The sequence below is a fragment of the Saimiri boliviensis genome, chromosome 9 (assembly GCF_048565385.1).
Source record: "Saimiri boliviensis isolate mSaiBol1 chromosome 9, mSaiBol1.pri, whole genome shotgun sequence".
NCBI classification, from domain to species: Eukaryota; Metazoa; Chordata; class Mammalia; order Primates; family Cebidae; genus Saimiri; species Saimiri boliviensis.
In genome coordinates, this window is record NC_133457.1 from 102,298,572 (window position 1) to 102,364,074 (window position 65,503).

Below are 65,503 nucleotides of genomic sequence, written 5' to 3' on the forward strand. Positions count from 1 at the left end.
ATATTTCATATAATGGACTCATACAATATTGGTCCTTTTGTGTCTGGCATGTTTCACCTAACATAATCTTTTCAGGGCACATCCATGTTGTAGTGTGTATCAGAACTTCATTTTTTATGTGGCAGAATAATATTCCATTGCATGTGTTTGCGTGTGTGTGCCTGTATATATATATATATATATATATATATATATATATATATATATATGGTGTGTATGTTATATATACATTACATGTAACAATGTGATTATACAAAACAAATCTGATTATATGTGTATATTTTGTTTATTCATTCATCTGTTAATGGAGACTTGGGTTATTTCCATCTTTGAGCTATTGTGAATAATACTGCAATAAACATTGGCATCCAAGTATCTCTTTGAGTTTCTGTTTTCAACTCTTTTGGGTATATAACTAGGAATGGAATTGCTAGGTCATTCTATGTTTAACTTTTTGAGGAACTTCCAAACTGTTTTACACAGGAGGTGCACCGTTTTACATTCCCACTAACAATGTATAAGGGTTTTCATATCTTCATGTCCTTACCAACATTTGCTATTTTCTGCATTTAAAAAATTACAGCCATCCTAGCAGCTATGAGATGGTATCTCACTGTGATTTTGGTTTGAACTTCCCTAATGACTAGTGATGTGTCTCTCCATGTGCTTCTTGGCCATCCATGCGTCTTCTTCAGAGAAATATCTATCCAAGTTATTTTCCTATTTGTTAATTGGGTTGTATTTTTTTTTTGTTGTGGTTGTGGAAATTCTTTACATATTCTGGATATTAAACTCTTATGAAATATACAATTTGCAAACATTTTCTCCCATTCTATTTATCTTTTCACTTTCTTGATAATTTCCTTTGATGCACTAAACATTCTAATTTTGATGAAGTCTAGTTGATCCATTTTTACCTACATCGATGGTACTTTTGGTGTCATATCTAAGTATCTATTGGCAAATCCAAACTCATTAAGATTTACCCCCATGTTTTTCTCTATGAGTTTTATCATTTAGCTCTTATATTTAGGTTGTTGATCTATTTTCAGTTCATTTTTATATATGGTATGAAGCAGGGGACCAACTTTATTCTTTTACATTTGGAAATCCAGTTGTCTCAGCATAATTTGTTGAAGAGACTATTCTTTCTTCATTGAATGGACTTGGGACCCTTGTCAAAAATCAACTGGCCATAGATGTACAGGATTATTTTGGGTTTCAAAATTCCATTCCTTTGTCCATACATTTATCCTTATGGTAGTATCACACTGTTTTGATTACTATACCTTTGCAATAAGTTTTCAAATGGAAAACTCTGAGTCTTCCAACTTTGGCCTTCTTTTCCAAGCTGTTTTGGTCATTCGGGCCCTATTGCAATCTGTTTTACATTTGAGAATTGGCTTATTTCTGGACAAAAAAAACAGTTGGAATTTTGATAGGATTACATTGAACCCATACATCGCTTTGGTGGTATTGCCATCTTAACAATCCTATCCATGAATATGGTGTGTCTTTCCATTTATTTAAGTCTTCTTTAATTTCTTTCAGTAATGTTTTGTAGGTTTCAGTGTATAAATCTTTCATCTCCTTGGTTACATTTATCGCTGTGTATTTTATTCTTTTAGTGCTGTTGTGAATGAAATTGCTTTTTTAATTTCCCTTTTGAATTGTTTGTTGCTGGCATATAAAAACACAGCTGATTTTTGTGCGTTGATCTTGTAATCTGCAATTTTGCTGAATTTATTAGCTGTAGTAGCTTTCATGTGGATTCTTTAGGATTTTTGAGATATAAAATAATGAGATCTGATATTTGAAATATATAAATAGTTTTACTTCCACTATTCCATTTGGATACATTTTTTCCTCTTTTTCTTGTCTAATTGTGCTGTCTAGAACTTACAGTAAAATACTGAGTAGCAGTGCTGCAAGTGGGCATTCTTGTCTTGCTCCTAACTTCAGAGATAAAGCTTTTAGTCTTTCACCATTGAGTTTAGTGTTGGTTGTGGGTTTTTCATAAATGCCTTTTATCATGTTGAGTAAGTACACTTTTATTCCTATTTTTCTGAGTGTTTCTTTTATCATGAAAAGGTATTAGATTTTGTTAAATGCCTTTTCTGCATCAGTTGAGATGGTCATGTGGTTTATTTTCCTTCATTCAATTATTTCAGCATAATACATTGATTGATTTTCTTTTATGTTTAGCTATCTTTGCACTTCTAGAACAAACCCCACTTGGTCATGCTGTGTAATCCTTTTAAGATGCTGTCATGTTTGGTTTGCTAGCATTTTGTTGAGGATTTTTGCATTTATATTCATAAGGTATATTTATAAGGTTAGTAATTTTCTTTGTGATGTCTGTATTTGGTTTTGATATCAGGATAAGAGTGGCTTCATAGAATAAGTGGAAGTAACTTCATTCCTTTTTAATGGCTAAATAATATTCCATTATGTGTATATACCATATTTTAAAGATGATTAATAGCTGATCAACATTTGGGTTGCCTCTCCCTTTTGACCTATCAGGAATAATTCTCAATAAGCATTCATGTATAAATTTTTGTATGGATATGTTTTCATTTCTCTTGGGTATACACCTAGGAATGGAATTATTTGGTCATATGATAACTTGATGTTCAACAGTTTGAGGAACTGGCAAATTGCTTGCCAAAACAGCTGCACCATTTTACATTGCCACCAGCAGGGTATGAGGTTCTGATTCTTCCACATCTTCACCAGCACTTGCTATGTGCCTTTTCATCATAGCCATCTTTGTGGATGTGAAACGGTGTCTCCTTGTGGTTTTGATCTGCATTTCCCTGATGACCAGTCATGCTGAACATCTTGTCATGCGCTTACTGGCCATCTGTACATCTTCTTTGGAGAAAAGCCTATTCAGATCCTTTGTTCATTTTAAAATTTATTTTTAGTAGTGTTATTATTTAGTTGTAAGAGCTTTTTACATATTATTGATACAGAATATTATCTTTTATGGGCCCATGCTTTCAACTCTCTTCCAAGGTCTGTCCTGGAGCTACCGGACCCTGCTTTGTGCCACACAGTGCTACAGAAAGCCTGAAGCGCCTTGGGGGTGTCAAATATCCTCCGGAGTTCCCCCAGGCAGTCAGGCAGAGGCTGGGACTTGGTCTGAAATTGCACCTTGGCTTCCCTCGCTTCCCTATTCTGCTTTCCTTCCTAGTTTCTTTTGTGATCGCCTCTTCAATGAAATCACCTGTACCTGAATCCTCACCACTGGGTCCACTTCTGGGCAACGACCTCAGAAAGAACTTGGAATGGCGGAGGAATTGAAAGCAAGTGAGTGCTTCTGGAACTCAGAAGACATGGAGACTGAGAGGAAGCTGAAGTGGAGGGCAGAGGCTGACGACACAGGGTTTGAGGATCACAGGAAGGTGGGGTTTTTATCTGGAGAGCTGGGGGGTGCTACTGTTCAAGGTTAAGCGGGGTGGTCATTATTTTACATTTTGAAAGACCCCTCTAGTTTCTGGGTGGATAACAGATGAGGGGATCCAAGCGCCGCAGGAAGTCCATTGAGGACCCTGTTACGGTTGTCTGGGGCTAGAGACTGGAGGCTGGGATGAGGGTGAGGAGGTTGGAGGGAGAGAGAAGCAGAAGATCACAGAGAGCTCAGGAGAGTGGATTTCCGGGTTAAGGGGAGGTTCGAGGACAACTCGCGAGTTTCCAGCCGGGGTGCCTGAATGGATGGTCAGTGCACAGAGAGGGAAGCAGGACTGGGAGGGCAGATCAGAGGTTCCACGTACAAAACACCACCAGTGTGCCTTCCCTGGGCCGACCGAATGCCTCCATTTCACAGATGGGGAGAGGAGGTCTAAGGAAGTGCATGGGTCCCCGGTCCCCCAGCATGCCCTGGCCAGAGGGGAATGGGGCTGCGGAGTCCTGCTGCCTATCCAGAGCACTGACCCCGCAGGGGGCTCTCTGGCTCTGGCCTCAGAGAGCTATTTTCAGCTGGAGTTTGGGACCAGGCAAATTTGTCCTGGGCTGGAAGCCAATTCACAGCCCCTGGAGAGCAGAACAGCTCTGCTTTATGAGGTCAGACTATATTCTGACCCCAGCCAGTGACCCCGTCTGGGTCTAGAGTGGGTAACAAGAGGGCACAGCGGTGTGAGGGGCCTACCTCAGAGCAGCTGACCTAACACAGGCTCATCCGCAATCCTGGGGTTGGCATCAATTCAGAACCAGGTCCACACCCTGCACCTTCCCCTTCTCGGCCCCTTTCCTGGCTGTGTGACCTTGTGCAATTCATTGCCCCTCTCCAGGCTTTAGTCTTCCCATCTGTAAAATGGGGACATCTCGGAGTATGACTTCTGTGACCCAAAGGGTTGGAGTAAATATCAGCTGGGAAAGAGACGGACAAAAAAGCGCTTTGCAAACTGTAAGGTGCCTAGACTTCTATTTGGGCTCAGTCCTGTCTCTGCCCCACATCACTGCCCAGCAGTGAAAAGTCTTTCCAAAGCTTTGTTCCTTCACAAGATGGCTGCTCCTCTGGAAAGGAAGAAGGCTTGGTGCGGAACGCAAGGATCCAGAGATCTTATTTTCCTGACCCAGCAGGCTTGACAAGGACAGATGGGAAAACTGAGGGCCACCCATCTACTCAGAGGCACTAGGCTGTTAAGCCTGGATTCAAAAGCAGGGCTCTCCAAGATGAGAAAGAGCCTCATCCATCCAATCCCTCCATTGGAAAGTTGGGGTAAACTGAGCACCAGAGAGAGGAAGCAACCTGCCCGGGGTGACCAGGCCCTCAGCAGCAGGGCAGAGTGGCACCTAAGGGCCAGAATTCCAGGCTGTGACCCTCCTTCTTCCCCCGCCTGCCAGTGTTTCCATCACAGTGGGATGTTCACGGTCACATCACTGGCTGACCTGCGGTTCCTCGAAAGCCCATCTTCTTCCATCAGAGCAGACCTCATACTTTGTTGAGAAATCCCAAGGAGAGGCAGGCACTGGCCACTGCCTCTTCAGAGCAGCCTTTCAGAGGCCGAGGCTTTGCTGATTCAAAGCTATGTCGTCACTCATAGGGAGTCTCTGGGGGAGGCCGTGCCATGCCCCTACTGTGGGCAGGTTTGGGCAAAGCCAACAAACTAGGCCCAGGGCAAGTCCAGCCCTGCTCTTCACTGTGGCACGGGGCAAGGTACCTCCAAACCTCTCTGAGTTTCAGTTTCCTCCTCAGCAAAATAGGGTGGAATCAGTCCTCATGGGGCCGTAAAGCTTTCAAAGGAGTTAGCTCAAAGCTAAGCACAAAGAAAATGCAAAAGAAACGTTAGCTGTTACTATGTGTTATTTTCATATATCATTACTCATTATGACATTTTGTTTCTGCACTCCCTTCTCCCCCAGGGCACGCTGTGAAGGGAGAGGTTGTTGGGGTGCAGTTCTTTCTGCAGACAGGGGGGTGTACCGGGTAACCTCGGGGCCTCCTCCCGCCAAGGATTCTTAGATTACCCATGCCACCTTTGCCCCCCTTCCTTCCAGCTGTAGCTGCGGTCTCTCACAAGTCAGTTTCCATCCTGGCACCCCAGGTTCCCTGGCTCCCTGCCTGTGGTCCCCACTGGCTGGATGCTGTTGCTATGGCAACAGCATTTTCAAGCGCCTTCAGCCCTCTCCAAGGCGACAGGCATGGATGGAGACGGGCTGATCCAATGCCTCATGCATCCTTGGGCCTGTCTAGATGGAAGGCAGGGAGTGGAACGCAACAATCACACCTGGCTATGGGTGGGGGCAGCTCAGGCCCCGGCCCTGGGTGTTCCCCAAGCGCACCCCCATCTCGCTGAGTCACAAAGGAGTCGCACTTGGCTACAAATGCAGATTCCAGCCACCTGCCAGCCCCAAGAGTTTGCTGTAATGTCTGGGGTAGGGTTCCCTAGGAAGCAGTCTTTTGACGGGCTCTGCTTCTGGCTCTGGGCAGGCCCTAGACCGCACCTGCGGTAATCTTGAGTCTTGGAAGTTTCCTGAAGCCATTTTAGGTACTGAGTGTGACTCTTGGCTGGGCCAACTCCTGAGAAGCCCTATTTGTCCTCCTATGCCTGCCCCAGGCCCGCCTCTCTGCCCTTCACAGCCTCATTGCGGGGGCCATGTGCCCCCAGTCTCTTCCTGGAGCCAGGAAAATTCAGGGCTAGGTGACCAAGAGGCCACTTCAGTAATGCAGCCTGCTGCAGAGATGGGCAAACACTTTCAGCTTAATGACACTCCAGAGAGACACTGGCAGGGGCCACTCTGGGCAGTGTGAAGGTCGGGGCTTCTGGATGCTCCAAGATCCGACAGATAGGCCCCTTCCCATGGTCTCCAACCACTGGGACCCAGCCACCCACAGAACCCCAATGCCTCTTTAGGTGGACATTGGACAGGGAGGGAACAGAAGACACTGAGTCCAGGGAGGCTTGGTGGAGAGGTGAGAGAGACAGGGGATTCTCTCTGGAGGACAAGGACAGGATTCCATGGGGTTCCTTGAACTTGGGAATGAAGGCCCATGCCTGGTGAAGGAGCCTCGTGAGACAGGGAGCACAGATGACAGGCCCTGCCCTTCCGAGCACAGGAACCGGCCCCCGGCTTCACGAGGCGACTCTCTCTGCCAAGGCCAGTGGAGCTAGCTGTGCCTGCCGTCTACGAGTGCCAGCTCCTGAGGGCTGGCAGGTAAATGCGTTGGGTGCCTCACCCCTCGGGGGGTGTGCCAGAACTCCATGCTGTCTTTTGGAGATGTCCAGCAAGATCCAGCTCGAGTTGCCAACATGAAAACGTCTTCGCGGTGGGGAGTGGGTGGGCACAGTGGTCATACCCGTAATCCCAGCACTGTGGGAGGCTGAATCCAGAGGGTCGCTTGAGTTTGAGATCAGCCTGCCTGGGCAACATAGCAAGACCCCGTCTCTACAAAAAACAAATAAATAGCTGAGCATGGTGGTGCGTGCCCGTAGTCCCACCTACTCAGGAGGCTGAGGCGGGAGGATTGGTTGAACCCAGGAATTTGAGGCCATGATTGTACCTCTGTACTTCAGCCTGGACACCAGAGTGAGATCCTGTCTCTGGGAAAAAAAAAAAAAAAAGCAATTTCAGCACTTTGGCAGGCCAAGGCAGGAGGACCGCTTTAGTCTAGGAGTTTGAGACCAGCCTGGGCAGTGTAGTGAGGCCTCACTTCTAAAAATAAAATAAAATGAATTTTAAAAAATGACTAAAAAAGAAAAAATTTGCTTGACAATGTAGCTTCATTCTTTACTCCCTTTGCAGACTCCCGTCCTATGCCCCCAGCAGCGGTTCCTGGATCAGCACCAAACATACTGATCCTGAATCCTTGTCTCAGGGTCCATTTTCATGGAACCCTAAGACAGGGAACACTCCTGAGCCTCCCCGTGGATGCTGTATGAGGGCAGCGCTGGCCCTTGTGCCCAAGGGGAGAGCTGTGTGTCTCTGAGTTGCAGGTGGGCATCTGCCTGCCTTTGAGGGAGACTCTGGAGGGGTCTGTGCCCGCAGGTCTTTCCGCGGCAATGAGAGCCTGGAGGGACGGAGCCAGTCACACACTTTATTGCACCCCAGTTCTGATGCCCACTCTTGCTATTCTGCATGGGCGAGGATCGGGTCTTCTGGGAGTTTTCTGGAGCCAGGGGCAGGTCAACAGTTCTCATCCTCCGAGCGGAGGCAGAATAGGGTAAAACTGGAGCTCCATGGCACCGTCTCGATGGGACTGACCAGAGCTCCCGGCTACCCCTCCGGCCGGGCCCCACCCCAGCACCCCTGGAGGCCGGTGCCACTGAAGGGGAGGGTCTCAGCTAGAGGGAAGCAGAAGGACTTGTCTGGGGTGAGTCCTCAAGGGATGTCTGTGAGTCTGTCCCTTCTGAGGAGAAGCTGCCCTCAGTGGGATGAGGGAGCTGGCTCTGCCCGGGGGGCTGCTGCCAGAAGGGGGTGGCAAGCAAAGGCTCACGGGCAGGGGCAGGGAGCTCATGTGCGCCTTTGCCGTCTTCAGCCTCTGCAGCCTGGCCAGCTTCCTGGGGCGGAGAGCCTGCCTGGAAAGTTCTGTTCTGTTCCCCTCTGGGGGCCCCAGGAGACCAATGGGACTTTGGCAAACGGTCCATGCCCAGTGAGTCTAGTGGGGGAAGGTCCCACCTCCCCTTGGAAGTGACCTCTCCACTCAGACCCTGGCCCTTGGCTGCTGCCCCTTTTCGTTCTGGGCACGCCGAGTGAGCAGTGGGAGCCTCTGGGCATAAGCAGTGGGTCAGTGCCTTCTCCAGGAGCATCCGGATCTCCTCATGCCTTAGCTGGGCCTCCTCCCACAGCTCCTGGCCCAGGCCCACCCGGCTCAGGGAGGCCACCTGCAATCCCACCGTCGCCAGCTTCTCAGCAGGGAACTCAGACGCCAGTCGCTGCAGGTAGCGGTGGAGGCGGCGCTGGTCCCCGGGACTGACCCTTGGGGCCTTGTCCAGCCTGAGCTGGGTCATCAGGTCCTGACAGTCCATGTGGAACCAGGTCATCTGGGGGACAAGAAGGGGGGGGGCTCAGGCTGGGAGTGGGAGACTGAATTAATAAGTGCTCAATATCAGGGTCCCACTCAGCTTGGCCATGATCTTCACTGACCACGATGACCCTGGTTTCCCTCTCTTCCTGGAGTGCACACGCCTGCCATCTGGAAACAGCCCCCAAGCACCCTTAGGATCATCACATACCTTCTTTTTGGTTTTTTGTTTTTCTTTTGAGATGGAGTCTCACGCCATCACCCAGGCTGGAGTGCAGTGGTGCAATCTCGGCTCACTGCAACCTCCACCTCCCAGGTTCAAGTGATTCTTCTTCTGTCTCAGCCTCCTGAGTAGCTGGGACTACAGGTGTGTGCCACCACAACTGGCTAATTTTTGTATTTTTAATAGAGATGGGGTTTCACCGTGTTGGTAAAGCTAGTCTCGAACTCCTGACCTCAGGTGATCTGCCTGCCTCAGCCTCCCAAAGTGCAGGGATTACAGGCCTGAGCCACCGCGCCCGACCCATCGGACACCTTCTAATAGACCTATGGGCCAGCAGGGACTTAGCTCTCTCTGGGGCTCAGTTTCTTCTTCTGTAAAATGGGAGTTGCACTAGATGATCACGAAAAGCCTTTTGAGAGGTGAAATTCCTGTCTGTGGTTGTAGTAACCCCTGCGAGTTTTGTGAGGGAGGAGTCTGGCTAACATTTATCGAGCACCACCTGTTTGCCAGGTTCTGTATGTCTCATGTAGGATCGCACTGAACTGCAGTATCGGCCCGTTTCACAGAGGAGAAAACTGAGGCTCAGAGATGTGAACTCACTTGCCCTAGGTCACACAGCAAGTCAGGGAGGAGCTGGGATTCCATCTCAGGTCTGTCCTCCAAGAGCCTCTGTGGGCACAGGCAGGGGTGTGCCCTCGCCATCACACCGTGAGACCGTGAGCCATGCCAGGCCCGCAGGCATGCCTCTGCTGAGCCTCTGCCCCATTTTGTGATTCTGTCTGTCCCTGCTTCCCCCCACAAAATGTCTGCAGGCTGCAAAGAAGCCAACACTTTCGCAGCAGCTCGTGAAAAACATAATCTTTCTCTCCATTAATTTAGAACCCGACAGCGAGCTGTTAGGCTGTAGGGATTGGAGAACCATTTTCTCCGAAGAGACCATCTTTCCACGGATTAAGGGAACTTGTCTTTAGATAAATGGCTTCATATTCGTGCAAGCACACGGAGCTCATAGCCGGGAAAGAGCTCCATAAATCTCCGTTAGTGGCACCACAGTGTTATTATTATTTAGGACCCATGCCGCGGCTCACGCGTGCCCACCAGGGGCAGAGGCTGGTGCTGGGCCGTCCCACCGTCTGTCTGTTCAGGACTTGACCTTCCAGGCTAAGCCGGACAGTGATGGGCAGCACCTCAGAAATGATCTTGCCCAACCCCTTATGGAACAGATTGAAATTCAGGGCCAGAAAGGAAACAGGGCCAGCCCAGAGGAAACAGCGAGAGTTGGACTCAAAGCGGAGGTTCCACCTCCCCTGTATGACCTCTGCGCCCGGCACAGACACCACCTCCGCACGGGCCATCCCCAGACTTCCAACTCTCCTGACTCCCTGCAGAGCCTCCCTGAGCCCCTGTGGGCCAAACCTGTGCCAGGCACAGCGGATAGAGCCAGGACCAACTCGGACCCAGTCTCTGCCTCGGGAGCTCGCCCCGCAGGCACCATGCAAGAGACAGGCACGTGACGAGCACCAGGACAGCTTCAGATCAAAGTGAGCACCCAGAAGTGATGAAACAGGGTGACAAGAGAGAACAGGGAGCGGGTGGTCAGGACGGGCGCCTGCAAAGGGGGATGTGTGAGCTGAGAGTGGAAGAAAGACAAGAAACCAGCCGGTCAAGGAGAAGAGCTTTCTGGGCTGAGGGAACAGCACGTGCAAAGGCCTCAGAGCTGGAACACGTCTGGTTGATCCGGGAAGGCCACTGGGGCTGAAATTGGCTGAAATCAGTGGGCAAGGCAAAGAAGCTTCCAGATGTCCATAACCCTGGAGGCACTCCTCCTCCTAATGATAATATTGATGTTAATAATAATTCTGAATTTGAACAAAGCCCTGTGCCAAGGGTTACTTCCATTGAAATCGCTCACTACCCGGCAAGGCTGGCAGTAGAGCCAGATGGTCTGGGTTTGCATCTCTGCCCACTCAGATAGCTGTGTGACCCTGTGTGAGTTATCTGACCTCTCTGTTTCCTTATGTGGAAATGAACATAATAGTAGTACCTGCCTCATAGGGTGAGGAGACAATAAAACGATATGTGAAATGACTAGAACAGGGCCTGGCTCCTCAGAGGAGCCACATGGCCAGTAACTATGGTCTCAGCAAGCAGCTGAGGCCGAGAGCGGGGAACGCTGCACCTGAGGTCACAGAGCTCACGCAAGGACACGCAGCCCCAGACTCCCAGGCTCGGAATCTGCCTGTGTTGTGCTCTTAACTGTACACAGCTGGAACTGGGGGAGCCCTTTGCTGCCACCGCCGACATCTACCTCCCTTGCCTGCTGTCCCAGGAAGACAGCACCCTGTCCTCCAGTGCCCCAGGTGTGAAGTGACCAAGGTCCCTCGTGCTGCTCTCGGAAGCAGCCTGTGATCGCTGTGGCCTGCATGCCAGGCTGGCCTGACAGCTGGGAGGCTGGGGTCAGCTCTTTCACATACTCTGTCCTTGGTGGCAAGTGCCAGGGGCAGCCGAGGGCACTGGGCCTGGGCCAACCATGGGCATCCCTGTCCCGGTTGGACCACACTCTCCCAGGCTGCTCCTTTGTTCCCATAGACCTCAGTTTTCCCATCAAAAAACTGAAAAGAGAGATTTGGCTACATGAATTTAGGATGGGTGGCAGCTCCTAAATCAAATCCTGCTCCACCACTGCCCTCTTTGGGCAGTTTCCTCATCTGCAAAATGGGAACAATATTGGTGCCTGCCATCAAAGAGGTGTGGTGAGAATGAAGTCAGGTCGGGCGTGCGAGATGCTCACAGGAGGGTCTGGCGTGCTGAACCGCTCAGCGCTCACGGATGTGCGCTGCCCCCACCACGACCCATCATCAGCAAGCCTGCTTGAAGAAGGGAATCTGCCATCATTTCCTCTCTCTGGGAAGCATATAAGGCATGTCACAGGCGCCATGGACAGACCTATGTTCAAATCTCACCTCTTCCCCTTCCCAGTGATTTTTTTCTGTTGCGAGACTTGGGAATGAATCACAAAGAGCTTCAGACTGTGTCTAGCTATCCCTGTCCCCACCATACCCCCAGCCAGGGGATCGGGGTGTCTGTGCAGGTGGGCTGGGAGCTGTGTCTAGGTATTCCTGTCCACGCCATGCCCCCAGCCAGGGGATCAGTGGTGGTGGGGGGTGTTTGTGCAGGTGGGCTGGGGACTATGTCTAGGTATCCAAAGGATGGGGCAGTGTCTATGCAGGTGGGTGGGGAGCTGTGTCTAGGTATCCCTGTCCCCACCATGCCCCCAGCCAGGGGATCGGGGTGTCTGTGCAGGTGGACGGCGGGCTGTGTCTAGGTGTCCCTGTCCCCACCACAGCCCCAGCCAGGGGATCGGGGTGTCTATGCAGGGGGGCCATGGGGCTCACCCTCTTGTGGAAGCGGTGCAGGTGGAGCAGCGTCTCGAGGTCCGTGCGTTGCCGCTCAGCCGCCATGTAGAAGTGGGTCAGCTTAGCCTGGAAGGCCCGCTGGGTGGAGGCAAAGGCTGCCAGCTCTGGGAACTCTGCTCCTCCTGCCTCCCCGGCTCCTCCGGCTGTGGCTTCCAGCTGAGCCGCCTGCTTGGACAGCTCCAGGCCTCGGCGGTACTGGGCCTGAGAGGGGAGCGGGGTGTGAACTCAGCTCCGGCCTTGGCTGGGGCCTCCCTCAGAGGCCGGCAACCTCCAGCTGCCCTGCTGCCGAGCCAGGAGACTCTCTGAGCTCCAGTTTCCTGATCTGTAAAATGGGGACCCTAATAGCACCCGCCTCACGGGGCTTAGCTCCTGGTGAGGACTTAACAAGAGCAGGTATCGGCCAGGCATGGTGGCTCACGCCTGTAATCCCAGCACTTTGGGAGGCTTGAGGCTGGTGGATCACAAGGTCAGGAGTTCGAGACCAGCTAACCAACATGGTGAAACTCCATCTCTACTAAAAATACAAAAGTTAGCTGGGCGTGGTGGCAGGTGCCTATAATCCAGCTACTCGGGAGGCTAAGGCAGGAGAATTGCTTGAACCTGGGAAATAGAGGTTGCAGTGAGCACAGATTGCACCACTGCCCTCCAGCCTTGGCGACAGAGCGAGACTCCATCTCAAAAAAAAAAAAAAAAGCCATCATGCGTCTGGAAGTCTCCAGGCGCCGTGGCAGTTCACTTTGCCTAGCCAGGCTCTGCTTAGATGTCCCTCTGGAAAACTTCTCTGACCCCAAAGGCTCCTGCTCTGAGTCCCTACGTTCTCCCTTTCACATTTGCCCTTTCTGTGCGCGTTTCCCCGTTTGTCCCCACTCCCGTCCCTGCTCCCCACTGGCCTGGGAATTCCTGAGCACAGATATGGGGCTGAATTGCTGTGGCCCAGAGCTTATCACATCACATCATGTTGATGCGACTTCCCCCCCCCCGCCCCCACTCCTGGCTCTGTGAGGCTGAGTTATTAGGTTTAGGATAAGGCCCTGGAAAGTGCATTTTAAGAAACCCTTTGGGGCACTGGCAATATTGTCCGGCTTGGCCATCTGGTAAGGATCCTAGAAGAAATAACGTCTCGGCTGAACTCTGCGCTATGAGCTGGTTCCCTCACTGTCTCTGCAACTTTCCCTGCTCTTCCCACCTCCACAGCTTGGCCCTGGCAGTGCCACCCCCTCTAATGCCCTCTCCATCTGCTGCAGTCCCGCTCCTCCATTGTCTGGCACGCACTGCAGCCTGGAGGAAGAAGTTCTCAAACTCTGCGTGGGCTTTCTCCACTGTCTTCAAACTTCCGTCCTTGGGGGTCAGCGTTTGCAGGCACCTGCTTCCTTCCTGCTCCATCCAGTCGCTGACCTGGGGCAGGAGAGGCAGATCTGGACATGAGGGGCTGCTCGGAGACCTCCCTTGTCCAGCTCCCGACTTCCTGGGAGGTCGAGGTCTTCTGTCCTCACACAGTCAGTGGCTGGGCCTGTGACCACTGGCTTAGACTGAAACCCTCCCGATTCTGGGCATGGGAAGGAATGAACTGGGGAGGGGAATGTGTGGTCACATTCTTCAAAGTGGGACCCAAGAGGGTATCTGGCCTGGCCAACGCCCTGCATAGTGGCCCCTCAGTGCACACTGTTATCTGAATGAAGTCACAGGGTGGTGAATTTCAGGCTACTCTAACCAATCAGTGATGCTAATCATAAAAGAGGTGGCCTCGGGGCTTAGGAGTCCCTGTTCCTGTGTGTGCGCACGCGTGCCTGCAAACAGTGCCAGAGAAAAAGCTGCAGGCTGCAGAGGGAAGCTTATGGGACCGCTGGGAACTCACCGTGTGAACCTGGCAAGCCACTCCCCCTTTGGGGGCCTCAGTTTACTCAGTGGTAAAATGGGGTAGACATGAAGACTCAATGAGAGACAGAGGGTATAAAACGGCTCTCGGTGCCCTGCGTGGAAGTTCTCTTCTCTTCTTCTCCTGGGGCATCTTAAAGAGCCCGTTCACTCACGATCTTCACAGACCCAATGTGGCAGGTACTAAGACTATCCCCGTTCAGCAAATGAAGACACTGACGCACTTAAGAGCGAAACATCTTGTCCAGGGCGACACCCCGAGCAAGTGCGGCGCCAGGAATGGGCCACGGCTGTCTGATACAGGGACACGCTGTGCCCCACGGCTCCCGGCAGAAAGGAGTGTATTGGTTCTTGGCACCGGCAGTCAGGTGAAGCCATGCCAGGTGCGGGTTCCAGAATCAGACCCCAGATATGCAACCACAGGCAGGTGCCACAATGTCTCCCAGCCTCGGTTTCCTCATCTGTGCAGTGGGTGAAATCCTAGCACCTTCCCCACATCCCCGGTAAGAGATGAAGTTGGAAAGCAATGATGTTCACAACGGCTCTGGCCCAGGGCTTGGCAGGGAGTTGGCGCTCAGTAAGTGCAGCTCTTACGGTTAGGTCTTCACCCACTGAGCACTTACTGAGCACCATGTCACGTGGCATGCCCCAAGGATGTCTGCCTGGTGTCCTTTCTCCAGAGCAAAGCGTCTGGCTAGGGCTGGGCCTGGAGTCGGGGCTCTCCTGTGCAACGCAGCCAGGCAGAACCCCCATGCCCCAAGCCAGCCTCCCCTTTCACCTGGTGAATGGTGGCTTCCAGGCGGCCCAGGCGGATGCGGAGCTCCAGCTTCCCCAGGAGGCTGTTGGATGCGGTGACCAGAACGTGAAGCTGCTCGTCCACAAGGCTGTATAGGGCAGTGGCTGCAGCCAGATGGCTCCTGGGAGGCGGGCGGAGGTGAGAAAAGGCCCGTGCTGCCCTCTTTACCCCGCTGTACTCCCACCCCACACAGGCCTGCCCCTCCATCTCTGTGGCCCCAGCCTGGGTTTCCAGCTAACTTGCTGTGTGACTGTGGGCAGGTCCCTACACCTCTCTGGGCCCCAGCCTCGGCCTTCCATGGGACTAGGAGAACAAGAAGACACAGTAGGAAGTGAAATGACCCTCTCCCTTCCCTAGGAGGGTATGAAGCTGGCCAGACAGATCTGGGTTCAAAGCCAGCTCGGCTACGTTCTAGTAGGAGGGTCTGCGCAAATTTCTCAACCTTTCTGTGTCTGTTTTTTTCTTTTGTAAGGTGGAGATAATCACAGAACCCACTTCGTAGTATGGTTGCAAGGACTGAATGATTTAACGACCTGGCTCTCAACTCTAGCTGTACATTAGAACCTGCCCTGGAAGGTTTAACACATCTCAATGCCATAGGCCAGTGAAATCAGACTCTGAGTTGAGCCAAGACACTGATGCTTTCTTTTCTTTTTCTTTGTTTTCTTTTCTTTTCTTTTCTTTTCTTTCTTGCCTTCTTTATTTCTTTTTATTCTTTTTCTTTCTCTCTCTTTCTCTCTTCCTTTGATGGAGTGTCACTCTGTTGCCCAGGTTGCAGTACAGTGGCACAATCTCTGCTCACTGCAGCCTCTGCCTCCCAGGTTCTAGCGATTCTCCTGCCTCAGCCTCCCAGGTAGCTGGGATTACAGGCACATGCCACCACACCTGGCTAATTTTTGTACTTTTAGTGGAGATGGGGTTTCACCATGTTGGCCAGGCTGGTCTTGAACTCCTGACCTCAAGTGGTCCACCTGCCTTGGCCTCCCAAAGTGCTATAGGATTACAGGCATGAACCACTGCACCCCGCAGAGGCACTGGTAGACCTCAGGCGGTTCCTGGGCAGCCGGGGCAGAGAAGCAGCACTCATGCGTTCACAACACTGAACACAGCGCCCAGCGCACGATGTTTGTCAAGTCAGTGCTATTTCTATTGCCATGGTGGGAAGTAGCTGCAACACACTCGCTGGCCCTGCCTCCATTTCACAGACGGGAAAACTGAGGTCAAGGGAGGGGAACCGACTGGCAGATGGCGGTCTGAGTTGGAACCCCACCCAGGGCTGTTTGTGCACATATTTTTAAAAAATGCTCAGAGCCACAAGACACTAAGGAAGAAGTGTGGATGGGATTTCAGGCATGGGGACACTTGTGTGAAGGGAGGAATCTCAAACCCTGCCCTGTCCTCCTCTGCTCTAGAGGCTCTGCCTTCAGAGGGAAAATGGAAGAGAGAAGATGGAAGAAAAGCTTGCCTTCCCGGAGGGCGCCTCGCTCTGCCTTTACCTCCCCAGCTGACTGCAGCTCCCCACAGGTCGCCACCCTTCCAGTGAAGAGCTGTGGGCCCAGTGCGCATGAACGGTATAGAAAATCTCTGCACGCCTGGAGAGGGAGGGACGGAGGGACAGGGACTGCCTGGGGCTGCGGGGACCCGCCGCAGAAACGCCCAGAGCAGCACGTGTGGGACCACAGTGCCCCCTGGTGGAGTTGCTGGCAGCTGCGGGTCTGCGAGGCGTTGGGTGGACAGGAGGGGCCTGGGCCGGGCAGGTGAAGGTGGAACAGGCTGAGAAAGACAGTGTGGGCCCCCACCAGGCACCAAGGGGCAGGGAGATGACCCCACACCCGCTGCTGCCTGTGTGTCCATCTATGTGAGCCTGCTCTCAAGTCTAGTGCAGCTCTCGATGATGTGTTCAAGATTCTGGGACCAGACCGCCTGGATTCAAGTCCGGGCCCCACCACATCCCAGCTGTGTGACACTGGACTAGTCACTTACTGTCTCTGAGCCTCAGGTTCCTCCACTGCAAAATAAGGATAATACTTGCAGCTACTTTAGGAGTGAATTAAACGAGTTGGTATTTGCAAAGCCCTGAGAAAAATGCTGGACACATACAAAGTGTTATTTAGGTCTTGCTTCTGTAAACAAAATGTTCTTAAAAGCTCATGCAGCCAGGTGCGATGGCTCATGCCTGTAATCCCAACACTTTGGGAGGCCAAGCTGGGTGGATCACCTGAGGTCAGGAGTTTGAGCCTAGCCTGGCCAATGTGGTGAAACCTTGTATCTACAAAAAATACAAAAATTAGCTGGGTATGGTGGCAGGTGCCTGTAATTCCAGCTACTAGAGAGGCTGAGGCAGGAGAAATCGCTTAACCTGGGAGGCAGAGGTAGCAGTGAGCTGAGATCGTGCCACTGCACTCCAGCCTGGGAAATAGAGCAAGACTCCACCTCAAAAAAAAAAAAAAAAAAAAAAAAAAAAGCTCATGCGAAATTTGCCCTTGACTTTAAATATAAGTAGCTGTGTTCTAAGGGGGAGAAAATATTTGCAATTACTGACCAATTTAATGACTGACTTTTCCCTATCCCCAAAACTGAAGAAAGCTGGGATTTTCTAGGAATGTCTGTAATTTATTCTGGCTCTGAGACCCCCAAGATACCAGGAGGTTCTCACAGGTGTGTTTGAGCACCCTACCGGGGAAGGCAGGGCCAGGTAGGGGTTAAATGCCCAGATGACCTGGCTTCAGATCCCTGACCAGCCGCTGCCTAGCTGGTATTTCCCTTGGCTGAGCCTCAGTTACCCATCAGCCAAATGGACATTGTGGACCTCACAGAGTTCTTGCCAGAAATAAATGACACAGGTCCTTTCAGGGCCTTGGCCTGGTGTCCGGGTCAGAGAAAGTGCTTGGTCCAAAAAGGTGACCAGAAATGGGTAGGTGACATCCACCGATGCCCATCCCAGGCTCAGGATGGCTGGGGCTGAAGGAGGGGAAGCAGAGAAGGGACAAGGAAATTGCTGGGGCTCAGGGTGGGTTCCTCTGACCAGGCTGCAGCCTGGGATACAAGCCCTGCAGCTACTGCAAAACTGGGTGCCCTCAGGGCTCAGCTATGTGTCCCCTAGGTGGGGTGGCCCCAGCTCCAAGCTCCTGGGCCAGAAACAGGCTTGGGGTGGAGGACGAAAGACCTGGATGTCTGTACCTGACATCAGGGCTGAAGTCCAGCCTGCTGGCATCACGCTGCAGCCTGGCCAGGGTGGCTCCACCTTCCCGCTGGAGGCCCAGGAGGCCCGGGTCCCTCAGCACAGCCTCCATCAGCTCCTTGGACTTGCTCAGGCGCCTGGTGGCCTCCTGCCAGTGTAGGGAGATGCCCTGAGACCCCATCCCCACTCTCCCTCTGCAACCTTCCAAGGCTCCCCACACCCAGACCAAGTTCAACTCCCAGTTTGGCATTCAAGGTCCTCCAGAAAGCCTGTTGTTTCTATCTCAAAAACATCCCCTCTAGCCACACCCCCTCTCATCACCATGGCAACCTCACTGGTCCACCTTCCAGCAAGCATCTCTCGCTGGGACGCCCATTCCAGCCTCTTCACTCAACTTCCTGCTGCCCTCTGACTCCCCCCGCAGTCTGTTCTCCACATGGCAGTTGAACAGATCTCAAAGTAAAAATCTGGTAACTCCTGGTTTAAAACTCTCCAGTGGCTTCCCTGCAGACTTAGAATCGAATCCCAGCCCAACTCTTCCTTGCTCCAGCCTCTGCTGCATCTAGAAGCTCCCCCCATGCTTCTCTCCCACTCATTTTGCTCCACACTGGGCTCCTTGCTACTCCTGAACACCCAGGTATAATCCCACCCCAGGGCCTTTGCGTGTGTTTGCTCCCTGCCTGGAGCACAGGCCCCCGAAAAGGCAGGCTCCTTCTCAAACTTCAAGCCTCAACTTAGATGCCAGCTCTTGAGAGAGGCCTCCTCCGTCCCCATTATTCCCAGTCTTACTTCCACAGGACTTGACACAATTTGGAATGACATACCCATTTATTTGCTTTTTTTTTTTTTTTTTTGAGACAGAGTCTCGCTCTGTCACCCAGGCTGGAGTACAGTGTCACAATCCCAGCTCACTGCAACCTCCGCTTTCTGGGTTCAAGCAATTCTCCTGTCTCAGCCACCCAAGTAGCTGGGACTATAGACACCCACCACCACGCCTGGCTAATTTTTGTATTTTTAGTTGAGGCGGGATTTCACCATAATGGTCATATTGGTCAGGCTGGTCTCCTGACCTCAGGTGATCTGCCCACCTTGGCCTCCCAAAGTGCTGGGATTACAGGCGTGAGCCACCAAGCCAGGCCTTGTTTGCTTTTTAAACTACCACCTCTGCCACTGCCCCAGGAACCCCGAGAGGGCAGAAGTCAGTTTGCCTCAGGCTGATCTCCGTGGTAGGGCACAAAGTGGGTGCCCCCCAAATATCAGTCAAGTGAATGATGAAAAACAGGGACAATAACGGCCTCCCCCTTGTCCCCAGGCTGTCCCCTTCTTGAAGCCCTTGGTGCACGAAGTCTGGGGTGTGGTTTGCTTCCCCTCCCACTGTGCTCCAGGCTCACCTGCACCCCCCCATGGGGGTCAGCCTTCTCGAATTCCTCAATGGAAGCTTGTAGCAGGGAAGAGGCCTGGTGGAGCTCAGCAAGGAAAGGCTCCAGCTTCTGCAGGATAGAGGACCAGAGCGGGGGTGTCAGCGCAGGGCGGGCCGGAGGATGGCTCTTCCACCCCAGGAGTGCACAGGGGAGGTGGGAGGCAGTGGTTCTCAAACTCTAGTGTATCAGAAGCATCTGGAGAGCTGGTTAAAACAGATATTTTTGGCTGGGTCAGGTGCGGTGGCTTATGCTGGTAATCCCAGCAATTTGCGAGGCCAAGGCAGGTGGATCACCTGAGCTCAGGAGTTCTCAACCAGTCTGGGCAACACAGTGAACCCCTGTCTCGACTAAAATACAAAAAATTATCCGGGTATGGTGGCTTGTGACTGTAGTCTCAGGTACTTGGAAGGCTGAGGCAGGAGAATTGCTTGACCCGGGAGGCGGAGGTTGCAGTGAGCTGAGATCGCGCCACTGCACTCCAGCCTGGACAACAGAACAAGAGTCCATCTCAAAACAACAACAACAACAACAACAAAAACCAGACTCTTGGGCCCTGCCTCTGAGTTTCTGCTTCTCCCCGGGGGGTTGCGGGGGGCATGGTAGAATGTGCATTTCTAACATGTTTCCAGGTGTTGCTGATGCCGAAGGCCTGGGGGACCACACTTTGAGAACCACTGGTATTGAGTATGAGTGAAGAAGAAAGGAGACAGGCCTGAGCAACTCCCAGGCCGGCGGGGACATCATGGGGTAAGGGAAGGAAGGGGGCAGAGTTAGGGGAGCATTCTCAGCTGAGTCCCAGTTCAGCCCAGCTCCTTCGCTTACAAGCTGTGAGACCTTGGGGAAGTTACTTAACCTCTCTGTGTCTCTGCTTCCTCCTCGAAAATGGAGATCACAGTAGTTCCTGCCTTATATGGCGTGTGAGGATTAAACCCAGTAACACGTGCCAGGCACTTGAACAGAGCCCAGCCCATGCTGCGTTTATTGCCATTCTCAGGTTTCTGTAGTGGGTCTGTAGGTAAGATTTCATTTCAAGGAAAGGGTTTAAAGCTACAGTACAGTTCAAAACCCAGTGGATTCATTGGAGGCCTCTGAAAGGGGAAGCTAGCAGGCTGGGGACAGGCAGGAACGGAGACTGTCCCATATGTATCTTCTTGTACCATTTGAAATTTGAATGTACTTATTGCCTATTCAAAAACACAGTTTTAAAAAGATACCCAGGCAAAAAGGAAATAAGGCAGCGTGTTAGGCTCTTAGTATACACCAGTGGTTCTCACCACAGGGCGGCTTTCCCCCGGGGACATTTGGCAATGTCAGGGCACATTTTTTGATTGTCATAATTTGTGGGGTGCAGAGAATGGGTAGAGCAGGGGATGCCTCACCATTTGTATTTTTAGATATGGGGTTTTGCCATGTTGGCCAGGCCGGTCTCAACAAAACAGAATTGCTTAGCCCCAAATGTGAACTGATTAAGGTTGAGGACCCCTGGTTTAGAGAGAACCCTGGGCAGGCATTCATGGGCATGAGTTTCGGTGTGGTTTGAGCCTACTTTGTTTATGCTTTTGTTTTTTTTGTGCGTGTGTGTGAGATGAAGTCTTGCTCTGTGGCCCAGGCTGGAGTGCAGTGGTACGATCATAGCTCACGCAATCTCCACCTCCCAGGTTCAAGCGATTCTCATCCCTCAGCCTCCTGAGTAGCTGGGACTGCAGGCATGTACCACCACGCCTGGCTAATTTTTTCTTTTTTGTATTTTTAGTAGATATGTGGTTTTACCATGTTGGCCAGGCTGGTCTCAAACTCTTGACCTCATGTGATCCACCCGCCTCTGTCTCCCAAAGTGCTGGGATTACAGATGTGAGCCACAGTACCCGGCCCTCTACATTTATTTTCAGTTAATATAGATATACCTCTCATGTGCCAGACGCTCTTCTAAGCCCTTTACCCATATTAACTAAATTAATCCTCATAAAAACCCCATAAGGAGGTACTATTATTACCCCCTATTTAACTGATAAGGAAAGGAAGGTGCAGAGAAGGTAAGTAACTTATCCACGATCACACAGCACAGCTGGGATTGCTACGCAGGCAGCCTGGCCTCAGAGCCTGAGCTCTGAATCCTCCTACTCTGTACCTCCATTGTAAACATTTGCTGAGTGACTATTTTTTAGCGTAGTAGGGTTGATGGATCCAGGGGACAGAAGACTGAAGAGAGGAAGAGAAGGAGAGGAGCCGCGGCTAGGGGCCGCGATGGCAAACACCTGGAAGAACTGCCCCCACTCGCCGTGGCAGTAGGGGAAAGGGCCTCCCAGGGCTTCGGGCAGCTGGCTGGGGTCCACGTGGTGGCTGAGGGCCTTCAGTGAGGTCAGCACCTCCACCTGTAGACCAAAGAATCAGGAGAACCAGGGACTCAGTGTGAGGACAGTCATTTTAGAAGGTCCCGCCCAGATCCCCGCCCCAGCACCAGTTCATCTCCCACAAGTAAGGTTGACTCCAGCTTTAAAAGCTGCTTTGTGGGCAACCAATCTTCTCTGGAAACTCTAACAAATCAAAATTCAGAACCAGACCCTGGTTAAGGAATGGCAAATAAACAGCACTCCTACTGCCCTCTCCTAGCCTGTGCCCAAGGCAGACATGATTAATCAATCACAGCACTTGTTCCCTCTGAGCTCAGCTCTTTCCCAGCACAACTCTCCGGGCAATCACATAAACTGATTGAAGTTGGCCCTTATGATGAAACTTCTTTGTAATCCTTGCGCAATTCCCTGATGAGCCACCAAGAGCTGCTTCCTTCTTGGGGCTGGTGAGAAAAGTCACTAAATCCCAAGAGTGTCCCCTAAGACATGGAAGAAGAACTAGGTGACTGCTTCTCCCAGGCAGGGAAATTTGAGGTTTACGCTGGGAATAGCTCCAGTTACTCAGGCTTGGGATTTGGTGGATTCTGTGGGTTTTTTTTTTTTTTTTTTTTTTTTTTGGACCCACCTGATACTCCTGCTACTCAAAGTATGGTCCTAGGACATGCTGGAAATTCAGAGTCCCAGGGCCCATTCAGAACTACTCAATCAAAATCTGCACAGTGACATACTTCCCCAAGAGATCAGTAAGCACACTGAAGTTGGAAACGCGCATCTCCAGCCTACAATGTGCCACTTCACTAACCCGGAGGAAGGAGACTTAAAATCACACCCTGAAGCGGGACGGAGGACTGACTGCCCATACTCATTACTGTGGTGTGTGGCACTAACTAAAGGGGGCAGCAGGTTCGTTCCTGCAAAGTCCCACTTCAGCTCCACATCTGTATTAATTAGGGTGAGAAATACAGGAAGAGCAGGTCTGACTGCAGTGTACAACAGGCACCGGGGTCAGGGGACTCCAGCTCTGCGGCTAGCGTGCTGTGTGGCCTTAGGCTGCAGTTTCCCCCTCTGAAAAGAAAGGGAGGAGGGATGGACCAGATGAAGCTTTTCAAATAGGATTCATGCCATGTGTAACTCTCGATCCTGTGGTGGCAGCCACCAGGAGTTGCTAGGACTGCCAGAGAGAGGTCATTCTGTGACTGATTTCACAATGCCTGCTACAGAGCAATACTGGGGAGTGGTGGCGCTCACCCCTCATATTTATTGTCCTACGCTAGATTATCTCAAGGCCTCTTCTATCTCATGAATTCTGCAGCTCTTCCTCTCCTTAACCCCAGCTCAGCTCAAGCCCAACTCCCCTCCTCAATCGCCCACCCTGCGTCCCCCTCACCTGGATGTCAAGTAATGTCTGCAGCTGGAGAGCCGCCTCCTTCTCCCCCAGGAAGAGAATAGCTCGGATGGAGGCTGGGACCTGAGCCTGTCAAAGAGAATCACCGCAGAGATGCTTCTCCCAAACCTTCAGGGAGCCTCTCACACTGATTTCCTCCTCCATCCCCTGTAAGATGCAGGAGATGGGCCATAAGGACAGGGTGGGGTCCCCCCATGGCTGGGAGCTTTGTGTGTTATGTTTGGATCAGGAATCGTTGGATGGATGTCATGAGAGCAAAAGGTTCAAGCTGTGTTGCAACGCTTTCTAGATGACCCGCCCCTCCAGGCCTCCATTTGTCCATCTACAAATCGAAGGAGGTCCGACCATAAGGTAAACAGATGCAGAACCTCCATTGACTCTGCTGCCCATAATGGCTGGAGAGGAATCTCTTCTCTCCTCCCTTCTCAGCTCGTGAGGTGTATGTGATCGAAACCTGAGTCCGTGTGTTGCATTCACCCCCAGGCCACAGGGTTGGGTGTGCAGGGATTCCTGAACCAACTGTAACTGAGACACAAAGACACTTTTGCTGACATCTCTGGGAAAATAATCTCTTACTCTTTCCTAATGGATTTAAAGGAGAGACCAGGCGAAGTCAAAGCTGCTGGGAGCCATTCTGCCACCAAGGGGCGTGGGGTGGCTATGTGAGAATGGCATTCTCCCAAGAGAATGGGACCAGAAATGGAGAGAGAGGAACCAGGTTCTAGTGACAATATCTGAGCTCCTGGATCAAGCCATACTTGAAGCTCGACTTGGCTCCTGGACCATCCAGTGACATGAACCAACGAGCTCCAAGCTTTTCAGGGCTGAGTTTTCTGTTGGCTGCGGTAAAAGTCCCTGCGTGAGAGTCCTGGTCCCAGCCCTAAGCACCCCTGGGCTCTGTGAATGTCAGGAGGCCCCTGGTGGCTCCCAGGACTTACTAGGCTAAGGCTCTCCACCTCCCACTCACCTTGGTGGCCTGCAGGGCACTGACCAGAGCAGGCTGTGGGGGCTGTTTCCTGGCATCAATCAGGACCACCAGCCCCTTGGCTTTATCTTCAGTCCTGTGGGTGGTAAACAGAATTGGCAGTCTTGCTGGATGGCCTAGTGGAAGGTGAGAGAATCTGGCTGCTAGAAGCCTTGATTTATCGGTAAACTCTTCATTCCACAAGACCAACTTCCAGTGCCCCTTCCAGGAAGCCCTCCATGGTTCTTCTCTAGGCAAAGCCCTTTGCCTTCTCTTTGGTGCTCCTGCAATACCTCAGGCAGCCCTGGTTTATAGCCCTGCTAGTCCTAATTCTAGCAACTAACCCAGGTACAATGGGCGAGTCACTTGGGACTCATGCACTCTTTCTGTGTAGGCAGAATCCTTATTTTGTTCATGAATCGAACTCCCTTCAAAAAGCCAGGTTCCCCCAGGGCCTGGCTTCTGATTGGTTGAGGCAACAGCAGGGTCCCAATTCCTCTGGCCAGTGATTGGTTTAGATGGGGGAGGGTCATGTGACATTTCTGGCCAATGAGATGTGAGGGGAAGTTTTCTGGGGAAAGGGGCTTCTGGGAAAGACATTCTCTCCTTTAGAAAGTCCTTACAAAGAGTTAGGAGGCAGAGACATAGAATGATACATTTCCTTAACAGACGAAACATTTTGATGGGCATATCTGTTGATTGCAGCCGAAACACCCTTACAGGTTCGGTCACATCGCAATGAGCTTACAGTGGGCCACTTTTCAGTGACTATCTTAGGACTTTCCAAACTCGCCCAATTGTCAAGACTTGTTAAAATACAGATTCCTCACCCCACTGCTCCCCCATCCCCACCCCTGTAGCCATCTGGAAAGTGGGTACAGGGTAGGCCAGGGAATCTGTGTGGTTCCAAGCACCCTCGGCCAGTCTGATGATCAGGCAGGATTGAAAAATAGCCCCCAACTGCCTTCAAGCCTTATAACGCAGCCAGTGCACAGATAACACCCGAGGTGGCCCAGTGGGAGGATGGAGCTGTGGGGCTGCCGTCAGTACCTGTGGGCTGGGCAAGCTGTTTCATCTCCCTGAGTCAATTTAATCACGATAGTACCAGCCTTATGGACTGTGGTGAGGACTGATGAATTCATTCGTGTAAAGCACTCAGTGGCTGCACAGAGTAAGTGGGATGTGAATATTAGCTATGATTGTCCTAGAAGGGGAAACGGAGGCACAGAAAGGCCCAGGGGCAGACAGTGAGAGGAGACTCTGGGAGGTGATTTTAACGCTCTGACTTTACATCCTCACCTCCCTTTGGCGCTGCCCATGCTGGACAGTGATTTGTTTCCAGACCTGTCTCTGCCACCAACCTGGAGGCCCTTATAAGTCAGGGCCCTATGTGAGGAGCCTCTGTCCCTAACACCATGTGGCATGAAGCCCGGCCCAGAGCAGGGGCCCAGCCGATGTTCATTCAGAGCACCAGTGGAGAAAAACAGCCCAGCACACAAGCACCTAGTACGCACTGCACGCCACAGGTGACACCCCCAGGCCCCCGCATCCCTGCCACTTGTGCCCAGGTTGGTCCTTAGAGCCCTCTTGGTGGTGCCCTTTATTCAGGAGAGCTTTAGGGCGGGGACATTTATTTCCCCATGGTTGCATAGCAGGTCGGTAGGATCCCAGAGCTCTGGTTACCATACTAGTCACTTTTTTTGTTTGAGACAGAGTCTTGCTCTGTCACCCAGACTGGAGTGTAGTGACGTGATCTCAGCTCACTGCAACCTCCACCTCCTAGGTTCAAGCAGTTCTCCTGCCTCAGCCTCCTGATGAGCTGGGATCACAGACACGCACCACCACGCCCGACTAATTTTTGTATTTTTAGTAGAGACGGGGTTTCACCATCTTGGCCAGGCTGGTCTTGAACCCTGCCCTTGTGATCCACCTGCTTTGGCCTCCCAAAGTGCCGGGATTACCGGCGTGAGCCACTGTGCCCGGCCACTAGTCACTCTATAGCACAGAAAAGGGGGTCCCATCTCCCACTCAGTCCAGAAAAGTCATTCCACCTTGGACAAGAAAAAAAACGTCACTGGCCAGCAGGTGGCAGTGATGGCTCCAGTGGGATGGGATGCATGAAGAAGGTTCCAGAGGGTTCCATCACCTTCCATCACTTACCCTCAGCAGCAGACTTTTATGTTGAGTTGGGGATTATTAGTTAGTCCTAAGCAGCATCCACTCTAAGACTGCCCTGGCTGGAGGCTGAGTCCCAGAGGAAAAGAGGGTGCTTCTTCCCCAGCCAATCCATTACGTCTGAATGGTGGTGGGGGTAGGTGTGTTAGGAGGCGCATGAGAAATCAGCCTGAGTCCACTCATCATTCACTCATTTACTCACTTACCCACTCATTCTTTCACTGTCTCATGTATTCATTTACTTATTCACCCTTTCCTTTGTTGATTCAAATATTTATAATTCAGTTGACAGCTCAATTATCACTTCCTCAGGGAAGCTTTCCCTGATTTCCCAATTGAAATTAACATCCCCTATTATTCTCACTCTACGACAGTGGTTCTCAAAAGTGTGGTCCCAGGCCCAGCACTGTTATCCTGGTGATAACAGTATCACCAGGAAATTTGTTAGAAATGCAGATTTTCAGGCCCCTCCCACCCCTCAACTACTGAATCAGAAAATCTGGGGGATGGGCCCCTGCAATCTGTTTTAACAGTCCACTGGGTGATTTTAACGCACCCTCAAATTTGAAAACCTGCTGGGCGTGGTGGCTTATGCCTGTAATCCCAGCACTTTGGGAGGTCGAAGTGGCCAGATCACCTGAGGTCAGGAGTTCAAGACCAGCCTGACCAACATGGAGAAACTCCGTCTCTACTAAAACTACAAAATTAGCTAGGCATGGTGGGGCATGCCTATAATCCCAGTTATTTGGGAGGCTGAGGCAGAAGAATCACTTGAACTCAGGAGGCAAAGGTTGCAGTGAGCTGAGATTGTGCTATTGCAGTCCAGCCTGCGCAGCAAGAGTGAAACTCTGTCTCAAAAAAAAAAAAAAAAAATTGAAAACCACTGATCTACAGACATCCCTTTTCTCTTCTCACACTGACACTCCTGAAAGTTTCATGGCCATGGCTTGTTTCTTGCACCCTGTCCACCTCTCCCACCAGCCTAGCAACCGCCGATGGCAGGGACTGAGCCTGTCTTGCTTTCCCCAGCGTCTGTCTGGGGACAGGCTCTGTGAACAGAGACTGGATGGAAGGACATGGTGCCTCTCCACTCCACTCAGTGCCTAATCCAGGGCTCTGGGCCCAGAGGGCTGAGGTGGGGATGGAGCAGTCGGGGTGGCCCAGACCCTTACCTGGGGATGGCGCACAGGTAGGAGAGTAGCTTGGTGACCTCTGAAGCTGTGCACCATGGCGCCTCCCAGGCTCCCTCTGCAGTTGACACCAGAAGCAGGGGCCGCCCGGCCCTGTCCCGGCCACCTGCAGAAGAGAGGGCACATGTTAGCGGTGAGAACTTTGGTGGGCCCTCTAGGGAACTTCTCCTGTGGCCTTCAGACCTTTGCCCATAATGGTTCCTTTGCCCGGAACGCCCTTTCTCCTTTTCCTTCTGTGAACTCTGAACTTCTACTCATCCTTCGAGACCCAGCTTCCTGAGAAAAGTCTTCCCGGAATGTCTTCTGTGCAGAGTACTGTCTCCGTATAGGGTACCTGAGCAGGGAAAGCTCCTGATACGAGCTCTGGGGTCACATAGAAAGGGGTCTGGTCTCCACTCTGCACTGACTCACTGTGTGTCTGTGGGCAAGCGGGTGCAGCTCTGAGCTTAACAGATGAGGATCTGCTAAGCGGGGGATAATACGCTGAGCTTATGAGGTTATTTCCAGGATGGAATCAGACCGCCCGAGCAGCACTTCACACACAGCAAGAGCTCAGGTCGGTGGGATCCCAGACTGAGCTGCTCGGTCACTGGTTGTCACACTGATCACTGTCTCTGTTCTCGTCTCTAGTCCACGGGGTGGTGAGTGTCCCGTGGCCACCAGCTCACTATTTCTTCTTTCAGACTTTCAACGCTGCCTTCCCGACAGGCTATTTCCTGTTTCGGGAATCTGGGCCTGTGCCTCACTCTCCCCGCTGGGGTCACGAGGCTGAGGCACCAGGAGCCAGCACAGCCCATCCTCACGGGGGTGGGGAAGGGCAGGGGAAGGACAGCAGCAGGGGAAGAGGCCCAGGCCTCGGGAAACCATGCCTGTCCCGCAGCCTGGACTCAGAGCCCTGCGCTTCAGTCACCTCACTCCGGGCTGCCCTGCAATGACCACCAGCTGCTCCACGTGGGCACCACCCTCTGCAGTGTGCAAAACCCTTCACAGCTTACGAGGCCTTGGACAAACCTGACCACCTTCGTTAGTGCTGCCTCACGGGGGTCCAACCACCTGGAACATTCTTTCACATATGTCTTAGAATCTGACATAATATTTAAAATTAAAAATATATATATTTGTGGGTATATAAATATATATATGTATATATCAATGTTATATCCTGTTAATATTATGGATTTGATCGGTTTCCCAATCCAATTGACAAATTTCAAAAGACATTTTGTTGGGGATGAGAGGGGAGACTTGAATAGGAACTGGAAATTGATTAGTGTGAGGTCATTCTTTTTAATTTTGTTAGGGGGCCAGGGGCAGTGGCTCATGCCTGTAATCCCAGCACTTTGGGAGAACAAGGCAGGAGGATGGCTTGAGCTCAGGAGTTCGAGACCAGCCTGGGCAACATAGCAAGACCTTGTCTTTACCAAAAACAAAAAAATAATTAGCCAGGAGTGGTGATGTGTGCCTGTAGTCCCAGCTGCTCAGGAGGCTGAGGTGAGATAATTGCTTGAGCTGGGGAGGTTCAGGCTGCAAGAGCCATAATTGTGCCACTGCACTCTAGCCTCGGCGACAGAGTGAGACCCTGTCTCAAAAAAAAAAAAAAAAAAAATTATTTTTTAATCAAGTATACTAATAGTATTGCGATTATTCGGGAACACATGAAGTGTTTAGGGTATAGAATATGAAGATTTGTAGTATTTTTATAAATACTTCAGAAAAAATAGATGAAGCATGACAAAATGTTAAGATTTATTAAATCTGGGCAATGGGTACATGGGTATTCATGATACTATTCTGTCTACTTTCTATAGGTTGAAATTTTTCATAATATTAAAGTCAAGAAGAGGCCAGGTGTGGTGGCTCATGCCTGTAATCTCAGCAGTTTGGGAGGCTGAGGCCAGTGGATCACCTGAGGTCGGGAGTTCAAGACCAGCCTGGCCAAGATGGTGAAACCTCGTCTCTACTAAAAATACAAAAATTAGCTGGGCCTGGTGGCGCATGCCTGTAATCCCAGCTGTGGTTTGATTACAGCAAGGGGCAGTTGTCCACCTGATTTGTCTTTAGTTGGGCCAAGGGGACCCCTTTGCCCCAGACATTATCCCTCACCTAATGGCTGGAGCTGAAATACCATCATCAGCATCTCAGAATCTTGGCTTAAAGCTGTGCTGTTCACAGATATCATGAGCCTCAGGTGAAAATAAGGGTGGGAAGTTGGGTGGTGGGTAAGTCAGGGTTACCCAAAGTTGCTGAAAAATGTGTTGTGCCTGCCAGCAGCATGAGTCACTCCAAGTGTGGGGAGGGAGGAATGGTAAACAATGGAATTTGCAAGCAACTAAAAGCATTTTTCATATTGAAACAAATGTGAATGTATTCTAGTTATGGATATTTAAAATGTATAGAAATTTTAAAGACAAAAATGATTTCAAAGATCTCTACAGAGCAACTGAGCGCTCAGGGTGAGATCTCAATCCCAGGAGCTCTGTTCATTCTCTTCCGCATTAGAGATTTTCCAGTGAAAAGACAGAGAAGCTTTCTCCTAAGGCTTCGTGTCTGTGGCCCTTAATGCTCAGAAACTTGACGTTACCTTACATGGCAAAAAGGGCATTGCAGATGTGATGAAGGGCAGGACCTTGAGGTGGCGAGATTAGCCTGCATCATTCGATCTAATCATAGGAATCCTTAAAAGCAGAGAACTTTTCCTGGCTTTGGTAGGAGCAAGGTGCCAAGATAAATGGAGGGTGAGGGAGATGCAACATTGCTAGCTTTGAGGCTGGAGGAAGGGGCCACAAGCCAAGGAAAGCAATGGTCTCTTGAAGCTGGAAAAGGCAAATAATTCAGCCCTGCAGACACCTGAATTCAGCCCAGCGAGATCCATGTCAGGCTTTTAAGGTACAGAGCTATCAGAGAATACATTTGTGTTGTTTCATGTCACTAAGTTTGCAATAACTTGTTATGGCCACAATGGGAAACAAATACAGTGCCTATTAAACAAACCCCATCCCTAGCATGGGAGCAGACATTCACACCTGCGTGTTGATCAGTTTCTTTCCGGAAAACAGGGCACACAGGGAAGTGATGAGAGAGTTAGAACTAAAACGAAGGCCTCCTTCCTCCCACAACAGAGCCTTCCAAGGACAAAATCTAAGCCCTTGGCACATGGCGGCCTTAAGAGGATCGTGAGATCCTTTGTGTACAATTAATGTGGGGACAAAGAGCAGGAGCTTCAGCAAAGATGACCAGGAAAAGTACAGATAAGGTCCCCCAGGAGCTGCAAAAAGGGCAGTGCCCAAGGACCTGCAGAGAGGTAGAAGTCTGTGAAATAAAATGTTATTTCAGGACAGTCCGTCTCCCGAAAGCACTGTGGTTCTCTTGCCTCCAGATCTTTGCATATGCTGTTCCCTCCGTCTGGAACACTGTTCCCAGCCCTTTGCCTGGATAATTCCTATTCATACCATAGGACTGAACTTTCCGTTACTTCCTCCAGGAAGTCTTCCTTGACCTCTCCTACCACAAGCCTGGGCCAGAGGACTCATCTGTGCTCCCACAGACCCCTGTTCTTCCCCACGGACACATTTTGTTTACACTGGATTGCAATAATCTGTTGACTTTTCCCTACCATTAGAATATAGGTTTCCTGAGAGCAGAAAACACATCAGACTCATTCCCTTATGAATCCCCAGCGCTAAGCCCAGGACCCAGTAAATATCTGTTACTACAATGAGGAAATATTAAACAGGAGTGTTAAGACCTTCTGTACTGGATGCTGCTAGTACCCCAAACCCAGATCCCCCAACAGGCAGAGAACCCATCCCAGAGTCTGGAAGCATCAGCTGTCAATGGCTCACAGATGCCCCCGCTCTGAAGAAGCGCCCTGGGCTGAACTGGACCACTGGCTCCCCCTGCCCCACCCATTCCAGGGTCAGCTCGCAGTTCCTGCAGTTCATTAATGATGGACAGACCCGGGATCAGCCCACAGTCGGTGACCGACAGACAAGGCTTACAAAAGACCAGTTCCCTGTGCCTTAAGCTGGAGCCAACTCTATGGGGTGGGTCATGCCCCAGCGCTCTCCCGCGGGTCAGCCTGCAGGCTTGCTTGGCTGCTTCCCTACCCTGACCCTCTCTCCTTCTCCTTAGAGCCCCCTCCAATAAGTCACTTTTCCAAAAACCTCTGTCTCAGGCTCTGCTTCTGGGGACCCCAATATCCACTTTGGGCACCTCAGCGATGGATGGACAGACAGATAGATGGGTGGATGGATACCAACAAATTGCTTTCATCTATTCCAGCTGTCCCATGGGAAAGATGAGGATACTGAGGCCCAGGGAGGCTTGGCTAGAACCTGGGTCTCCAGAGCTTTCCCTGCCTCCCTCCACCCACCAGCACCTGAGGATGCTCTGGGGCCCCAGCTCCCTCCCCCCTCCCACCTTCTACTTTAATCCCCTGGAACCTGGCAGGCATGCTATCCTGGAGCGGAAAACTTTGACACCCAGAGCCCCAATCCTGGGCTCAGGCCCTGGGGACTCCTCGTCCAGGGTGGGGCCTCTTTCTGGGGAGCCTGCAGGAGCTTCTGGAAAGGCAGCCTTTTCCTCCGTCAGTGGGCAGGAGGCAGTGGCCGGGCCAGATGTTCTGGTCTGAGTTGTTCCAGCTGGGAAAAAGCAACAACAAGGAAAAGGATGTCAAGCAGAAGGACCGGCTTTCTAAGGGGAAATGTCTCTTCTCCTTCGGCTTGCAGACGCTTACAACCAGTGATCTCTCCATGGGCCAGGCATTGCACCCAGCACCCCCACTTCTAGTGTTACTCCTGCCCACCTCGCTTTTTTTTCTTTAGAGACGGGGTCTCACTCTGTTGCCCAGGCTGGAATGCAGTGGCATGAACAGAGCTCACTGCAGCTTTGAACTCCTGGACTCAAAAGATCCTCCCACCTCAGCCTCCCGAGTACTGGGACTACAGGCATGCGCCACCACACCCAGCTTTTTCTTTTTCTTTTCTCCCCTCTCCTCCCTTCCTTCCTTCCCCCTTCCTTCCTTCCTTCCTTCCTTCTTTTCCTTCTTTCTTGTCGTAGAGATTAAATGTTCCTATGTTGCCCAGGCTGGTCTCAAATTCCTGGCCCCAAGCCACTCAAATTCTCCCACCTCAGCCACCCAAAGTGCTGGGATTACAGAATAAGCCACCACACCTCACTTCTGGTGTCCCTTTGAACCCTCAAAATAACACTGCAAAATAGGTGATGTTCCCATTGCAGAGACGGGAAGACCCGGACTCAGGGACGTTCAGTACTTGGCCAACGTCACACAGCCAGCGTGTGGCAAAGGTGGGGTGTGAACTCAGGCAGTTGTAACACAGTCACAGTACCTTGCTCAATTCCAGACATATGAGACCTCAAGCCCGTGACCATGCCACACTTTATACTAAACCCCTGAAGCTGAGCCAGCCCAGGTGACCTCTGTCGCTCACAACCAGAACCACCTGGAATGCGATCTCAACCAGACAATAACCCCTTTGTATAACTGAGCATGTAGACATCTTACCTTTCCCCAAAGATTTGGCTCGGTTGAGTTTAGGGGAGTAGAGTGAACACAGAACTTTCCAGGGCCCATCATGCTGGAGTGAGGCTTTCTCTGGGGTCACAGAGGGTTGCTTTTGCCCTTTCAAGAAGGAGAATTTGAGCCCAGGCATGGGGGATTCAGGGGAGGAAGTGTTTCTGCTAGGACAGGGCATGGGCTGCGGAAGTCTCCCATTTCTCTGTTTGGTCTTCACCTCCATCTTTGTCTCAGAGGCTGGAGCTGCAGGAGAAGCTGGGGACAAGCCGGGAGAGGAAGCTTGTCTTGGTACGGGCCTGAGCTGCACCATGCTGTCTGCATTTCCTGGAGGTCCCTGCATCTTGGAGGCATCTGGCTCTTGTGAGACACCTGCCCCAAGGCCAGAGGCAAAGTCCAGGGGGTCCTCAAGGACATTCATGTAGGACCCTTGCGGCAGCCCTTCTGAGTCGTGGGTGGGTACTTTATGATTGATCTTTCTCTTCAAGCCCAAAATGCAGGGCTCCCCCTCTGAGTTTTCTGGCTTTGCGCAAGCCCGTTTTCCCAAGGAAGGTCCTTCATTGGCCTCTGAGACAGGCAGTATCTTTTGAGATAAAGAAGTTTCCTTAGTTGCAGACACCTCCTCTAGTGCCTCAGAAGCACACCCACTAAATGTGCCCACCTCCCGACTGGGAGACTCTCCTCTGCTGCCTTGGGAAAAGCCTAGGAGAGCCATGTAGTCTCCCTCTACGTTCTGGGTGACCACCTCATCCATCCTGAAGGCCACCTCCCCAGGCCTGGCTTGCTCCACCTTGATGAGTCCTGGATACTTGCTCCCATATATCCTGCCCTTACCCTTGGCCAAACTCTGGGCAAGAAGCACCTGGTTGTCGGGGGAGCTGGCCTGGTGCAACTCATGAGGGCTGCTCACATCCAGTGCCTCTAACGGAAGGGGCCCCCAGGTTGGGCAGAGGGTATTCACCGCTTGGGGTCTGTCATCCACAAACTCTGGGCTGCTTATCTTGGTCCAAGGCACAGGTGCAATCCCATTTTCTGATGCTACCAAGCAGTTGTGTAGAGGATTTCCCTCAAAGTCGCTGTTGATGGCCTCCAGCCATTCTTGGGTGAAAAGTATAGGGTAGGCTGGCTCAGGAACAGGCTTCTTGTCCACTGTGCGGAGGTCCAGGGAGAGGCATTTGATCATGATGCAGACGGACTGCTCCTCCTGGGGCTCCACTTGGAGGTAGAAGTCACCCTGGCGCAATAAGAGAGGGTTGAGGGGTGCCAAGTGGACCACCACTTCATCCCTCAGACAGAGCGGCCAGCCCTCGTGTAAGAAGAGGCAGTGTGAGTAGGGGGCCTGTGGAGAGAAGACGATGGCATCAGAGACCCTGGCCCTGAAAGGCTCCACCCTTGGGTCTGCCCCTTTCCCTCTCCCATGTGGAACCTGGAACAGATCAGGGACTAGGATGAGGCAGCATTTAAGAGGCATTCACTGTCAAGGCTGTGCAAAGGTTGCCTCTCCTGCCCCACCCTAATCCTGGCCCTGACCTTGGAAATATTTGCTAGCCTACTGACCCAAGTGAGAAAGCTCAGAGCACATGCGCTAGTTAGCAGCTGGCTTTCCCAAGTGGTCCCTCGCTTGGCTCATGCTCCCTTCCTCTCCGCAGGTATCCAGAACATTTCCTAACCCAGCTCAAGCTTGAGCCCACCATTTTAAAGCCAGGGAGACATGGTTTAGACAAAGGTCGACGTCGCTAATTTGTGCAAATTGCTTAACTTCTTTGAAACCCAATTTCCCTACCTGCAAATAGATAATAATACATGTCAGTATTACTGGGTTGGTATGAGGATTAAGTGAGATTATACAGGTGGGCCTTGATTTATGATGGGGTTACAGACTGGTAAATCCATCATAAGTTGAAGATATCATAGGTCAAAAATGCATTTAATGTACCTAATCTACAGAACATCACAGCTTATTTAGACTAGCCTATCCTAAATGTGCACAGAACGCTTACATAAGCCTACAGTTAGCCAAAATCATCTAACACAATGCCTATTGTATAACAAAGTGTTGAGTATCTTATGTAATTCAGATAGTGTACTGAGGGTGAAGTAGAAACAGTATTGAATGAGAAGTCAGGGAATCTGATTCTGCCACTAACTTACTAGATGACTATCTACTTTTTCCTGACCCAAAGGTTATTCTGGGCCTGAATGTTTATTATTTATTTATTATTTGTTTGTGTATGGATTTCTCATTAATGGAGAACAACATGAAGCTTTATTTGTTATTTATTTATTTCCCATTAATGGATAACAATATGAAGGTGAGGCAAAACTTAAAAAATTTTTTTCCGCCAGGCGCGGTGGCTCAAGCCTGTAATCCCAGCACTTTGGGAGGCTGAGGCGGGTGGATCACGAGGTCGAGAGATCGAGACCATCCTGGTCAACATGGTGAAACCCCGTCTCTACTAAAAATACAAAACATTAGCTGGGCATGGTGGCGCATGCCTGTAATCCCAGCTACTCGGGAGGCTAAGGCAGGAGAATTGCTTGAACCCAGGAAGCAGAGGTTGCAGTGAGCCAAGATCACACCACTGCACTCCAGCCTGGGCAACAAGAGCAAAGCTCCATCTCCAAAAGGAAAAGAAAATTATTTCAGGGAGAAGAAATAAGGATGGGGGAGCATCTACATGAAACAGTGTCATGTGGAAGTGGCTGCAAATGTTTCCATGACAAGCCCCCTTCTCCAATACCAGTTCCCGCGTATTGAACTAATTCTATGAGCCGGGCTCTGTGCTAAGCATGTAAAATAGATTATCTCACTTTCCTTCTGGTTCCTAACCCTGGACTTTTAGCTGCCACATTCTATTTATTTCTACCACTGAAATGATGCACACCGTCCCTCCCTTCCTTGTTGCTTCTGATGAGCTGTGTCCCTGACAGGAAGTGAGCAACTCAGGACAGGCTGAAGGGACCTCAGGCTGATGACAACTCAGGACAGGCTGAAGGGACCTCAGGCTGATGACAACTCAGGACAGGCTGATGGAACCTCTTTGTGCTTCTTGAGGCCGGGGTACCAAGAGGGTGGGCGTTAATAACAACAGAGCAGGGAACTGTCGGGAAAGCCGAGAAGGGAATGGCAAGGTCCTGCAGTGGGCATTGGAGGGCGTGGTCTCCCCAGGCTTCTCTCATCCTTTTCTTAAAACAGCTCCACCCTCTGACCATAGAGGTAGACACGTGACTCAAGCTTGGCCAGTCTTGGCACCCCACTTCTCTTGCCACAGTGATTGGTCCAGGAGTGGACATATGAGCCAAGCCTGGCCAATCAGGACCCTTTCTTGAGATTTTTTTCTATGTTCAGTGGATGGGAAAGAGTTTATTTTCCTCTCCAGGGTAGAAGATAAATCCTAGAGCTTCCCTGGGCTCCAGGCTTGTGGGGACACTTAGCCTGAAAGAATGATGCCAACAAGCAGCAAGAAGCAGAGACTTGGGACAGAAAGGGTCTCCAAGGGGTTTGATCGGTGGATCAGCTGGGGCCTGAGGCCTGATCCACTGTTTCCTGATCTGAGTGAGGACTCTCATTTGCAGCCAATAAGTCTGCTTAAAACCATTTTCCCTCCACTCTGCCTTGGCAGAGGCCTCCCTGAGACCTGAGTTTGAAGGGGTCACTAGGGAAGAAAGCAAGAGTCCTGAAGCCTCAGGAGCTCCAGGGAAGCTCTGGGACCTTCTCTGCTCTTTCCACTGAAGCTTCCCCACTTCACCCAAGGTACCTGGCAGTGCCCACAATGTCAGGGGCAGGGCAGACTCCCCAGGGCCAGGGAGCCACCAAGAATGCCTTTATTCGGGCCTTCTTCTCTGCTGGTGACACTACAATGTAATGGACTCATAGATGTCACAGGGTAAAGCCCCCTCCATCTGGGGGGCTGACATCTCCCCTTGGGCAAGCAGTGGTACTTGGAAAACCACTACATACCCTCAGTCCTTCCCATGAAACAAGATACACGCCAGCCCACCTCCTTCCCTACCTGCCTCCAGCCCTGTGACTTTCTGGGACAACTTGTCCCCTGGCCCCGTTTCCCTCTCAACTTACACAGGCTGCTTCTCGCACTTGCTCACACAGGCGCTTGGCAGGAATCAGGAAATCCAAAAGGAAGCTCAGCCCATCCCCCTGGAAGTCAGAGTCCAGGAGACGAAACACCTGACCGAGGACCGTGGGAGCTGTGGCCTCAAAAGGAGGATAGAGGCCCGCCAGGGCATGCTGGATGGCTGTGTCCAGGGATGGAGGGTCCTGTAGGGGACAGGAGGAGGGAGTGGTCATCGCAATGATACCCCAAGGGCACAGGCCACTTCACGTGACCTTCCAGGCCCCCTATGCCTAAGGCCTCTGCTGACTCTTGGACCTCCTCTCCTCCCCCAGCCCCTTCACTCACCACCAGCAGCCACACTGGCCTTCTTTCCTGTTTCTCAAACACACTAGCCACAATCTCACCTCAGGGTCTTTGCACTGGCTGTTCCCTCTGCCTAGAATGCTCTTCCTCAAGACAGACACATTCCTGTACGTCTTGCAGGTCTTTGCTCAAATGACATCTGCCGATCCAAGGAGACGTGGAAGAATTGGGGCGGGGGGTGCCTTCAGGTCAGGGGCAAAGAGAAAGAGGATGTCGACGTTGTCTCAATCTGGCCGCGGTGGGGGCCTGTGGACCTGCAGCTTGAAGCTGAGCCACGAGGGAAGCCCAGCCCAGATCAGACAGCCCCAGTCCACGTGCAGATGGGAGAGTGAGAATAAGTGATTGCTGTTTTGCCACTGAGCTTTGGGGTCATTTGCCACACAGCAATAACTGCTACAAGTCCACGGCTGCAGACCGTGGAGCCGGCTGCCTCCCATGTACCACCTAGATGTGGTACAACCACCACATGTCAGACCCAACCTGGCAACTTCCCAAACCTGCTCCTCCCTAGTCCTGCTTCAGCGATGACCCCAGCACCAGTCAGGCTCCCAGGCCAGAGCTCTGCTCACAGCACTGCTTCTCCTCCTGCCTCCGGACCCACAAACAGCCCTCGGCGTGTCCCCAACTCCACCTCCTCTCCACCAACAGCTCACCAGCCATGTGCTCCGCTCCGTCCCCTGCTCCCGCCCTGATCCGGGCTTCACTGCCTCTTCCAGGGAGGAGTCCGGAAGGCAGTTCGGCCCATCCCCCTGGAAGTCAGAGTCCAGGAGACGAAACACTGGGGCCGGGATCCAGGATCTCCTGACTTCCTTGGCTGCCAAATTCTGGTCTTCCTCACCACAGCCATTTTCCACCAGGACCCCAGAGTGACCTTTCTCAAATGCAAACCTGACCTCAGCAGTCTCTGCTCCAAACCCTTGAAAGGCTCCCACTGTCTTTAGGAAGCACCAGCCTCCAGGCATCCAGCTCCCCTAAATTCGGGCAGCTGCCCTCTGCGCCCGCCTCCCCCCAGCCTCACCGGCCCTCTCCGTGCTTCGGCCACAGTGGCACATGCCTTTGCCTGCCCACCTCCAGGCCTCCACACATGTGGTGACTTCCTGCTGCAAAGCCCTTCACTCCCACCCGTCCTCAGCTGGCCAACTCCTCATTCAAGACTCAAGACAGCCCTTACCTCCTCCAGGAGAGTTCTTGAGCACCCCTCACTGCCTCAGTGAGATCAGGTGCCCCTTTTCTGGGCAGTGCCCTCTACAGGCAGGTGGAATGGGTAGAATGACCTTCAATGATCATTCTGCCCATTACACCTAATCTCTGGAGCCTGTGAACAGGTTACCTTACAAGACAAGGGGAGTTAAGGCTACCGATGGAATTTAGTTTGCCAATCAGCTGACTTTAAAACAAGGAGACCATCCTGGATTAGACAAATGGGCCCAGTGTAATTGCCAGGTGGAAGAGGATGCAAAAGAGGGAAGAGTCAGAGGAAATGTGACTGAGCCAGGTGTGGTGGCTCACACCTGTAATCCCAGCACTTTGGGAAGCTGAGGTGGGAGGATTGCCTGAGGCTAGGAGTTCGAGACCAGCCTGGCCAACATAGTGAGCTCCCATGTCTTATTACATTAAAAAATAATAAATAGGCTGGGTGTTGTGGCTCATGCCTGTATCCCAGCACTTTGGGAGGCCAAGGTGGGTGGATCCCTTGAGGTCAGGAGTTTGAGGCCAGCCTGGCCAACATGGCAAAACCCCATCTTTGCCAAAAATACAAAAAGTAGCCGGGTGTGGTAGTTCCAGCTATGCGTGTCTGTAGTTCCAGCTACTCAGAAGGTTGAGGCATGAGAATTGCTTGAACGTGGGAGACGGAGATTTCAAAGAGCCGAGGTGGCGCCACTGCACTCCAGCTTGGCCGACAGAGCAATAATAAATAAAATAAAATAATAAATAAGCGGAAATATGATGACGGGAGCAGGATCGGAGAGATGTGATGTCGCTGGCTCGGAAGACGGAGGGGAAGCCAAGGAACGCAGGCGTCTCCGAGAAGCTGGAGAAGGCAAGCAAACGGATTCTCCCCTAGAGACTCCAGAGGAGAAACAGCCCTGCCAAGGCTTTGTTTTTGGCCCAGTGAGTTGCATGTCAGGCCTCTGATCTTCCATCACCTGCCACGTACTGCACTTGCGTAGAAAGCGCGTGAGTATTGGCTGCAGGGGCACCAGGAGGCGCGCACGTGAGCACTGGCCCCGTTTCCTCTCTGGGGCCTCAGTGTCTGCACAGGATTTGGCACAAACAGGTGCTTTGTAACTTTTATGGATGAAGGAACAACATGTCCCTCTCTGAACCACATTTTTTCTTTTCTTTTTTTTAGGATTGGCATGGGAGTCTCTCTCTGTCATCCAGGCTAAAGTGCAGTGGTGCTATCTCGGCTCACTGCAGCCTCGACTTCCTGGGCTCCAGCAATCCTTCCACCTCAGCCTCCCGGGCAGCTGTGAACCACAGGCACCCGCCACCATGCCTGGCTAATTTTTGTATTTTTGGTAGAGATGGCATTCCACCATTTTGCCGAGGCTGGTCTCGAACTCCTGAGCTCAAGCTATCTACCCACCTTGCCTTCCCAAAGGGCTTGGGATTCTAGACGTGAGCCACCGCGCCTGGCCAGAACCACAATTCTTCTGTCAAATAGACAAGTTGGACTAGGCCACAGGTTTCTACTCAGGTATGGTCTTAGGACCCATAGGTCGTAAGCCTCACGGATGACCCAGCATTCTGGTCGCCCCAGCCTGGTTGCAAGCTCCAGGTCCACCTGTTTCCCAGGGGCTTAAACGGAGATGAGAAGAAATAAGGACCCCATGCAAAGGGAGCTGACTTAGGAGGGAAGAATCATTTTAGTCAATGAGGCCCCTGAGGACAGAGAAATACAATAGAATCTCTGAGGAGGAGGAGGGTGACATTTCTCAATGTCAGCAAGATTCCAAGGCCAGGATGGCGGCCCCCTGCGCCCAGCACTGTGTAGCCCACACAGTGCTGGGCGCAGGGGACCGCCATCACTATTTGTAGAATGAACGAGTGAACGAATGAGTGTCCACAGCCCACTGTGAAGGAAACAGGGTCTGGGCACTGCTGTGGCAGTGAGCTCAGAGAGGATGTGGACCCACAGACATTTGGTGCCGAAATGACACGTACCCAGGAGGTTTTACACTCAGGTGGGGGAGGGGCCTTCAACTTGTCAGAACAGGGAAAGTCTCTTCTGGCCTGGTGTCCTCCTCCAGTCCCCCCAGCCCCCACCAATCCTGGTCAAACCCCGACATTCCCCACCCCATGCAATCCTGGGGGCAGCCCCCTCCCCTGCTCCGTGTCCTCCTCTCTCCCTCCCTCCTCTCCTGAGACATCGGCTCCAGCATCGCTGTCCAGCCTTGAGTAGAGATCTTCCCTCTCTGGGCCTCTTTCCTTGTGTAAAGAAAGCACATTGAAGCTGGGCTGAGCTTGTTTCGTTTTGGTTTTGGAGATTTTATCATTCATGATTACTTTTATGATTTGTAGCATCTCCTCATGCCATTTATACTATTAGCGCTTAGTATTTTTCTTCAAATCCACTCACTTTTCCAAAACTTACATAACTGTGTTTTTCAGTGAGACTCTATAGCACCGTAGTGGTTGTGTGAGGGCAGCCAGACTGCCCAGATTCAAACTCTGGTTATGTGTGCTGGCAAGTCAGACTTCACTCATTATGCCTCAGTTTCCTCATCTGTAAAAGGGAGACTGTAATTACACCCACCTTAAAGAGTTGATCAAGATTCGGTGAGATAACACACATGAATTTTCTGCCCAGGACTGGCATTTAGTAGTGTTCACTAAGTAAGAGCCATCACTACAATTTCTGTGGTCATATTATTATGTGGTTTTAAGGAGCAGAGAGTTTAATAGGCAAGAAAGAGGGAAGAAAGAAGGAAACAGCTCCCTTACAGAGACGGAGGGGCGATTCGAACAAAGAGAAAACCCCTGTGCTGCGGAAAAGTGGCTGCTTATATGAGGCGGCTGGAAGAGGTGGTGTCTGATTTGCCTAGGGCTCAGGGGATTGGATTGACCAGGCCTGTCATTCATGTAGCCCATGGAAAAAAACTGGTCCTCCCACCCTAGCCTTTTAATATGCAAATGTAGCAAGCCATGATGTTCTAAACACGTGGGGATATGTGTGGGCAGCCATGTTACCAGGCACATGTTGGGGTGGGGCAAGAAGAAGAGGGCGGGAATCACCACGTTTGGTTGGATCTGTGGTCAAATGATAATCGTTATTACGTCATCACTATAAATGAAAAAATCAGGGTAAACTGGCATAAATAGAATGCAACTCCAAAAACAAACCGATGATACATTGGACAGTTTTTATATTATTTCATTTATAAAAATATATTTGTATATATTATTTATTATATAAAGTCTATTTTATGTTTACTGTTTTATTTCGATGAAAGTAAACTACTTTTAGAAGTAAGAGTAAACAATGCAAATGAATAGTGCCATTAAGTTCTAGGGACATCTGGTCACCTCTTGGAGGCTAAGGGGCTCTTCTCCCTTTCTTTCTCTCAAATGCATCAGAGAGATGTTAAAGACGTCTTTTCACCAGAGGAAGGCTTTCTCCTTAGATCTGCAGCAGCTCGGAGAATTTGAAAGGGACTGACTGTCTCACCACATGGTTCCATGTCATTTAGTTCCAGTCTGCGACATACCTTGTGTCTAACTGGGCCCACATTCCTGGCCCCTGTACCATGCTCATGACCTTCCGGCCTGACCCGAGTAACCTCGTAGGTGCAGAGGGACAAAGAAAACTATCTGCTCCCAGCAGTTATACCTGGGCAGGGGAGCAGAGGTGTGTGTGTATTTCTATTTCTACGTCTTTGCAATGAGCCGGTTATTGTAATCTTTTTTTTTTTTTTTTTTTTTTGAGATGGAGTCTCACTTTGTTGCCCAGGCTGGAGTGCCGTGGTACAATCTTGGTTCACTGCAACCTCTGCCTCCCGGGTTCAAGCGATTCTCCTGCCTCAGCCACCCGAGAAGCTGGGATTACAGGTGTGCGCCATCATGCCTGGCTAATTTTTGTGGTTTTAGTAGAGACAGGGTTTCACCATGTTGGCCAAGCTGGTCTTGAACGCCTGACCTCAGGTGAAATGACCACCTCGGCCTCCCGAAGTGCTGGTATTACAGGCATGAGACACCGCACTGGGTCCCATTATAATCTTAAGTATCATTTTTGTCAGGTAAAACAAACAAATAAAAAGGGCACAGGTTGATGCCTTTTACACTTATATATGAGCCCCTGTAACCGCTCGCCCAGATTAAGAGACTTAACTCGTTGAGCTCCATAATCCAGAAAGAGCTTCATAATCCAGAAAGAGTATTAAATTCTAGGGACATCTGGTTGCCTCTTGGAGGCTAAGGGGCTCTTCTCCCTTAGAAAGAGGCCCCTTGCCAGATGTCTACGTCATAACTGCAGTCTGTATCCTAACCTAGGGAGTCAGGTAAACTCTCTTGCCCTGATGTGCCTCAGTTTCCCCTTCTCCATGGGATTCTGATTCCTAGCCTACCTCTCTCAGATGGTTGTTCTAGAGACACAGGAGCTAATGGACGGAGAGGGTCTTGCTTGGAAAGTCAAAGCCATCGCCACTGCTATCACTTACTCATCCTGTCAGCCCAAGCCAGGTCCCAACCTCTGTGTGAAGCATCCTTCATCCCCTGGCCCCTCCCTGTGTCCACTGCTGTCACTCCAATAATAACAACTGTCTCCAGATGGCTACCGTGCCCTGGTTCCCTTGCATTCTCTTACTTAGCGCACACAACGATGCCAGGAGCCAAGTGGGAAAAACCCATTTTGCGAGTCAAGAAACCGAGGCTGATCTTGCCTAAGACCACAGAGAAGAGAAAGACAGAGCCGGGATCCAACCCAGATTGGGGCCTGCCAAATCTGCCCAGAGCTGTCCCTGTCTCCTGCCGCCCCCTCTGCCTGGGGACCACCAGCTCTGGGGACTGACGATCCCCAGTTACCTGTCCCTCCCAGTTTCTAGTGGAACCTGAAGAAACTTTAGCTCTCACAGAGCAAGGCTCACAGACTGGGATGCCCTTGGCTTTCACAAATTGGCTTGGGTTGCCACGCACTGTTACCGTTTAAGTGGCAGCCAGTAAAAAGGAAGAACGTTCCAAGTTAACAGGGCTCCGAGCTCTTTGCCAGCACGTTACCCACCACAGGCCTGAACCCCAGGAGCTCATAAGCAGTCCAAGTATTGGGGGAAGCACACCGGGAAGGGGTGTCCCAGGCGACTGCAGGAAGGAACGCTAGCCATTCTCATTCTCGATCCACCCGGCAGCCCAGCCTGGGACCACAGGAACCCGAACACCAGACGTGGGCCGCTCAACGTGATTTCCGTGAAACTTAATAGACGTGTTTCCATTCCTTCCCAGTGAGCGCAACCCCCAGCCCGGCTGGTCCTTTAACTGTTCCCAAGCAGGAGCCAGCGGGTGTGAGGCTGAAAAGGAAGAAGACGAGCCACAGCCCCCTCTCCTGCAGCCCAAGGCCAGAGAAGGAGCCACCAAGGGGACAGGCAGAAGGAGGCCCGAGCTGTGGGCCCCCATACCATGCTCATGGCTTCCAGACTGACCTGGGGAAGCCTGTAGGTTTGGAGGGACTTAGGAAACTATCTGTTGGCACCGGTTATACCTGAGCAGGGGAGTAGGGGCGCGTGTATCCTTCTATTCAATGCCTTTGCAATGAGCTACTATTATAATAATCTTAAGTATCACTTTTATCAAGCAAAATAAAAATATATAAAGGGCACAGGATGATGCCTCTTTAGCCATGTATGAGTCCCTGTAACCACGTACCCAGATCAAGAGAAAAAAGATCTCCGCCACTCCGGAAAGGGGCCCCTTGCCAGCCAAGTCTCCCACCCCGACTATCGGAATTTTTTTTTAAAGAAAACAGTGTCATACAGAATGATCTATAGTGTGAGCAAAACCACGTAAGCCTAGAACAAAGTCCAAGCAGACATTAAGGAAAGTGTGAACTGCAGATACCCCTGAGGGCTGTGGAGGGGAGGGGCCTCGTGGGGCAGCCTTTTAATTTCCTTCAGAGTTTGCTGGATTTTCCAAACATTCTGTAACCAGCTTGCATGGCTTTTATAATCAGGAGGGGAAAAAACTAAGTGTGAGTGTGTGTGTTTTTAAGGCTGGTTCCCTTTGTAAATGATCTCACCAGATGTTAGCTGGAGCTTCTGAGATGTGGACTGAGCTTTTCTTAAAGGTCCAGATTTATCCATTTACTGCCACAGGGAAAGATTCTAGTAGCATTTAGCATATGCCACCTCCTTACCTGGGAAGAGAGGCCTGAGAAGAGCCAGAATGGACAGAGTCCTAGGGCTACCTTCAATCTCTGCCCTGTTCCTTGGAAAGAAAATGCCTTGGGAAGGTGAGATTCTGCCCCTGACTCGCTGGGTAACCCTGGCTTCAGTTTCCCCCTCTGTAAAAGGGAGGCACTGGGTTTATCTAGCTCTAAGGGCCCTTCCAGTAGGGACATTCTAGAATTCGAAGTATAATCAGGGGCCGGGTGCAGTGACTCATGCCTATAATCCCAGTGATTTGGGAGGCTGAGGCAGGAGGATCCTTTGAGGCCAGAAGTTGGAGACCACCAGCCTGGCCAACATAGTGACAGCCTGTCTCTATAAAAATAGAAAAACTTAGCCAGGCATGGTAGATAGTTCATGGTATTTCCAGTTACTTGAGGTGCTGAGACAGAAGGATCACTTGAGCCCAGGAGGTAGACACTACAGTAAACTAGGATGACATTGCTGCACTCCAGCCTGGGCAGAGCAAGTCCCCAGATCCAAAACAGAAAAAGTATAATCTAGTTCAGGAAGGTTTATTGCTGGGATGGGCTTTCTAAATGGGGTCAGTTAATCTTCGGTTGGTGAGAAGGTATAAAACGATCTGTCTCGGCTGGGTGCAGTGGCTCACTCATGTAATCCCAGCACTTTGGGAGGCTAAGGCAGGCGGATCACCTGAGGTCAGGAGTTTGAGACCAGCCTGGCCAACGTAGTAAAACCCTGTCTCTACTAAAAATACAAAAATTAGCCGGGTGTGGTGGTGGGCGCCTGTAATCACAACTATTCAGAACGCCGAAGCAGGAGATTCACTTGACACTGGAGGCAGAGGCTGCAGTGAACAGAGATCGGATCACTGCCCTCCCTCCTGGACAACAGAGTGAGATCTGTCTCAAAAACAAAACAAAACAAAAAAAACCTGTCTCATCCATCTTCCTGCCTCAGGCTTAGGGAGAGTCTAAACCAACAGCCACAGACATAAATAAATGCTTCCAGGGGCCTGACAGGTGACATGAAGACAGACGCTGGCTGAATGTGAGAAAGCACTCACTTCCACCCTTTGGAGACAGTCAGCCTCAGCACAAGAGAGGCAATAGGGAATGGAGGGGCTTGGGGCACACACCCCTTATCAGCATCAGCCAAGTGTTTCTTCGGCCCAGCACTGCTGGATCGACTGATTTTTCAGTAAAACCTCCCAATTTTGAAAAAGTTGGCCAAGCCAAACACATCTGTGAGCCAGATATGACCCAGCGGGTGTCAGGTTGTGACTTCCAGTCTCAACTATCTGGGACACTCCTCCTGAACTTCTCCAGGCCAGAGATTCTAGAACCAGCACTCTGTGGCTCTGGCTGCCAGGAAGTCCTTGCTCACTTCCAACTAAAACCTCTGCTTTAAGTCCTTTTTATTTTTGTGTGGGTGGAGGTATGAGTGAGAATTGGCTCCATTAAAAAAAAAAAAAAAAAAAAAAAAACTTTCAGAAACTGGAAAAACAGCCCTGATGCAGTGAACGGAGAAACGAGTGGGTGTCAGAAGACCCACATTCAAGACCAGCTCCGACCAGTGAACGGAGAAGCGAGTGGGTGTCAGAAGACCCACGTTCAAGACCAGCTCCGTCCGTATCATCCGCGTGAGCTCGACCCCTGCCCCTTGCGGAGCCTCGGTTTCGTATTTGTTCCTTTCCCTCCCTCTCCCCTTCTCCTCTGCCCTGGACTCACGATCTGCCACCCAAACCACATGACAATCACACGTGTAACCAGAGCTGCTTCCTACTGTCTTGTACATTAGCCCCGTGCTAAGCATTTTCCATTAACGGTTTTCTCATCCCCATCATTCTATAAGCTGGGTATTTTTATTCCCATTTTACAAGTTAAGAAACTGAGCTCGAGGCTCTACTGCTAGTAAATGGCAGAGCTGGGGTGTGACGGTGAGCACATGACCACCACGTGTCCTGTCTCTTTCCCCGGGCTCCCTGCCGCTATGCCAGGCTCCTCTTAGCTATCATGGTGGGCTTCCTAACACAGATCCAACTGTGACCCTCCACTGCTCCACAACCTTGGGTGGCTCTGTATTGCCTTAGCAGCTCACTGGCCTGGTGCTGTGGCCTGTCAGTCGGCTCCCAGCTTACCTTCCCTGCTCCTTCTAAATATACTTTATGCTCTAGCCCAGGGGTTTCCAATCATATGGGCCTCATTCATGAGGTTCTCTTGCCGTGCTCACATATTCTAATTTGTTATTGGCTTAATCTTTTTTATTAATTATTATTTACTTAACGTTTGACTTTTTGTCAATTCTTTTTCACCTTAAATTTATGTTTTGGCTGGGTGTGGTGACTCATGCCTGTAATCCCAGCACTTTGGGGAGCCCGAGGCAGGAGAATCGCTTGAGCCCAGGAGTTCAAGATCAGCCTAGGCAACACAGAGAGGCCCTATCTCTACAAAAAATAAAAAATTAGCTGAGCATGGTGGCATGCACCTGTAGTCCTAGCTGCTTGAGAGGCTGAGGTGGGAGGATTGCTTGAGCCTGGGAGATAGAGGATAGAGTGAGCTGTGATCATACCACTGTACTCCATCCAGCCCCGGTGATGACGCGACACCCTGTCTCAAAAAAGAGTATTTGTATTTATTATTATGGGTTTGTGCTGTTTAAATCACTTCCTAGTACTCATTAAGATGAAAATCTGCAAACTAAAAAATGTTCATCTGAGTGCCATCTAAAATCTCCCCTCCTGGACCCCTTGATGGATGCCCTACCTCAGGAAGTACCACCTGGACACACATGTCTGTGTTTCTCCTTCCACTGCACCCCTCCCTGGACTCTTCTCTTTGCTCTTCAGGACACATGTGCTTCCAGCCAGAGGGACGGACTCCCACTACCCATCAGACACAGCCCAGAATTCTCTGCGGATGAACCTGCCTTTTCCATGGACTGCTAGCCCCCAAGGCAGGAACCAGGTCTTTAAACAGGGCCTGGCCCACAGTAGGGAACTAGCGTGGGGGACTGCCATGCAGCAGGTACTTGGGCAATGTTGAATGAATTAAATGAAGTGAACTTGGCTGGGTGTGGTGGCTCATGCCTGTAATCCCAGCACTTTGGAAGGTTGTGGTGGGAGGATCACTTGAGGTCAGGAGTTCGAGACCAGCCTGGCCAACATGCTGAAACCCCATCTGTACTAAAAAGTACAAAAATTAGCTGGGTGTAGTGTCACGCACCTGTAGTCCCAGCTACTCGGGAGGCTGAGACACGAGAATTGCTTAAACCTGGGAGGTGGAAGTTGCAGTGAGCCAAGATCGTTCCACTGCACTCCAGCCTGGGCGACAGAGTGAGACTTCATCTTCAAAACAAAACAAAACAACCCTGAACTTGACCAGTTTTTGTCACAGGTGGCCCACACAACAGTTTTGGGAGGACATAGATGGAGTGAAATCAAAGCGAGTTCTCTTCATACCTCCCAATGACACCAAGGACAGCACCTCCGTCTGGCATCACTTTATCTCGAGCACCTCTCAGACACTCATCACTCCTTCTAACAAAAAGAAAACAGTCCTCAGGCTTGAAATGGTTCACTGCCAATCTCACCCAGCCAGAATGTACTAACGCAGACTTGCCCTCATTGAGAACTTCTTTTTTAGCCACCCAGGCTGGAGTGCAGTGTCTTGATCTCCGTTCACTGCAACCTCTGGCTCCGGGGTTCAAGAGATTCTCTGGCTCAGCTTCCCGAGTAGCTGGAATCACAGGCACCTGCCACCACGCCTGGCTAAATTTTTGTATTTTTTTAGCAGAGATGGCGTTTCACCATGTTGGCCAGGCTGGTCTCAATCTCCTGACCTTGTGATCCACCTGCCTCAGCCTCCCAAAGTTCTGGGATTACAAGCATGAGCCACCATGCCCAGGCTCATTGAGTACATATTTTATAGTTTCTATTTATGACGGTACTGATTTTTTTTGATGGTCGTGATATAAAATTTTTCATTTAAATATATTTTTCAGTGTACAAAGTAAGTTGATTTAAAGAAAAATATTGAGCAAATAAACAGTGGTAAATTTAATTATTTTCTTACGTATTTTATCCAGTAAGTGGATGTGTAAAAGTTGTTTCAGTCATACTAAAATTTGGGCAACGTGGGACAGTATCAACCCTGAGCCCCTTTTGCCATGACATTCTCTGACATGCGGGTGCCCCAAAACACTAGACAGCCATTAATCAAATGTCCCACAAAAATTACAGCTATGATGGGTTATCATAAAGGAAAGATACATCACATGGTAGAGTGAGAGTCAGGGAAATCAGGGAAGGCTTTCCTGAAGAGGTGACATATGGGTGGAGATAGACTGGGTGAATAAGAATTCATTAGGTGAAGGTAGTCCTCCAAGCAGGAACAGCACGTGCAAAGGCCCTGGGGCAGCAGGGATCAGGAACCATAAGAGGCTCTGAAGCGAGGTTGGAGTGGCTGGAGCACAGAAGTAAGGCGAGGGAGATGGCTGGCCACAATCCTTACTATTTAAAGACAGGCAAAGGAGGACAATCTGCCGGGTGTTCCCAATCTGGAAAGAGTTGCTAACCCTTTGACGCAGGGGCAGACCAGTGCCTGACCTTGATCTGAGGATCTGGGGTTCAGTGAGGGGTTTCTGGATTCTAAAACTGATAACTAGGTTATGTGTGAAACCAGGAGAGGTTTGGCAAACACCAGGTGCAGGCTGTGGCCTGGGGTGACTGTGACTGCTGAGTGAAGGCTCAGAATCCAGACTCTCCTAACTTGCACTTTCTGGTGGGGTGACCTTGGACAGCTACTTAAGTTCCCAGAGCCTGAGGTCCCCATCTTGTTGGAGACAGCAGCAGGTCTAATCTTCGAGTTGGCATGAGTCACGCCGACTGCTGCATGGAAATCACCTAGCACAGGGCCTCGCCTGCAGGGGGAGGGGAGGAAGCACTGGCTTACGAGAGCATTTTCACACGGCCCCAAGAGCCCCGTCCTGCTGGTGCGCTGGTTCTGCAGTATGTCGTGGTGTGTATGCCGGTGTATGCCCACATTTTACCAGTATGGGGGAGCAGGTGGACACGGCGTGGGTGTGAACGTGTGTTCAGCCATGTGAGTCAGTGGGGGCATCCAAGTGTGCTCTGTGCGTGCGTGCGTGTGCATGTGTGTATGTGTGTGTGAACACCTCTGTATGAAATTCTTGTTTGTGGACATGCATTTGTGTGAGTGAAAACCCACACAATTCAACATGGTTGGCGACAGTCATGATGTTAAAACCTTGGCCTGTCTTCATAGCTTTTTTCCAAATACTTACAGCTCCTGTGAATCTGCCTGGGGCTCTTGCATCTGTCTGGAGCTGGGCAAAGATCCCCTGAAAACAGACTTTTCTTTCATTCCCTGTTCTCAGATACTGGCACAAACGCACTCCCACGGCCACCACCAACACACACACACACACACACACACACACACACACACACACACTCCCAGAATGTCCCAACTTTTTTCAAGGTTCCAGCCCCAAAACTCCAGGTATGGGGGTACTACCCCCCTTCCCTCTCCCCAGACTACCTCCCCAGCCAGTTTCCATAGACGCACTCTGTATTCAAAGTGTGTATCTGACTTCCATAGCGGAGTCTAATACAGCAAAAGCATCCCAAGTTTTGGTAAACAGTTCTCTCCCTTTCACTCTGGACCCTTAACCCTCCTCGCCCTGCACTGCGGGGCTGGCCTGGGAGGGGACTTTAACCCCCACCACCCTCCCTGATCCAAACTCCCTGCAGGGACAATATGCGTATCACAGTCAGTTCCAAAACTAACATGCAAAACCACCCACCCCAAGTCTCGTCCAAGCCCGAAGGCTGAGATTCAGGCTCAGGTCTAAGGGTCGGGGAATATTAAAGTTTCCAAGTCCAGCCTTACTCCATCCGTACACACACGGAGAAGCCCGGAGAGGACGCGGCCAGAGATGGGCTCCCGCCCCTGACCCCCCATCCCTGCGGGGAAGCAGGCAGGTAAGCATAGCCCTGCCGAGGCGCCGAGGGCCGTCTCAGCCTAAAAGGCCGGGCCACCGGGGCTGTTCTGTAGGGAATGTGGGGGGCTGTGCCCGCTGAAAGGGGGCAGAGCGAGGTGGTCCAGGCCCTGGCGCGTTACCATGGTGACGGGCTGCAAGCGGCAGGCGGCGCGGCTCCTCTCCCGGGCGCGGGGTCTGTGGGTCCGCGGGTCCGTCTGTCTGGGGCAGTCCCCGGCCCCACCTAGCTCTGGAGCCAGCGGAGAGGGCGGGTCCGGGGCACCGGGCCCGGCGTCATCTCGGAGGAGCGGTCCGAGGGGACGGGCAGAGAGACAGACAGAGGCAGAGAGGGACTGAGGCTGGAGACGGCGAGACACAGAAGAGAGCCGCGGGCGGGGCGGTCGCAGGGGCGGGGCGGGGCGCGGCGGGACAGCAGCCCCTTTGTGCCCGCGCCCCGCCCCCACCGCCCCGCCGCTCCCACCACCCCACTTCCCTGCGCCCACCCCCTCGGCCGCCAGCTGCAACCCGAGGAACCCGAGCCTGCCCCCCGCCGAGTTTTCCTCCCCGCTCTTCGCTCTTCCCACTGCGCGCCCGGCCCGGACGGCCCCATTGTACGGACGGGAGGAGCGAGACCTGGAGCGACAGCAGCCGGGTTAAGCGCCGGCGGAACTCACTGGCAGGCCTGAGTTCGAGTCTCCTCCTCCTCCACTTCCCAGCAAGTCACAGACTCTCTTAAGCTTCGATTTCTTCAACTGTAAAACGGGCTGGGATTATGATGATGATGATGATGATGACGATGATGATGATGATGACGATGATGATGATGATAGTGCCTGCTGCTTAGATTTGGTGATGAGGAGGAAGCATCTGTCCTGGCGCCCTTGAATTCTCCCACATCATGCCCCACATTATCGACGCCTAATTCGACTTTGAGGTGATGATGGCTGTGTGCGAGTTCTGGTCTTGACTCCGATAATGACCTTGGCCAAGTCGGTATTTCCTACTGAGCCTCAGCTTTGGAGTGAGACTAAGAAACTAGATGACTGCTAGGGTCTGTGTGTGTGTGTGTCCCCTCCCAAATTCATATGTCGAAACTTAATGCTCAGTATGATGGTGTTAGGAGGTGGGGCCTTTGGGAGGACAGAGCCCTCACGAATGGCATTAGTGCCTCTCTCTATATATATAGGCACTAATATATATAGGCCTATATATGCACACATATATATACATACATACACACACACACACACACACACACACACACACACACACACACACACACATATATTTGAGATGCAGTCTCACTCTGTTGCCAGGCTGGAGTGCAGTGGTACAATCTCAGCTCACTGCAACCTCCCCCTCCCAGGTTCAAGCAATTCTCCTGCTTCAGCCTCCTGAGCAGCTGGGATTACAGGCGCCCACGACCGAGGACCCAATTTTTGCATTTTTAGTAGAGACGGGATTTCGCCATGTTGGCCAGGCTGGTCTTGAACTCCTGACCTCAGGTGATCTGCCCACCCCAGCCTCCCAAAATGCTGGGATAACAGGCATGAGCCACTGTGCCTTTGTAAAAGAGGCCCCAGAAAGCCAGCTGCCTTGCCCCTCCCACCATATGAGGACACAGAGAGAAGGGGCTGTCTATGAGCCAGATAGGCTCAGAAACATAAGGTCCAGAAAGAAGGCTCTTAAACACCAAACTTGCCTGTGCCTTGACCTAGGGTTTCCCAGCCTCCAGAACTGCGAGAAGAGAATTTCTTTTGTTTATAAGCCCCTCAGTCTAAGGTATGTTGTTATGGCAGCCCAGACTAAAACAGTGATTAAAATTCTTTCTGGTTAGATGACTCAGGAATTCGTCCATTTATTTATCAAACACTGCGCACTGAGTCAGCCTGTCTCCGCCACTAGACTGTACATTACCTGAGAGTTCCTGCCCTCAAGTAATGTACAGTCCAGTGAGAGAGACAGGCAAGGAGCAGGTAAACAGGAAAAATAATGATTGCAGTAACCGCTAAGAAGGAAACAAACAAATGTTGACACTGGGAACTGTAGAGAGATCAACTTCTAGCTGGTGGTCTAGGAAGGAGGCAAAAGCCTAGGGCTGAAAGAAGAGGAATTAGAAGAGTGGAGATGGGGAGGTGCAGAGAAACCAAGTTCTAAGCAGAGAGAACAGCATGTGCAAACGCTCTGAGGCAGTATTAAGCTTACAAGAACTGGGGAGTAAGAAAAGCACTGAGAAAGACGACTGTAACTGTAAGCGTTTGAGTTCAGAACCTGAGCCTTATCCACAGCCTACCTCCTGCCCCACATAGCGTAACCAGTCTTTGAGCAGAGAAAACCTGAACTAGGGGCCATCCTATCCCAACTTTTGATTCGTTCCTTCATATCCCCGACCTTCACTTGCTCATCACTAATTTGGAACTAATAATCCCCCGCGATAGTGCCATTATGCTACACAACCCAGCAACCAAGTAAACTCTCTCTGCAGGAGATGGTCTGGATGGTTTTAGCATCATGAATCCAGATGTGAATTTAGGAGAGAACAGACTTGATGTCCAGTACAGAATTCCACTGGGAGCTGGGGGGATCACAGCTTGAAGGTTTTAGAGTCCCAGGTTGCCATGAGACAGAATTGGCACGACAGCCAGTGTTCTGGGGTTGCAGGCAACAGAAACAGGTTCTGAGTTAATTAAGCAGAAAAGAATGAATTGGCAGTCACAGAATAAATGAGGAGGCTGGGGGCTTATCCTCTGGAAAGCACAGGAGTAAGTAGGATGCTCCAGGGGTCTCGTTATCAGGAAAGAGTTGGAAACGTTTGAACACATGGAATAACATTAAGACAAACACAACAAAGTAGAACTATATACATGTGAGGTACTTTTCTAAGTAGTAACAGTTATGAAGTAGATTATATTATTGCCCTCACTTTATAGATAAAACTGAGGCACAGAGAGGATATGTAGCCTGCCCAATGTCAGATAGCTAGTAAACTGTGGATTTCAGAATTGAACACAGGTATCCAATTCCATAAGTTATGTTATTAATTTGCTACACTACCTGAATAAATCCCAACCATTCTCTCTGCCCTTGTGTCACTCATTGCTGGACTCAGAACCCTAAAAGGTGGCCACCATGTGGTGGCATGCTCCCATTATTCCAGCTACTTAGAAGGCCAAGGTGAAAGGATCGCTTGAGCCTAGAAGTTCAATGCTGCACTAAGCTATGATTGCATCATTGCACTCCAGCCTGGGAGACAGAGTGAGACCCCATCTCTAAGAAAACAAACAAGCAGCCGGGTGCGGTGGCTTACGCCTGTAATCCCAGCACTTTGGGAGGCCGAGGCAGGCGGATCATGAGGTGAGGAGATCGAGACCATCCTGGTCAACATGGTGAAACCCCGTCTCTACTAAAAATGCAAAAATTAGCTGGGCGTGGTGGCACGCACCTGTATTCTCAGCCATTTGGGAGGCTGAGGCAGACGAATTGCTTGAACGTGGGAGGTGGAGGTTGCGGTGAGCCAAGATCGCGCCATTGCACTCCAGCCTGGGCAACAAGAGTGAAACTCCATCTCAAAAAAAAAAAGAAAAAAGAAAAAAAAAACAGCAAAATAAAGCCTTTATAGAGAGATTCTAATTCAGTCATGTGCCCGGGGCCTCAGTAAGACTGCACCTGCACATATGAGGAATAGTTGATCACCCAAAAGGAAACTAAACTGCATAAGAAGAAGAAGAAATGAACATGAAATTGTCCATAAACAAGTGCACTCACAGGCTGGGCACAGTGGCTCACCCCTGTAATCCTAGCACTTTGGGAGGCCAAGGTGAGCAGATTGCCTGAGCTCAGGAGTTTGAGACCAGCCTGGGCAACATGGCAAAACCTTGTCTCTACTAAAAATACAAAAAATTACCCAGGCATAGTGGCACACGCCTGTAATTCCAGCTACTGGGGAAGTTGAGGCAGAAGAATCACTTGAACTTGGGAGGTGGAGGTTGCAGTGAGCTATCATGCCACTACACTCCAGCCTAGGTGACAGAGCGAGACTCTATCTCAAAACAACAACAACAACAACAACAACAACACCAACAACAAAGGTGTAATTGCAATCTACCTCTTGGGTCTCTCAACATACTTTATATCCTTTTTCACAGTAATGTTCTTCCAAAACTCCTCTCTTCTGACATGGTACAGCAATTCCACATGCAACTGACAATGTGCACACACACACACACACACACACACACACACCCCTCTGTGGTTTGTAATCATACTATATATGACCTCAGGAGGTTTACTTTTTCAGATTCATCCTTTGTCAAAGAGAGAGAATCATACTTCCTCATGTGACTGTGGTGGAGATTAAATAAGTTAATGAATGCAAAGTGCTTTGCCCTGTGTCTGGTACATAGAATTAACATGCATCATATAAAATAGTGCTGTTATTCCAAAAAATAGAGGAGGAGGGAATGCTTCCAAATTCATTCTTTGAAGCCAATATTACTCCAATATCAAAACCAGACAAAGACACATCAAAAAAAGAAAACTATAGGCCAATATTTCTGATGAATATTGGCGCAAAAATCCTCAACAGAATACCAGCAAACTGAATTCAACAATACATTGAAAAGATCATTCATCATGACTAAGTGGGATTTATCTCTGGGATGCAAGGATGGCTCAACACATGCAAATCAATCCATTCTTGTGATGTGATACATCACATCACATACATCACAACAACAGAATGAAGGACAAAAACCATATGATCATTTCAATTGATGCTGAAAATGTATTTGATAAAAGTCAACTTCCACTCATGATTAAAAACCTCAAAAAAACCAGGTATAGAAGCAACATACCTTAACATAATAAAAGCCATATACGACAGACCCACAGCTAGTATCATACGAAATGGGGAAAAACTGAAAGCCTTTCCTCTAGGATCTAGAGCACAACAAAGATGCCCACTTTTGCCACTGTTAGTACTGAAAGCCCTAGCTTAGAGCAATCAGACAACAGAAATAAATAAAGAGCATCCAAATCGGAAAGGAAGAAGTCAAATTATCCTTGTTTGAAGATGATATAATCTTGTATTTGGGAAAACCTAAAGACTACACCATGAAACTACTAGAACTGATAAACAAATTCAATAAAATTGCAGGATACAAAATCAACATATGAAAATTGGTAGCATTTCTACATGCCAAAAGTGAACAATCTGAAAAAGAAATTTTAAAAGTAATACCATTTAAAATAGCCATAAATAGCCGGGCGCGGTGGCTCAAACCTGTAATCCCAGCACTTTGGGAGGCTGAGGTGGGTGGATCATGAGGTCAGGAGATCGAGACCATCCTGGTCAACATGGTGAAACCCCGTCTCTACTAAAAATACAAAAAATTAGCTGGGCATGGTGGCGCGTGCCTGTAATCCCAGCTACTCAGGAGGCTGAGGCAGGAGAATTGCCTGAACCCAGGAGGCGGAGGTTGCAGTGAGCTGAGATCGCGCCATTGCACTCCAGCCTGGGTAACAAGTGTGAAACTCCGTCCCCCCGCCAAAAAAAAAAATAGCCATAAATAAAATTAAACACCTAGGAATTAATTTAACCAAAGACATAAAGGAGCTCTATAATGAAAACTATAAAACACTAATGAAAGAAATTGAAGAGGACACCAAAAAAATGGAAAGACACTCCCAAGGCAATATACAGATTCAGTGAAATCAATCCCCATCAAAATATCACTGACATTCTTCACAGAAATAGAAAAAACAATTCTAAAATTTATGTGGAACCACAAAAGACCCAGAATAGTCAAAATTATCCTAAACAAACAAACAATTTAAAAAATGAAGTAATCACATTACCTTCAAATTATACTACAGAGCTATAGTAACCAAAACAGCATGGTACTGACATGATAACAAATACACAGAACAATGGAACAGAATAGAGAACCCAGAAACAAATCTGCACACCTACAATAAACTCATTTTTGACAAAGGTGCCAAGAACATACACAGGGGAAAAGATAATCCAAAAAATGATGCTGAAAAAACTGGATATCCATTTGCAGAAGAATGAAACTAGACCCCTATCTCTTGCCGTATACAAAAATCAAATCAAAATGAATTAAAGACTTGAATCTAAGACTTTAAACTATGAAACTACGACAGTAAAACATTGGGGAAACTCTCCAGGACTTTAAGCTGGGCAAAAATTTCTTGAGTAATTCCTGGCAAGCACAGGCAACCAAAATAAAGATGGGCAAATGGGATCACATCCAGTTAAAAAGCTCCTGTGCTGTAAAGGAAACAATAACAAAGTGAAAAGACAACCCACAGAATGGGAGAAAAATTTTTGCAAACTATCCATCTGACAAGGGATTAATAACCAGAATATATAAGAAGCTAAGACAACTATATAGAAAAAAATCTAATGATTTGATTTTAAAACATGCAAAAAGATTTGACTAGACATTTCTCAAAAGAAGACAGCATGCAAATGGCAAACGGGTATATGAAAATGTGCTCGACATCATCGATCATCAGAGAAATGCAAATCAAAACTACAATGAGGTGAGCGTGGTTTTATCCAAAAGACAGGCAATAACAAATGCCAGTGACTATGTGGAGAAAAAGGAATCCTCTTACACTGTTGGTGGGAATGTAAATTAGTACAACCGTTATGGAGAACAGTTGGGAAGTTCCTCAAAAACTAAACATAGATCTACCATATGACCCAGCAATCCCACTACTAGGTCTATTCCCAAAAGAAAAGAAATCAGTATGTGGAGGAAATCATCTGCGCTCCCATGTTTGTTGCAGCACTGCTTGCAATAGCCAAAGTTTGGAAGCAGCGTAAGTGTCCATCAACAGAAGAGTGGATTGAAAAAAAAAGTGATACTCACACGCAATGGGGAACTGTTCAGTCATAAAAAAGAATGAGATGTTATTTGCAACAACATGGATGGAACTGGAGGTCAGAATGCAAAAGGAAATAAGCCAGACACAGAAAGACAAACATCACATGCTCTCACTTATTTGCGGGATCTAAAAATCAAAACAATTGAACGAATGGAGACAGAGAGTATAAGGATGGTTGCCAAAGGCTGGGAAGGGTAGTGGTGGGGGGTGGGGATGGGGTGGGGTTGGTTAATAGGTACAAAAACAAATAGAAAGAATGAATAAGACCTAGTATTTGGGAGCACAACAGGGTACCTAGAGTCCATAACAATTTAATTGTGCATTTAAAAATAACTAACAGTATAATTGGATTGTTTATAACACAAAGGATAAATGCTTGAGGGGATGGATACCTCATTCTCCATGATGTGATTATTATACATTGCTTGCCTGTGTCAAAACATCTGATCTGCCTCATAAATATATACCTACTATGTACTCACAAAAATTAAAATAAAATAGTGTTATGTTAGGGGCCAGTGGTTGTGAATTTACCCTCCAAATACGCAGGCTTAACTGTTGAACTGGACTTGGATTATCTCTCAGGGACTTTCCGGTGGATCTTCCAAGGACTTGAAGTATTCACTATCTCCCTCTCTCCCTCTGGCAAATGAATAACTGAATCATGCTCCAATTCTACACTACGTTTTGAGAAATAACAAAATCCGTCACTGGTCTTACATATATGGTGGAGTTAGAGAATGGGAAAGGAGTGTGGAAATGGGCTCGGCTACTGGTTTGCTGCACAGCTGTCCCCATGGAGCCACAGTTTCCTCAGCATAAAGTGGAGGTTATAATCTTTTCTTGTGAGGCTCTTGTAAGAATCCAGTGAAATAATGCATTGAAAGGTTTTAACACAGTGCCTGGCATATAATGGGTTCTCAGCGAAGCTTTGCCCGTGATTTTGAGATTCCCAGGGCCAAGTGCCAGGAAATCTCACCAGGGAACAGGCTTACTTAGGGGAAGGGAGTTGCCTAATTTAAGCAAAATGTCATGGAATTCAGAATGCATTCATTTAATCATTTAATAAATATTTATTTGCTCCTACTATGAGGATGCTAAATACTTGGCATGCGTGCATATATTCACTCCTCCCATACCCATGACAGACATCACTAATCCATCATGGAACTTTCTGCTGAACCTAGAAACTGTTCCAGAGTCCTCCTCAACAGAAAGTGTGGGCAGCTGCTACCAATCAATACATATTGACATGAAGCCGACGCCTATTCACCATCTGAAGTTCACAGTGTATAAAGCAATGGGGTCCAGAGGCAGAAGGCTTGGGTTTGCATTTTGCCACAGACCTTTGTGATAATGTGTAGGCACTAAGGGAGGATATCACCATGGAGTGTACCACTCATATCTCCCTTCAAGAGAAAGTCTGTGAGCTGCAGATGCCTTCAGGATCTGCTTCAGCTTTTGAGCTGAGGCTGCCTGCTTCCTGGGCAGCCTGCAGCTAAGCAACTGTGAATAAGGGTTCATTATTTCTGCTGAATGTAGGATTTCTCTATGAATAATCTTTGTGCCAGAGTCTCCTATTGGGCTGGCCAAGACCTTCTAAGAGCTACACCACAATTTGAAGCTCTTTCTACCCAATCCTTCTTCCTTCCCCCTCTCCTTTCATAAATGTCAGACCTGCATCAATGTCCAAAGGCTCCCCTTTTCTCTCCTGCTCCTTTTCCCATAATCCTTTGCAAGCATTACCCACATGCATCCCTTGGCATTCTTAACTCTGTCTTTGGCATCTGTTTCTCAGAGGACACAGGTGACATCAGCACAAAGCTGCAGAAGACTGGGCTGGAAAGGAGTGATCCTTGTCTTCTTTAATGGGGAGATTAGGGGTGGCACGGAGATTATTGTGAGTGCTAGGGGCAAAGAGTGACCCAGGACAGAGAGGCTGAAGGATACCTCCCTCAGCATGAGATTGGCATTTCCCATTAAAGATTCTTTTTTTTTTTTTTTTGAAGTGGAGTTTTTGCTCTTGTTGCCCAGGCTGGAGTGCAATGGTGCAATCTCGGCTCACTGCAACCTCTGCCTCCCAGGTTCAAGTGATTCTTCTGCCTTAGCTTTCCGAGTAGCTGGGATTGCAGGAGCCCAACACCACTCCCAGCTAATTTTTGTATATTTAGTAGAGACAGGGTTTCACCATATTGGCCAGGCTAGTCTCAAACTCCTGATCTCAGGTGATCCACCCACCTCAGTGTCCCAAAGTGCTGGGATAACAGGCGTGAGCCACCCTGCCTGGCCGAGGACTCTTGATTGCAAGTGACAGAAAGTCAACTCAATCTCAAAGTCAAAAGGGACTTTAAGCGCCTTATAACAAAGAAGGGGTGCCAGAGCTCTGTCATCATTCTAACGGCTTCTTCCCTATGACTAGAGAAGTTGGCTTCCAGGCCTATAAGGTCTCAAGTTGGCAATCCTAGAACAAAGACATCATCAAAATAGTAATCCCAGGGAAGACCCTGATTGGCCTTGCTTGGGTCACATGTCCATTCTTGAACCAATCACTGTGACCAAGGTAATAAAGATATTCAATTGGCTGGAATAGATTCTATGCCCACCCCTGGGTAGAAGCACATGATGATAGCTCTACCAGGGCTGCATGGAGGGAGGAGAAGCTCTTCAAACAGAAGGAGGGGAATGGGAACACAAGGTAAACAACAGAAGCTTTGGTGATCATTACCCACTTCAGAAACACTGAAAAGGAAAATGACCAAAAAAAAAAAAAAGACAGTTTCTTCTCTCAAGGACCTCCTCTTTTCACAGGGGAAAATCTGCTGTGTAAATGTTTCCTGATCAGGTCCTAGGATGGACTTTGGGGAGGGACCTGTGGGTACATAGCGACCTCAGACAGTCTCACCCTTTCCTAGGATGCCCACAATCTAGGTGGGAGGGATGAAATGGAAATAACCTATGGGAATAAAACCTCTTAGAGCGCCTAAAAAAGACTGAAAACTTACCTTGTTCAACCGTCCTAATTAATGCCAGGGAGCATCGCCTAGGAAGGAGTGACTCACAATGTCACACTGTCACTTGGGGGAAGGGAATTGTCTAATTGAAGCTGAATGTCACGAGATACAGAATGCATTCATTCAATCATTTAATATTTATTTCTCCTACTATGAAGATGCTAAATACTTGGCATGCGGGCATATTCTCACCCCTCCCATACCCATGACAAACATCACTAACCCACTGTGAAACTTTCTGCTGAATCAGGAGAACAATCTGTTATACTTCATCTGCTCCTAAAACGTCCTCCTACTGGAGGAGCCTGTGATATACAAGTAGAGACCTTGAGTTCAGGTCCCTCTCTGCCCACTAACTCCCTGAGGAATCTTGGGTGTTTGCCTGAATTCTCAGAATGTCAGTTTTCCAACCTGTACAATGGAACCCATAACCATTGTTTTGCCTCTTTCCCCTGCCTGATGTGAGTCAACAACCCAAGACTTTGTCACACCTCACTAGAGATGGAGGTCCTGAGATGCATTTATTGAGTGTCCACTCTGTGCCAGAGACAGCGTGCTGGATATCGGGCATATCCGGGTAAACGTGGCAGACAGCCACTGCCTTCATGAAGCTCACAGTCTAGAAGAGAGTCAGATTTTAATAATGAATGCCTCATACAAATAGTGGTAAGGTCTTAAAAGGCAGAAAAAGAGCACAAATCAATGGAACCCAGTGGAGGTCCAGAGGGCTTAAGTTGAGATTCAAAGAGAAAACATAAGAAGTCAGGGAAAAGCATTACAGTCGGAGGGAACAGCACATGCAAAAGCCCTGTAGCAGGAGAACACGTTGGAGGCACAAAAGAGGCAGAATGATGGGGACAGGGACACAGGAGGAGTTGGGAGGTGTGGGCAAGGCTCTGTAGACCTGAGAGTTTGAATTTTCTTCTTAGAGCCATGAAAACCCAAGGGAAGGAATTAAGGAGGGAGTAACATGATCAGATTAGGGTTTTTCTTTTCCCTTCAAAAGTTTCCTGCAGTGGCTGTGCGGAGGAGACAGTGGGAGGGGTCAGGGGCTGTAGGGAGACCCACCAGCAGGGGGGTTGAAATGGGAGGCTGGAGAAGAGTTGGGCTCCCAGGGCAGTGGAAACCAAAAGCCAGGGCTCTAGTGGGGCTTGGGGCTGGAGACCCCAAGGCAGGGGGCACTGAGGGCTGTTGGCCCCCACTCCCCAGCACATCCCTGAACCTCTGGAGTTTCTCTTTTCCTCCCAGCCCAGCCCTTTCTTGTTATTGTGGGACAGACTCCATCGATGACTCATTCAGGACTTGGGTTTCTTGTTACAGCAGTCTCCGTTCCCTGATTACTTTGGGCTCCTCTGGGCCTTCAGGCCTCGCCCCTCATCATCTGGGGAGAAAGCCAAGGACCTTGCTAGCTGGCTGAGCTCTAAGGAGGAAGGAGCTGGGACCCTCCTGGCTTCAGGCCCCACCCACGCTTTCCTGCCTCTGGTTTTGCTCATCCTCTTTCCCCCACCAGGGACCCCTGTTCTGCAAGTCCTGCTCCTCCTTCCAGGACCACCTCCTCTGGGAAGCCCTGCCAGGTGGCCTGAGACAGTCTTCTCCACGCTGTTCAGTGGCACCTGTCTTTTTCCTCACCCCCCAGGAGGTCACCTTATGGTGAGTGAGGCAGGGGTGCATTGATGGAACTGTGGACACAAATATGGTAGGAACCTAGAGAAGAGAGCCAATAACACCCCTAGAGATTGGGTCAGAGGAGGTTTCCCAGAGGAAGGGGCATTTACACCTGGGTTTTGAAGGAGGAATAGAAGTTCATCGTGGGTAGAAAAAGAAAAAGGCCTTCCAAGACCCAGAAACTATGTGTGCAGGAGGTGATTGCAAGTTACTTCTGTAACGTGTGAAAGGGGCTCAGTGCATGTAAATGCTTGTCGAATGAATGAATGTTTGAGGGAACATTGAGAAATTTGGTGTGGCTGCATCAGAGCTTGCACACTGCCAGTGGATAGGCCAAATCAGGCAAAGGGGTTAAAAAAAAAACAACCACAAAAATGGAATTCATTGTCAACATCTAAAAACTGGGAGGCTTCACAGAAACTCCTAGAACCGGGCAGCAACCTCTGCCTTTATCCAGGCGCATGCTCTCCAGCTCACCAGAGTCCCTGCCTGGCTCACTTTGCTCATTCATCCTACTTCCTGGGCCCCGGGGACATTTGAGTTTGCACCCCTATCTAGGCATCGCACTGTTCAGCATTCTGGACTATGGGCTAGTCACAGGGCCAGGCATGCAGCAGGTGCTCAATAAATCTTTGTTAGCTAAGTGGATGGACGGTGTGATTATCTTAAAATATGTCCCCAATTTCTTAACCCTCTGGAGTCCCCTTCAGTGTGGGCTGAATTTAGAGACTTCCTGTAAAGAATTGAAAGTAGAAGAAGTCACAGCCTGTGATTTCAGGGACTAGGTCACAAAAGACATTGTGGCTTCTGCCTGGCTGTTTCTTGGATCGCTAGCTATGGGGACAGCCAGCTGCCATGTTGTTAGGTTACTCAAACAGCCCTGTGGAAACACCCGTGGCAAGGAACTGAGGCTTCTTGCCTTACCCAGTGAGGCTGCTTTCAAACACCTGATCCACAGAAACTGTGTGAAACAATAAATGTTTATTGTTGTCTCAGATGCTGAATTGTGATTTAATCTGTTGTTATGCAGCAATAGAAAACTAATATGAGTGGATGGCTGGATGCCTGGATGGAATTATATAGAGTGCATTGGGTAACTGAGGAAGTCCCCTTGGGAAAGTGAGGGTTAGAGCCAGGAGAGCCAGAAGAAGTTTGTAATCCCTGGTCATCTCTGAGCTTTAGGCAGGTTACTTAGGCAGCCAGAAGAGGAGAGAGTTGGTGAGTCTTGAAGCCAAGAGTTCAGCAGAGGCTGGACCACTCATCCTGAGGAGACAGGCTGTCCTGTGTCTCCAAATCCAGCTGCCTCGAGCAGCAGTCCACCCTAGTCCTTCCTACCCTGAGGTCCTGGCTCCATCATTCCTCGGCCCCAGCTGGCCCTCAGAATTGCAGAGGAGGTCAAGACTTCAGCATTTTTCAGAAGCCAAGTCATCCTCCTCACTCAGAGTCTTCTTTGTGTGGAGGAAGCAGTTTCTCGGCTGTTGGGGGTTCAAGGCAGGGTCAGTAGCCTTCAGGAACCGGAGGAGAGTATTGAGAAGCTGGGGCCCTCTGTGGAGATCCTGCTGGCCCCAAAGGCATGGTGGAGAGCCACAGCCACCAAACATCCATAGGATTAGGTCAGCTCTAAGATCCAGAGTACTGGGGTTGTTTGAAATGACCCAGCACATGTCCTGGGGAAACATATGTACAATGGACCCGGCACATATGAGGTTTTTTAAAGTAAATCAAAACAGCACTGAAATGCCATTTTTTATCTATTACATTGGTAAAATTTCAAAAGCTTGACAATGCATGTTAGTGAGGCTTTGAGCAAATAGCAATTCTTATAAATTGGCAGTAAAACCAGTTGGTAAGAAACCTTCTAGGAAGGAATTTGTAATGTCAAACAAAACAACGTATGCATTTACCATTTGACCCAGGATATTTACTTCTAGGATTTATCCTAAAGATGTAATTCTACAAATATGAAAAATGTGTATGCAAGGTTATTTATTGAGGAATTATTTATAATATGAAATAGGACTAGCTATATACTATGCAAACTTTTAAGAAAATAAACAATAAAACATCTGTTTATTTACATACATATTTAAATAATTATGCAAAAGAAATTCAGGAAGGATAAATCAGAAACTTATTGCAAATGGTTACTCATAAGGACATAGTGGGAATCTCTGATGGAGAAGAAAGAGATGGGAGTGAGTTTTCTCTGAATATATTTTTAGAGGGTTCTTGACTTTTTAACTATGCAGATATTTTACATTCTCAAAAATAAAATTAAATAAAGAGGTAAGAATGTAAACTCTAAACTTGTAAACAAAGAAAAAAGAGATGAGCTTAGCTGGATGTCAAATAATAATATAGCCACACAAAGAAAAATAAATTAAGTAAGTTTAACCACAGGAGTCTAGGTATTTAGTGTTACAATTCTAAAACTACTATCTCTGTGTATGATAGAAGAAATGAGTAAATGTGCTGATGTTTGGGGACTCAGGGTTCTCACTATGGGAAAAGGAAGTCAAAAATACAGAGTAGAGAAAGGATTTGTGGCTGTGGCAATGAGTGTTAATTGGAGACACTGATGTGAGCAGACCAGGGAACAGCAACATGTCTATAGCAATTAGCACACCCAGGGCCCAGATCTTGGCTCCTAAATGCCATTCCCCACTAAACAAAGCTAATGCCCTTAGAGAAATGGCTGATTCCAGGATTGGGCAGGGAAAGTGCAAGGTGAATCTGAAGCATCTCGTGTCAAAATGCGAGGAAACAGTCAGTGAATGATGAGGCCCAGTCTGAAGGAGCCAACTTAAAGGGGCTCCCACTAGCCAAAGTCCAGACAATTTGATTCTTGAGAGAAGAACGATGAGGTTTCTCACTGTTGGAGTGAGAGGCTATAAACAAGCAAGGGACTAGAATGATCCATGTGACAATGCATTTGAGTTGGAGACAGCAGCTTCACAAAGATTCAGATGCGGATAGGTTAGTTGATAGATATGTGCATACAGAAATATTTATAGGTATGTATATATACAGAAGTTCATATATATCCTTGTTCTATCAGCTGAGAGCACTTAGAAGCACCAGCATTGCAGCAGCAACAAGCATTTAACATCCGGATTTTGGTGTCTAATTCCATTCTCCA

General features: G+C 49.7%; 1 protein-coding gene across 2 annotated transcripts; it reads right to left on the minus strand.

Moving 5' to 3' along the window:
- Nucleotides 1-315: 315 nt before the first annotated feature.
- KIAA1755 (KIAA1755 ortholog) lies at nucleotides 316-51,157 on the minus strand. 2 transcript variants are annotated; one of them, XM_003936374.4, is made up of 14 exons: nucleotides 50,917-51,157; nucleotides 37,079-37,276; nucleotides 32,992-34,339; nucleotides 31,910-32,107; nucleotides 27,450-27,573; nucleotides 24,106-24,199; nucleotides 23,121-23,207; nucleotides 21,638-21,754; nucleotides 19,353-19,451; nucleotides 17,961-18,109; nucleotides 14,763-14,901; nucleotides 13,382-13,504; nucleotides 12,089-12,310; nucleotides 316-8,489 (listed from the first exon to the last, which is right to left on the minus strand). In XM_003936374.4, exons 1-14 carry the CDS (start codon nucleotides 50,917-50,919, stop codon nucleotides 7,791-7,793), a joined length of 3,600 nt encoding a protein of 1,199 aa, XP_003936423.3. In that variant the 5' UTR covers nucleotides 50,920-51,157; the 3' UTR covers nucleotides 316-7,790. The 2 variants fall into 2 exon arrangements, with proteins under 2 accessions (XP_003936423.3, XP_074262614.1); XM_074406513.1 differs by lacking the exon at nucleotides 50,917-51,157 and having other exon boundaries at nucleotides 37,079-40,383.
- Between the last annotated feature and the right edge of the window lie 14,346 nt (nucleotides 51,158-65,503).

Coding starts and splice junctions, on each gene's coding strand:
- KIAA1755 (XM_074406513.1), bottom strand. CDS start 37,306: ATGACCACTCCCTCCTCCTGTCCCCTACAGGACCCTCCATCCCTGGAC. Junction 27,574..31,909: donor CAGGATAGCATGCCTGCCAG/GTTCCAGGGGAT, acceptor TCTCTTCTGCAG/GTGGCCGGGACAGGGCCGGG. Junction 8,490..12,088: donor TGCACCGCTTCCACAAGAGG/GTGAGCCCCATG, acceptor CTTGTCCCCCAG/ATGACCTGGTTCCACATGGA.